We start from the raw sequence: 60,948 nt of genomic DNA, 5'->3' as shown, positions 1-60,948 counted from the left end.
AAGCCAAAAATAACAATATTCTCATTCATAATTAGTATATATTAAATGTAATCATACTACTCAACAAGTATATTCTAGTAGTTATTAAGGTCCACAGAATGTCAAAATGATTGATGGTGACCTCTTGACCTTGTCATGCCCAATTCCCCTCCCCCACCTTATCACCCAAGCCGTGCCCTACCGGTGACCATGACGACCTTGACCACTCAGGCCGATGTAACCTTTGACCCTGATTATCCTCCAGGGATGAAAATGACCTGTGACCATTGGAAAATTGGAATGCCAATGCTGCCTATGACCTCCAGGTGATAATATGTCCTTTTATTAATTGTTTTAAAGGTCCCGTTCTTCGTGATCCCATGTTTCAAACTTTAGTTAGTGTGTAATGTTGTTGTTAGAGTATAAATAATATCTGTAAAATTATAAAGCTCAAAGTTCAATGCCAAGCGAGATATTTTATTTAACAGAAGTCGACTACAGTGAACGGCTCGTTTGGACTACACCCACTGATCTATATCATTCTATATAGATCAGTGACTACACCCCTCTACTTCCTTCTTTAATGACGTCATTAAAACCGTTTTTTGACTAACCTCCGCCCACAGAAATGCTCCCTCAACTCTACTTACTGTGTTTACTCAGCTCTTACGGTGATTTTCTGAAGTAAAACTGACGCTTCATCTTTTGTGTGATGTACAATAAACTTTATTAAACTCATCAGTATATGTTTGATCATCATTCAGACAGCAGACTTGTAGGCTATTAACAAATAATGGATATATACAAGCAGATGACAAATACGTTATAATAACCGTAATTAAACTACTAAACTATACCTGTTTCATCTCTATACAGCACTCTGACTCTGTAGGCATTATTGTCCGACTCGAAATGAACACCATTACTGAGAGTTTCTGATGAAATTGTCCTGAGAGACTGAGCGCGAGCTCATGAAGCTCCGCCCCCTGTGCCGTCCAGCAGCAGCTCATTTGCATTTAAAGGGCACACACTAAAACAGCGCGTTTTTCTGAGCCCCAAAAAATGACAATTTAAACATGCTGTAAAAAATGATCTGTTGGGTATTTTGAGCTGAAACTTCACATACACACTCTGGGGACATCAGAGACTTATTTTACATCTTGTGAAAAGGGGCATAATACGGGACCTTTAAGATTTAGAGCTTGTTTTTGTTCTGATATCAGGTTGAGTCTGTACACCCCCGTTGCTTCCGCATTCCAGCTCAAGGACATTTTATGGTCTCCCCCTCATCTCTATGAGCAAGTAAGAAATAACTGTTTCTAATGCTGAATTTGAGGAAAAAATGTAACAGACCATATCATATCGTAGGGGTGTAACCCCGGCATCCTGGCCAAATTTGCCCCTTGGCCTATGTCCATCATGGCCTCCAAATCATCCTCATGTACTGATTGGCTTTATCACTGTCTCCTCTCCACCAATAAGCTGGTGTGTGGTTGGCATTCTGGCGCAATATGGCTGCCGTCGCATCATCCAGGTGGATGCAGCACATTGGTGGTATAAAAGCGCAATATAAATGTAACGAATTATTATTATTATCATAAGGGTGAATCACATTATGCGATTGTTTAAATTAAATCTTAAACGTTTAAATTAGATATTTTAAATGAAAAGATTGTTTAAATATTTAAAGTCTTAATAAAGCAAATGTTCTACATCTGATGGTGTAGAAAACTTAAACTATATATATTTTTTATAAGGGCGCATGTAAAAAACGTTGAAATTTCGGGGGGGGGGGGGGTCTCACAAGTCATCTCACACATTGTGTGAAATGTTTAATAATTCCTCAAGTTGTATCTGTAAGAAAATCCCCACATAGGCCTATCTTCAGAGAGAGAGAGAGAGAGAGAGAGAGAGAGAGAGAGAGAGAGAGAGAGAGAGAGAGAGAGAGAGAGAGAGAGAGAGAGAGAGAGAGAGCAAAAATGAAAACATTTAGAACCTGTGATTCCTCAGGCCGCCCCCCATTGATGGGATGCTTATAAGGTCCTTCTGATCACCACCACATCTTCAGAGAAATAAGTTCCTTGACAATCATTAATGATAGCTTCAGGATATAGGGTGACAGACCAGATGAGCCTCTGTACGTCATGTCACAGCATGTAGCCTAATGTTAGTCTGCTAACGCATTTCCAGAGCGAAATGTTTTGTTCGTACTAAATTTATTTCAAAGCTTAATCGTAAAAAGTTTAAACGTGATCTTTTAAAATGAAAAGATTGTTTAAATTATATCTTTAAAGTTTTGTATCTTCTATTTATCTTTAAGAAGATTCCTGTTAAGATTTTGTTTAAAGGTGACCAAAAGTATAATTTTTATTAAACAACGTCTGTTCAAAAACTTTAGATTGTTGAAAATTAAGAATGAACGGTACTTAGTTGTCTTAAATCTCATTTATACAAAAAGATTCAATCAGCATTTTTGTCCATGATGCACATGAAACATGTCAACAAAGTTTGTCACATTTGTCATGAAGTTTGTAGTTAAAAAAAAAAGCGTGAAAAGCGCTATATAAATAAACTTGACTTAACTTGACTTGACTAAAAACAAACAATCCTCTCAATATTAATTTGAATCCACAAAATTATGTTCCTGTGATAAGAAAATGTATCACAATCAAAGAATGACCCACATTTCAAATGCAATATATGTGATTTTTATCAGCTTTGAATGTCCAGCAATACATCATCAGCAATCTGAACAATCTGATCAAATGCCTTTAGTATCAGAGCATCAATGTCATCCTCTGTGTCAATCTCTTTATGGTAGTTCTTCACTGGGAAAATGTTTGACAATGGCACACCAATTTTGTCACTGCACATCTGAATCTGGATAGGAACACAACGTTAGGTCAGAAAATTAGATGTGGCTATTAGACAGAATCAGATCAACATGGGCAATATATAGTTGCAATATGTAAAATTGAAATGTGTTTGTCTTTAGATTATATCACATACCTTCTCTTTGATCTTCTTGCTAGTGTAGATCTTCCTTAGATCCTTGTTGACCAGCGGACACGCTTCATCCACTTTGGTCATGACAACCACTTGAGGAATCCCTACAGTAAATGCAGAGGCAATGTAAAGGTTCTATAACAAGTTTTTTTCCTAAAAAAATTGAGCACAATGTGGCAGTTTGTTTTACATATCTACATAACTGACCCACATGCATTGTCTGGGTCATATCAATAATTAAGCAGCAAAGTTGAGCCTTGTAACAAGCCCTGTTCGCACTTGGCATTAAAATGCAGCCTGTATCTGGATTTTGTCCATCTACAAATTTAAAACACACACACAAACCCAACCCACTTTATGCCCACTTCTCTCTCATGTAATGTAATGTAGAGAATCATAAATCAAACATTAAAATTTACCCGCATCACTGATTCTCTGGCGGATGATCTTCAGCTTGTCAATAAGTTTATCATCTGTGAATTGGACTGTATCTGCGGCTATGACGTACACCAGGCAGAAAGCCTTATCGGAGAGGGTAGGGTCACTGACGTAATGTTGATCCTTATGAGTGAGTGCCTGCTTCTCATTGAACTAAGATGGGAAATAAGCAATATGTGTTAAACGTCAAACCTGTTGCACACACACAAACCTTGTTCAAATTTTAATGTAGTGGTTTATTACTTTATAGCCGTCCTTCACATGGCCAAATACAGCATTGATGATGTCATCTGTTTGTGACCCAGCCAACACATCAGCTTCTAAGCCCATTATGTCCTTGAAGACGAAGGGCAAAGGTATTTTCCCACTTCTTATGGTGAATCCTTTGAGCTATGAATACCAAATATATAGAGGTATAAATATTTGTAAACAATTTCCAAGAAATCCTCTTTTGATTAACTAAAATGTTCAATGCTCAAGAGTAGGTAAAATTACATTTCTAGATCTTTTAGAAAATTGTATAGATGACAAATACCTACATTTCTTGTGAAACTGTGACTGCTACCACCAGATGAATCAGCTAGCGCTCTAGAGGTGATCCGTCCTTGAAAGGCACTATCGACTGAGTTAATAAAGCTGGACTTTCCTGCTCCAATTTGTCCAGCTACCAGAATCTTGATGGTCTTTACATTATCAGAACTCGGTGAGAAGTTTTCCAGCTTTTCTTTTAGGGCTTCTTTTTGTCTGTCAAATCAAAACAAAAAATTTACAGAACTTCACATAAATCTTCTGTCACCCCACGTGATTTTTCCATAGTTATGGACTCCATTCCCAGTGGAGCTATTGCAGTTCTGGCACAGATCAGGAAATAACAAAAGAATTTTACAGAATACGTAGGTATTAATACATTGTCAGTAAATAGCATATTTCAAAACGCACAGAAAGAGACAAAGGTAGTCACGTGACTGATTCATGGCAGTGCAGACGTGAATTTTGTGTGCTCCACTTACTACTTGTTACTTTCAGTTTATTAGAAAGCAAATTATGTTGAATTACGTCAAAACCTCTAAAATGTCAGTATCACATAATACTGGTGCAACTAAAGAAACCGAACTTTCCCGTCAAGAAGAAATTCAAGGAATCACCGACTAGCATCTCCAAAGCAGACCTGGACAGCACCATCTTAGCAGGAGTGAAGCAGGCCTTAGCTGACCAGAGGGCAGAGCTAAATGAAATTGTCACTGCTGCGGTAAAAGCTGCTTTAGATGATGTGCTGCTCCTGCAAATATTGGATGTTAGACTTGAACTGAAGAATACCACTGACAGACACTATAACGACAGCCACTGGCCAGATTGAACAGCTGGAGAAATCAGTTCAACGACTTCAGTCAAGGTGCGATTTTACGCAATCAGCCGCTAGACAGGATAGAGACCAGGTCAATGCTATGAGACTGAAAGTTGACGAGCTGAGTTCCAAGGTGGCAGATATGGAAGACCGAAGTAGAAGATCCAACCTACGCTTAGTTGGGCTGAGTGAAGGAGTGGAGGGTGACAACTGCATCGCCTTTTTAAAGGCGAATCTACCTACGTGGATCCCATCTGTTGCTGACCAAGACATAAAAATAGAGCGAGCCCACTGCCTGTACTCTGATAGAACCACCAACATTAGCCGCCCTCGCAAAATTATATTCAAGTTGCTAGACTATACTGATAGACAAGCAATCATGAATGGTGCAAGAGCCGTTTATCCCGTTAAACATGGCATGGACACTTTCTGTTTCTTCCCAGATTTCAGCGCAGACACCACTAAGAAACGAAAGGCCTTTGCTGAGGTGAGAAAGCGGATAGAAGCATCTGGGATTCAAACCTTTCTCTTGTTCCCAGCCACACTGAAGATCACTTATCGTGGCAGGCAAACTCTTTGTCGGTCTCCATCTGAAGCGGAACAGTTCATCCTCTCTAACAACCTGACCTGCAGAGGTGCCAGGTTTTCAGCCAGGCGAGAGGACGAAGCGCCAGAGAACCGAAGCTCTGAGATGGATACACATCAGATGGCTACAGCAGAGCATCAGCCTACACTGGCCACTGCAAGCAACATCGCAAACTAGCCTGTTCAATATTTCAGTATGGGACTGTGGACTTTTCTCTTGGTGCTGTCATATGGGTGAAGCATGATTTTTGAGGTTTTCATTTTAGTTGAGACTATCTCGACGCTTAACGCAACATAGGCATGTCATCTCTCACCTGCATTATAGGCTAGCATAGACTGCAAGAGCACCAATAAGACTAGCCTAGTCTAGGTTATTCTTTGGGTCGATAGCTGAGGTTTATTTCACTCTTTTTGTCTGCAGCTAGAACCAGGCTACTGAATTGTTTTTTTTTTTTTTTTTTTTTTTCCCTACGAAGGGACATATCACCATATTGCTTTATTTTCCGTTGAATATTGCATCACTGTAACGAGTGGGGTAGGGGAGTTTGCATCGTTAGGAGGAGCCACGTCTCTTACAATCTCTAACTTTATACTGGCCAAAGGGGCTCTCTTGAACTCCTTGCGGCTTGTATAGTATGTTTTGTATATAGTTTGGAATGTTATTATTTTGCTGGCAGCTGTTTTTGAGACTCTTTTTTGGCCATGGCATTTTGCTCTAAGGGCACCAAACGGTTTGTTAAAGTTGTTTCCCAGAAAGGTTTTTCCAATCCTGCTGTACTACTACCAATCAGTAGACTATGTTGGATCTAAACATTATATCCTGGAATGTACGTGGCCTGAATACACCGGTTAAGCGTACCCGTTGTTTAGAATTTTTACATCACAAAGCAATAGCTGTAGCTTTAGTTCAAGAATCGCACTTGAAAAAGGAGGATGTGTCCCGCTTCTAAAATAAAAACTACAAGTTACTGGCATACTTGTGTGCCCCTAATAAATCCAAAGGTGTGCTGACCCTTACGAAAAAGAAGTTTATTCAAGTGTTCTATTAGTATACTTCTTTTAAACTAAAAATAAGAAAGTATACTTTCAGTCTACTTTTTATATACTTCTCAGAAATATACTTTATGTTCTTCTCAGAAATATACTTCAAATTGCACTTAAGTATACTTGACTTATACTGACAGAAAAGTCTAAGTATATTTAGCCTATACTTGTTGATTAAGATATACTTAAAAGTATATTTAAGTATTCTAAGTATTTTTGGCTTGTACTTGTGTTTACTATTTTTAATACTTTTTTAAAAACATAATATTACACACCGTCTTATAAACTAACATGTTCAGCTTTATATAGTAACAAAGTTTCGGGTGGAATAGCTTATAGAGTAAATAAAATGAGCATGGAAAATAAGTTTATTCAAGTATTAGTATACTTCTTTTAAACTAAAAAGAAGAAAGCATACTTTTAGTCTACATTTTACATACTTCTCAAAAATATACTTAAATACACTTAAGTGTACTTGACTTATACTGAGAGAAAAGTCCAAGTATATTTAGCCTATACTTGTACTCAATCTTTTGATCAAGATATACTTAAAATTTTAATTATTCAAAGTATACTTGGCTTGTAGTTGTGTTAACTCTTTTGATCGAGTAGCCTATTAAATATACTTTTTTTACATCGTTTTTCATTTACAGTCTTATGAAACTTTGTTTGAAAATATTGATTAAAGTGTTGCTATAAAACAGATATGTAAAACATAAAACAGAATCTCTGGATCAAAACACAGGAGAAGAAGAAGCTGAAACATGTGATAGAAGATTGCTCACTCAAATGTAAAATAATGTGACATCAAACATTAAACAGCTTGTAAATCAAAACTGCTTAATGTTTCCAAATGAAATGAAGTGTAGGCCTAACCCATGAAGAGAAAACGACTGTGAAGCTTTGGGGGTGTTGGACTCGATCTACTCCACCTGTGTTTTGATCATCGTTCTTGATCTGATCAAGGCGTAGTCTTTGACAAAAATGTGATTTTTCTCAACTATTTTCTCAACATTTTAACAAAATGTTCCCTTTCTTTATGAAACTTACTGACATTTAAGTGTTGATAAAAAAGGAAGAAGCTAATAAAATGTTTTTAAAATTAAAGTAGAATTAAAGGTATTTTTCAAGTATAAAAAATAACATTTGAACATAGTGTAACTGCAGGCCTACTGCAACTGCAAAAATTGTATATAAATAGTAAACTGTAAGTATAATGTTAAGTTCACTTAAAGAAAACTTATAGAATAAAACTAGTAGTTTACTGAGAGTACATTAAAAGTAAACTTGTAGAATAAAACTACTAAACTAGTAGTTTACTGAGAGTACACTAAAAGAGTAAAAATAATATATAAATGGTAGCCTGGTTAACACCAGACCCTTCTCAGTTGAAACTGAGTGTAGGGTCTGGAGAAGCTACCGTAGCTCAAATTCCTCTGGCCGCAATTGGATAGTCTTAAAAACAATCAGAACGATGAAGCACTGTAAACCCAGATTTTGTTTCTAATTAAACTTACGAGTAATCATTACTTATTCTTTTATGTTTAGTAAAAACCTGCTATCATTATTAAACAACATTAGTTGTTTGTACTATTTAGCTGAAAGATTCATTGCACTAATCATGTTAAGCTGAGATAATGTTAAGCTTCTGTAAGGGAGGGGCGTGGCCTATTTAAACAGGTGACAGTGCGCAGAGTGTGCCATTGCAAGTTTGAACCGAAGACGAACATTACCAGCTTAACTTATTACTAAACAGACTGACTTTATTTCTATCAGACGTCTACAAAATATCTTGTTGAGAATCAACAGAGGTTTAGATGTTGATTATTTATCGTTTCATTTGTAGTCACCATGATGGTGAAAGGTGTTGGCTTTAGTTGGGCTCTAGCCTTTGATATTTAAACATTATATTTTCTCTGGCTGCTATAACTGTGAGTTTAAAAGGCACAATAGTTACAGCATAAAGCTAGGAGTAATGTGATCTATAAATCTCCTTCAGCGTCGCTGCGCTGTCGGCATCATGTTAATCCCTCCTCAAACATTTATGATTGGTATGCCGGAAGTATATATACATGGTAAACTATAAGTATGATGTTAAGTTCACTTAAAGAATATTACTAGTTTAGTAGTTTTATACTACAAGTTTTCTTTTAATGTACTCTCAGTAAACTACTAGTTTAGTAGTTTTATACTACAAGTTTTCTTTAAGTGAACTTAACATTATACTTATAGTTTACCATTTCTATATTATTTTTACTCTTTTAGTGTACTCAAAGTAAACTTGTAGTATAAAACTAATAAACTAATAGTTTACTGAGAGTACACTAAAAGAGTAAAAATAATATAGAAATGGTAAACTATAAGTATAATGTTAAGTTCACTTAAAGAAAACTTGTAGTATAAAACTACTAACCTAGTAGTTTACTGAGAGTACATTAAAAGAAAACTAGTTGTGCACTTAAAGTTTACTACTGTTACACTTATAGTACACTTAAACATATACTTTTATATACTTCAAGTGGGCCAATTTAGTCCCAAGCGGTATTAAAATAGTACACTTACAAGTTTACTACTAGTACATATTGACATTAGTATACTTACTACATAAAGTATACTTAAAAATATACTTGAACATTACTCAAGTATACTTCATAAAATTAACTTGAAGTATACTTTTTTTTCGTAAGGGGATACTTGCAAAGAGGTCGCTACATTTATCCATAGACTTACTGGAAGGAGATGACCTTGGCCGTTTTGCGTATGCGGCTGTAACACTAAATCATTCCAAACTCCTGCTGGTATCCATCTACGCTCCAAACGAGCCTGATCAACATTTTCTGAATAATGTCTGTGGAAAACTACTACAATTTAGTGATCTGGATGTCATCATAGGAGGAGATTTCAATGCCTCAATTAATCCTCAACTTGATCGCTCATGTAGTTGTAACCCCTCTAGTGCAATGTCAACATCCTCTCTAATAGGTTCATTACAGAATTAAATCTAATTGACCCATGGCGCATACACAACCCCCATACGAAGGGCTACACATTCTATTCTCCTAGGCACAAATCCTTTTCAAGAATTGATTATATCCTGGTTAGTGCCCCCTTGCTTCAGTATATATCCAATATTGTCATATTGCCTATCTTGATTTCAGATCACTCTCGCATTATTTGTAATATCACACACCTGCTACAGCTCATGCTAAATCCCGTAGATGGCGCTTTAACGACTCCCTGCTGTTTGATACTACATTTCAGATCTGGGCTTACAGAATTTTTGGAAATTAATACGGATCATTGCTCAAACCCTCAGGTGTTATGGAAAGTTACTAAATGCTATCTATGAGGGAACTGCATTGCCTTTTCCTCAAAGGCCAAGCATCTTAAAAATAAGTGCTTTGATTATCTTGAACAAGAAATAAGGTCTTTGGAGCATCAGCAGACCCAGTCTTTCTCAGAAGAGGCTGCTCAGAATTTGTTACTGTTGAAAAAAGAATACAATAGCCTGTCAATGTCCAAAACCGAGTTCATCATTCACAGAACTATAGCAAAAATATTATTTTCATTCAGATAGAACTAGCCATATGCTTGCATTGAGGTTAAAGGAAATCGAGTCCAAATCAAATATTGATATGTTACGAAACAGTGATGACAAAATAGTTACAGATCCTAGGGCTATTAATAACACCTTTAAAGCATTTTATTCCACACTGTATTCTTCAGAGATGCTTCATAGGGACCAGAACATAGCGCTTATTTTGTTACATAAGAAAGAAAAAAAGATCCATTGAATTGTTCTAGTTACCGTCCAATATCTTTAATTAATAGTGATGTCAAAATTCTGGCAAAAGCCTTGGTTTCCCAGATTGAGCCCTTCATTGATACTTTGATTCATTTTGATCAAACTTCCTTAGGAGGGCGGCTGGCCGCAGACAATATGCAACGTTTATTGCACATTATTGAAAATTCTCACACATATGCTGACACTTGCGCAGTTTTTTTCCCTTGACGCTCAAAGCTTTTGACAGACTTGAGTGGGACTTTCTATGGACAGTACTGGAACATTTTGGTTTCGGTCCTAAATTCATATTTGCCATTCAAACTCTTTATAGTAACCCAACAGCTTCTATTTCAACAGGCACTTATCAGTCTCTACCCTTTCCATTACAGAGGGGTTGTCGTCAAGGCTGTCCCCTATCACCACTTCTTTTTGCACGTTCACTGGAACCCCTAGCCCAAGCTCTCAGACAAAGCCAAGTTATTGCACCAATTACTTTACTTGGTTCTCAGCATTATATATAGTTGTATGCGGATGACATCATTTTGTACCTTTCAGACTTAAAAAAAACTCTATACGTAATGTCTTAAAGTTATTCCACCACTTCAGCAGCATGTCTGGATACATGATAAATTGGGATAAATCTTCCTTAAAGCTGGGGTAGGTAGGAATGGTCTAAAAAACTTATTTTTCAAATTTGTTTAAACTATGTATATATCAATACATAATTAAAATGTAAGTACTCTGAAAAAGAAAGTATAAAAATCGAGTGTATGTAGACCTCTAACGACTGTTTTAAAGACAGCTCATTATTTCCATTCAGTCCACCCCCTCCCGTTCTGGGCTCCTTCCAAAGCCACGCCCCCAAAACACATGAACGCACGACTCCGACCGCTGAGCTGGGGTGGGTTTCCCGAAAGCATCGTTGGCCAACTATGGTCGCAAGTTCCGTCGTTACCAATAGAGTTCAATGGACATTGCGATGAACATGCGACCATAGTTGGCCAACGATGCTTTCGGGAAACGCACCCCAGGATGGCTGGAAAACGCATTATTTACCTGAGACGAGCGGAGAGGAAGGAGCACAGTGCATGTAGTGACATCATGTCAGAATCACATGTAATAAAAAAATCTAACTTTATCATTATGAATATAAACAAATAAGATGTATTTTAGTAGCCTACTCACTATCAAGCTATCATATCGATATTGGTAAAAGTTTAAAATAAATATTTTTTGATTCGCTAACGAGTTATAACTATAAGGCAAAGCTAAAAACAGGTTGCATTGATACACGTTTTTCCATTTCCATTAGTTGCACTGTGATGAAGATGAATTTCGTGTAAGATTCATAACATATAATGTTAGGCCTACTAACTGTTAGCTGTTAAACATGTATTTTGTTATGTAAAGTTCCCCCCACAGCGGAGCCTGCCGTGAGCGCGCAGTCTAGTAAACATGCAGGGTCACCGATGACGGCGGATAAACAGTTATGGCACATTCACTGGTAGGGACGAAATGCTTTACATTGACTGGCCTGCCCATACTTTGACTACAAACTTGGTCCTCAAATCATTACGTATTATGCAATACATGTAATGTAACTTTATAACGTTGCACTCTTTCTATGAGTTATAAATAGCTAGTAAGATAATATAACGGTAACTAACGTTGCAGTAGGCTATGTAAATAATTATTCTAGCGATATGTAATGCTAAATAAGGTTTGCTAGTACATTATTTCAGCAACATGACAAGCCAGTGAATTAGCAGGTTTCAATTGTTGCTTTGCACAGTGCGTGACATTTTATCTGTATGTTATGCGGCTAGAGTTTTAACACTGAGTCAATGGGCTCCGACGGGCTTGTTTATCGTCATCGGTCTATTTCCGTTTACCTGTCTTTGTTGTATGAGCAGGTTCCACTCGAGAAATTGGCAGTTTTGGTTGTTTGTCCACCATTAGCACAGCTGCTCGGCACACCGGCAATCTTGATTTTGAATGACGGTATGCGCTGTGCAAGAGAGGGGTGTGATCAGCGCGTACGCGAACTTGATTGACACTGCTAAGACACTCCTCCTGGCTCTGATTAGTTGTTTCTGACCGGGAGCGGTGTATTTCTGCAAATGGCAATAGGACCACTGGGAGGAGCCAGAGGAGCTTGATTTTATCACAGATTATCGGTCTCATATTCTACTGTCAGGACATAATGACAGTTTTAACAAATATGTAAAAAATTAATTTTTACAAAAGTTACCTACCCCAGCTTTAATGGCCCTTAACAATATCTCTCAACACATTTCCCTTCCTAACAATATTGTGTTCACTAAAATCATTCACATGCTTCTATGCGGCACTTGGGTCTGGACGGTCCGGGGCTTTGCCGTGGTTCGCCGGGTGGACGCCCTGCGGCGACAGGAGAGGCTACCGCGGAGGAGGGAGGCCCAAGCGAGGGCGGTTTTCACGGAGTCGGCGGGGTGAGCACCGCTAACATCCACAAACGCTTTACAGTAAATAAAGCAATACGCTTGAACCGGAAGTGGAAGGTTGTTCACACTGTAAACAATGCACGCATAATCTGGGATCAAAAAGTCAAACCAAAAGGTCTCTTTGGCGGACATTTAAATATCCGAAGCTTAAAATCAAAAAGCGATCAAATTATCCACATGATGACTGAATCAAATCTGGATTATTTCTGCCTATCCGAAACTTGGCTGCATAAAAATTCCCCTACTGCTGCGCTTTTAGTTCCGGGGTACGTCTCCTACAGGAGAGATAGAGCTGATGCTAAAGGGGGAGGGGTAATGATCTATGTGAGAGACAGTATACAGTGCAGTGAAATTCAGTGGAAATCCCCAATTGATTTAGAATGTGTTGGGTTAAATTTATCTCTTGCACCTCAGATGTCTCTCACATTAATAGTTTTATATCGACCACCATCTGCTAACATAGATTTTTATGACAAGTTCAAGGAAATGTTAAAGCAGTGTGATTTTAAAAAGGAGGTTATAGTGATGGGTGATTTTAATCTACACTGGGACGATAACAGTACAAGGAAAAAACTGCAGCAAATTATGGATGGATTTAATCTTGTCCAGATGGTTAAAGGACCAACACGGATTACAAACAATTCTAGCACCTTAATTGACTTAATCTTCACCAATCACCCGGAACGGATTACAAAATCGTACAATATGTTAACTGGTCTTTCAGATCATAACATGGTGCTTATAACAAGAAAATTAACCAGAAAGCGATTTGCAGCTTATTCCGGAAAAAAGGAGTTCATTGGCATTCCAAGGAGCAAACAGGATCAATTTCACTCAGCAATAAGAAATATGAACTGGGACACTCTATTATTGGACAATGAATTGGAAATAATTAGTCAGAAATTTACTGAATGCTTACAAACAAAAATTAAGGAATTTGCAGTGACAGTTAAACAAAAACAGAAAGTGTTCACTTCCCTGGCTCAGTGATGATATTAAACAGTTAATGAAAGACAAAGACAATGCTCTTAAAAAAGCCGTAAAATCAAAACTATCGTGTGAGAGACAAAATTTTGCTTCATTACGAAATAGAGTGATAAGACAACTACGAAAAGCAAAGGCAGACTTTTTTATTACAATTATTAAAAATTGTCGTGGAAACTCAAAAGCGACTTGGGATCAGATTAATAAATTAACAGGTAAAACTTCTTCTAGTAATAATTCAATACAGCTAAAGAATAATGGCATGCTTTTGCAGGATCCATCTGCTGTGGTACAGACACTAAATGAGTATTTTGTTGATTCTGTGGATACCATAGCTAAAAGTTTCCCTGTGAAATATAACAACTTACCTGTCATTACTTCAGATTTGTTAATTGAGCCCCCACTATATCCAAAATCTGTATCCATATCCGATGTGGAAAAGGCAATTATAGAGCTTAAGTCTTCAAGAGCAAAAGATGTGTATGGGATGGACACACTTATGCTAAAACAAATAGGTCAGTCAATTAAGGGTCCATTAACACATATCATCAATGTGTCACTAGATCAAGGGAAATTTCCTGAGTCATGGAAAATTGCTAGTGTCATTCCTATATTTAAAGGTGGCAACTCCCTTCTTACATCTAATTACCGACCGATTAGCATTTTGCCAACAGTGTCTAAAGTTTTTGAAAAATTGGTTGTTAAACAAATCATCAATCATCTTAATTGCAGTTCTTTTCCTTTGCACTCAATGCAGTTTGGATTTAGGGCTTATCATTCGACAGAGACAGCTACATGTTATTTTTTGGAAAAGGTTAAATCAAATATGGACAAAGGAGGGATAGTGGGAGGAATATTTCTAGATCTTCGTAAAAGCATTCGATACAGTTAACCATTCAGTTTTACTGCACAAACTTCATGCATTTAATTTTTCTTCAAAATTTATTAGTCTTATTAACTCATATCTTTTATCTCGTTCCCAAAGTGTAAGAATTGACCAATATAATTCCACCCCCTTACTATTATCAACTGGTGTTCCACAGGGTTCAATTTTAGGTCCAATTCTTTTTAGTTTATACATTAACGAGTTACCATCTTTGTGTAAGAACTGTGACACTTTGATGTATGCAGACGACACAGTTATTTTGGCCTATGGAAAATCTGCAGAGGAAGTTGCCTCTAAACTAACTGAGGCCATGTCATCGATTTCAATCTGGCTTGAACAATCCTGTCTGCAATTGAATATATCTAAAACAGTTACCATGTTTTTTTGTAAAAACAATATAAATATAGAACCTGAAATTTTTATATCTGGAGAAAGGTTACAGGTCGTCACAGAATATAAATATGGATTATATATAGATTCAAATCTCAATTTCAAAACTCACATCAAAAAAGTTAGTAATAGGATTAAGTTCAGTCTAGTCAATTTCAGATTCATTAGAGATTTCCTTTCAACAGAAGCTGCTAAATTATATTTCTTTTCCATGATTTTATCCCACATAACATATTGTTTAATAAGCTGGTCCAATACTCACTCTACAACAATAAAACCATTAGAAATATTATACAAACAAGCATTAAAAATATTGGATAAAAAACCATATCACTACCACCACTGTAGTATTCTGAGGAAATATCAGTTACTTACTTGGGATAATCTAATTAAATTCAAAAACATTTGTTTAATTTATAAAATTAGATATGGCTTAGCACCTCCTCCACTATGTGATTTTATACATTTTAGATCCAGTGAGGATAGGGTAACTAGAGGGGCAGTGAGGGAAGACTGCATCATACCCCGGAGAAAAACAGCTTTTGGTCAGGCCGTTTTTTCCGTAAGAGCAGTTCAGCAATGGAACACTGTGCCGGCAACCATTAGAGAGCCTTTGTCATTCTTTTCATTCAAAAAGAATGCAAAAAAATGGCTTGTAGAGAGCCAAACTTGTGGGCACTAATGTTTTATGTGTGTATTTAAATATTATATTATTATTTTTATGTATTTGGTAATCATAATGTGTTGTATGCAATTATTTTTTTTTTTTGTGATTTTGTACTTGTGATTATTTTTAAAGGTTGCCTTGTTTAAATCTGGCTGGGGGACTACCGATGAAAATTAGCACTTTTGAGCTAACTCGGGTACATTTACATTGTTTTAATGTTTATTAATGTACACTGTCCCCTTTCAAATAAAGAAATCAAATCAAATCAAATCAAACATACCTAGGAATCAAAATATTCTCTGTCAAGAATCATCCAATTAAATTTCAGTGAATTCAGCCAGAAAATAAAACTTGATCTTCAAAGATGGGCTAACCTTCAGATCTCAATGCAAGCCAGAATCAGTACAGTCAAGATGAATATTCTACCACGCCTGAACTTCTTGTTCTTTATGATCCCATTCACACCACCTCCCAAATATTTGAAAGAGTTAAACTCTGCAGTATCTAGATGTTTCTGGAATGGCAGACAACCCAGAATAAGTTTTTCTGTTTTGCAGTGCACAAAATTAGAAGGTGGCCTTACCCTCCCTAATTTTCTGATTTATTACTGGGCATTCCAGATTAGAGCTATGCGAACATGGACGGACAAAGACAGTAAAGTGCCATGGAGAAGCATAGAATCAGCTATTGTACATCCCCACAGACTTCAAGATCTGCCCTTCACAGGTATAGGACGTCGCAACTCGCACCATAAATTTGGTAATGCTATTTCATCCACTTTAGCTGCATGGTACAGTGCTGAAAAAGCAATAGGCCATTCAAAGAAATTCTCTCAGCAATCTCCTTTATGGAACAATGCTCTCTTCTTATCTGATCAACAACCTTTTGTTTACCCTTTGTGGTTGTCTAAAGGGGTTTTTACTTTTTCCAATATTTTTGACGGGACTGGTTTGCGCACATTCCAGGATATCCAAGCAGAATACAACCTACCTGGCTTTTCTTTTTTCTTGTACCTGAGGTTGAGATCTGCTATGAAAGCTTATGGCGTGCCATGGAATTTTGTTTTGACTGACCACCCAATGTTTAGCTGGATTGATCCTGTCAAAGATCCTAGAGGGGCGGTCACAGTAATCTATAATTCTTTACTCAGTAGTGTTCATAAGCCTTTAAATATACTCTCAACTTGGGATTTGGAACTTTCTTGGTTAGGATTCCACCCAGACTGGGAAACAGTGTGGTCAAACCTTGGCCTTACTTCTAAAAACCTTAGTCATGTACTTATTCATTTTAAGACTATCCATCGTTTCTACTACACACCTTGCAAGCGATATCGCATGAAACTTGTACCCAAGCCATACTGCAGTTTCTGTAACACTGACGCCACTGGTACATTTCTACATAGGTTTTGGGACTGTCCAATGATTCAACTATTCTGGAAGTAGGTGATTGTTATGTTACATGATCTTACAGGTCTATATTTGGATTTGGACCCCTGTTTACTATTATTAAATGATGATTCAAAGTACCAATTTTCTTTACGTGACAAAAAAGTGTTGATGGCAGGGTTCACAGCTGCAAAAAAAGCTATTTTACAGCAGTGGATAACCCCAGATACAAACTTGAAGCAATTTTGGATAGTCTCATTTCATTACATAGTTTGCCTTGAGTGTACAACTGCAAAGATCAATAAGGCAAAGACAACCACTGTAAACACCTGAATGAATATAGCCTCTGCCCTTAAAGAGCTTCTTTGAATATTCTACAGTCAATATGAGTTTGCTGCCAGTGTTTGTTAAGTGTGTTGAGTTCTGTGTGTGTGTGTGTGTGTGTGTGTGTGTGTGTGTGTGTGTATGTTTTTTTTTTTTTTTTTTTTTACTTTATTTTAATTTTATTTCTATTCTCATCCGAATTCTCTCTCTGTATGACGTGTTGTTTATTGATTGAAAATAAAATCAAAAATCATAAAATCACAAAAAAAGAAAGAGACAAGGGTTTATAGTGCTTTAATGCGGTATCTAAGGGAAACAGAATTGGTTAACAGAATATAGTTTAATATATAATTTTGTTTTTTATTTATATTTTTTCAGAATTATTTGATTATTTGATAATTTAATTATTTGCTTCACTTCACAAGGGTGCCATGTGCGTTCGATGTAGACGGAATGTCAAAAGCGTCAGTATATGACGCCTTGGGATGAGAACGGGCTGAAACTGATGAGGGGCACGGACGCAATCAGAAAGCGACAATTCAAATTGTCTGATTCATTCCAAAGTGTTGAGGTGAGGATTCAGAAGGAGGAGGAAAAATGGCGGTGGAAGGGAGGAAAGCGTGGGGAGAAACATCGGATGACGACAATGATCAAGAAATGGATTATCAGGAAGTAATATACAATAAAAGGAAGAAAAAGGTGATGGGTGATGGATCTGACTGTGAACGAACAATTAATAAAGTAAAACAAACGAGAAGTGAAGCTGATAAAGAGGAGGAAAGAGAAATCAAGGTCCTAATTACTTTTGCTAAGCAGTCAGAACAACAAACTCATCCTGTTAAATTATCGAAAGCAATTGAGAAAGAGATGGGAGTAATGAAAGCTGTAGCTTGTCTAAACAATGGAAGAATAATGATTAAATGTAAGGATGAAAAGCAAAAACAAAAAATTCTGAAAATGAAAACGCTGACAGGAGGAAAGATATCATGCACAAAAATAGGTAATGGAATCAGAGGGGTTTATCCTCAGGAGTACCTCTTAATGTAAGTGTGGATGATATTAAAGTAAATCTAAATGGAGGCACGGTTGTCTCTACTAGAAGACTGCAGATGTGGAAAGACAACAAAAGATGTGAGAGTATGAGCGTGATGATTCAGTTTGAAGGGAGTAATTTGCCCACAAGAGTGAAGCTAGGATTTGTTAGCTTCTTGGTGCGAGAGTTCATACCTACACCTTTGAGATGCTTCAAGTGCCAAAGGATGGGACCTACTGCACATTTTTGTAAAGGGAGAATGCGGTGTGTAAAGTGTGTGTGGGGGGGGGACATGAATATGGCAAGTGTGAGGAGGGCGTAGTGATTAAATGCTGTAACTGTGGCGGTGGACATACTGCAGCATACGCAGGATGTCCTGTACAACAAGAAGCCCCCGAAGCACAAAAAATAAAAACTGTGCAAAATTGAACATGCAGAAGCTATGCCTAAGATAAAAGGTAAAGCTGAATCGAAGGTAAATAATGTGCAAGGAAATAAGATGGAATCCTATTCTCAGAGAGAAGTAAATCATGAGAGGAATGAGCCAGATCTGCATATCACAGTAAACAAAATTGACTGTGGCATTCATTTGTGCGGTGGTGAATGGTACCTCACAAGTGGAAAAGAAATCTGACAAATTAAGGATTATCGTAGGATGTGCTAATAAATTTCTCAAATTAACAGGAGTTTCAGCAGAGGAGATGCATGGGATTTTGAAAGTGGAGGAAGGAACTGCTGCCATGGATATGACTCACAGTAATACTCCTTAGCTGTAAGATGTCTTTCCTACTACTACATTGGAATGCTAGGAGTTTAATAGGAAATGGTCAAGAATTTAAAAAACATATTTCAGAAATGGAAAAGGCACCAGACATCATGTGCATTCAAGAGACATGGTTAAATAATTCTTTGGACTTTAAGATCAAAGTAAGCTGAAGACATCAGCTGCATTAGCAGGTAAGTGCACTTGGAGCGTACAAGAGGATAATTTGGGCAGTGGTCACTGGCCAGTAGTTTGTGAGATTCAGAGTGCAGTACAAAAGCAAAGTGTTAGCCAATGTGAAAGGTGGGGATTTAAACAGGCAAGGTGGGAGGAGTTTTGTGTGTTGTGTGAAGAAAATTTAAAAAATATGGAGCTGGAATGGAAAATTGAAGAGAGATATAAAAAAAGTATTAAGTGAAATCATTTTAGCAGCGAACCTATCTATACCATTAATAAGAGGCAATGGGAAAAGAAAGAAAAATGTTCCATGGTGGCCTGAAGAATGCACAATGGCAATTAAAGAAAGGAATAAGGCATTCCGGGGTTTAAAAGGTTAATAACTCAAGATACAGCAATAGATTATCAGAAAAAAAAGGGCAGCTGCAAGAATGGTAATTAAAAGTACATAGAGAAAAGCATGGCAGGAGTTCTGTAACACAATTGGGAGAGAGACTGGAATGCATGTGGTATGGAGAATGATAAGCAAAATTAATGGTATTAATACTCATAAACAGTATTCCTGTAATCAAAACAAATTCCTGTAATCGAGGAAGATGGGAAAAGTGGCCAGAACAGATAAAGAAAAGATAGAAATATTGGCTAAAACATTTGCTAAAGTCCATAGTATTGAAAACTTGAGTGATAAGTTTTTAAAAGAAGACAAGAGTTAAATAAAATGTATGAGAATGTTTGCATGAAAAAACAAAAAGTTAATAGTAACATGGATGATGATTTCAATCTCTTTGAGCTAAAAATTGCTATTAGCAATTACAACACCAGGAAAAGACAGGATCAGCTATAGTATGTTTAAAAACTTACCAAATGTAGCCATTTAATAAATACTGGATGTATATAACAGAAATGGAATGAAGGCACCTTACCCAAAGAGTGGACAAATGCGATAGTGATACCAGTAGCAAAACCAGGTAAAGATGCAACAAAATCAAGTAGCTATAGGTCAATTTCTCTTACATCTACATTATGTAAGGTGATGAAAAAAATTATAGTAAGAAGATTAAATTATTTTTTTGGAGAAATTTTTTATTTTATCATCAGCTCAAAGTGGGTTTAGGAGGAAAAGATCTACAATGGATGCTTTGCTATTATTTGAAAATGAGGTTAAAAAAGCTTTAACAATGAAATAATTTCATTATGGAGGGAGTGACTATTAAGAAAATCGAGAATGAGTGCAAAGGAGTAATAAATTGCATGACTTCAATAGCCAAATATTGTCAGGAATCAGTCAGGCTCATTCACTGTTGAGAATTTATTTGTTAGAAGACTATTTAAAAGAATAGTTATAAAAGTTAAAATGAACAAGTTAACATTAATACAGACAGTTAATACTCAACACTAAGATTAACAGTTCATGTTTCAGATACATATGTGGTTAAAAACATATCATGTGTCATTGATTTGTGAATTGACTTAATTTCCCAAGATGCATTGATCAATGGTGAAAGTCACGTGGTTCCGGAAAGGTTGTTATGGTTCCGGGAGAGTTTGGCAGGGGCCATCTTGTGAACGATTTGCTGAATAAGCACACGCTGTATTTACCTTTTTTTTTTTTTTTTTCATTAAACGTCTAAAACGAAGCAACGTCTCGCTTCGTTATTCTTAGTTGCTAAGACGATAAATGTACAACATTTTTGGTGCCGGAAACCCGGGAAGCGAAAGACTATGAGTGACGAAGATAACGAAGAGCGACCGGCCGGTGTGGAACAACTTGAAAGGTCCAAAAGAAAGCGTCGGACGATACAGAGTTCCACAATGAGACTGCTGAACCAGATCGACGTTGAATTATTAAAGGAAGACAAGGATATCGACCGTGTGCGGGACATGTTAGCCGTGTTGTCAGCAAAGGAGGACAGTTTGCGCGAGCTGAACAGCATAGTGGAGGAACACACGTCGCTGGAGGACGTGGAGGCGGAGATTGAACACGCAGAGGAATACAGAGACCGCGTCATCGAGATGAAGGCGCGGGCGCACCGAGTGATCCGAGAAAATGAGACTGTGTAACCCACGGCCTGCTCAGTCAAGTGATAGTAGCGCAAACAAACCGACAGAAAGACTGCCCAAGCTACAAATTGAGAAGTTTAGCGGAGATGTTAGTGTATGGCAGGAATTTTGGAGCCAGTATGAGACTGCTATTCATAGCAACAATGCACTTTGCAAAAAAGAAAAGTTTACCTACCTGAAAACTTACCTTACTGGAACGGCTGCAAAGGCAGTAGCAGGACTCACACTGACAGACAGTAACTATGATACTGCAGTTGATGTTCTCCAAAGCAGATTTGGAAGGAAAGATCTCATTGTAAATGCTCACATGTCAAAGCTTCTGAATCTCACTCCTGTAAAGAAATCATCTGATGTCAGTGCATTAAGGCAGTTATATGATGACTGTAAAATTCAAATCAGAAGCCTAGAGTCATTGGGAGTGGTATCAGACACCTATGGCGGTATGTTGTGCCCAATATTACTCCAGATGATGCCAGACGACATGGCTCTTGAATACAGCCGTCACAGAGGGGATGATGATGAGTGGAATGTGCCTAATGTGTTGAAGTTCCTGCAGAAAGAGGTTCGAACTTTACAAATGCCGAGAGAGAACTTTACAAATGATGAAATCATACAACCAGAGAGAAAACCAGTCTGCTAACAAAACGTGCAGCAAATCATATTCAGCCAGTGCTGTGAAATTAAAGAAACCAAGCATGACATCTGCAGCTGCACTACTCATTGCTGACCAGAAAATGCAAAACTGCCTGTTCTGTGATAGCACTGAACACAAATCTGAAAAATGTCCAGACCACCCGGTGTCAGCACGCAAGGAAAAACTGAAGAAGCTTGACAGGTGCTTTGTGTGTCTGGGGTCCAAACACATCGCCAGGTTTTGCAGGTCAAAGGGCATGTCATGTGCCACATGTGGAGGCAGGCATCATGCAGCCATTTGTGAGAAAAATAAGGCATCTCCACCTGCTGCGGCTGCCAACATTGACACTGTTATTTCCTCAGTGATTCCCCAAGCAGAGAAAGACAAACCTGACATTGAGAACACTGTGCTGCTACAAACTGCCAAAGCATGGGTCGTAGGACCCACAAGCAGGAAGATGGTCCGCTGCTTGCTAGATGGAGGCAGTCAGGGGAGTTTTGTGCATGAGAATGTGATGAAGGAGCTGCAGCTACCTGTTACTAGACAAGGGACACTTACTCTTGACACATTTGGCTCCTCTGCTCCAACAACGGTGAGTCGCAACATAGTGAAGCTCAGCTTGGAGAATGTATGGGATAAACAGCAGGGAACTGAAATCGAGGCAGTTGTCACCCCCAAAGTGTGCACAGCGCTGATGAAAGTGCCTGGTGAACATATACAAAGGGAAATGGAAAGCAGAGGTCTTCAACTAGCAGACTGTGCTGGAGATGATAAACCTGAACTTTCTGTGCTAATTGGCTCTGATTATTACTGGCAGATAGTATCAGGCAGAGTAGAGAGACTGACAAAGAGCCTAGTGGCACTGGAGAGCACCTTCGGATGGCAGTGCAAGGCTCAGTAGCAGTGTCCAGCATGACAGAGACAACCTGTATGCATATTCATCTTAGTGTGGATGCACAGACTGATAAACAGCTGCATGCATTCTGGGAGCTTGAGTCCCTGGGCATCACAAGTGAGAAGTCTGAGAGCCCAGAGGATGTAGAAGCATTGCAGCGGTTCAAGGAAACCTCCATCTTCAAGGATGGGCGTTACCAAGTGGAGTTGCCATGGCGACAACATCATCCTCCACTTCAAGACAATTACCGCATCACAAAAAAGAGACTTGAGAGTTTGAAAAGGAAACTAAGCAAGGATGTCACACTCTACAGCAGATACAATGAAGTTGTGGAGGACTACTGTACTTAAAACAAGGAATGGCTGAGGATGTGCCAAGGGAGCATGCATCCCCACAAGGCAGTCAGACATATTACTTACCTCATCACGCTGTATTGAGAGAGGATAAGGCGACAACGAAACTGCGGGTTGTGTTTGATGCGTCATCCCACAAAGATAGAAGTCCCTCACTAAATGACAGTCTCTTAACAGGTCCCAATCTGAACCCAAATCTGATGAGTATTTTTATCAAATTTAGACTGCATGAAATCGCATATATGGCAGATATCAAGAAAGCATTTTTGCAGATTTCACTCGCAGAAAGAGATCGGGACGCTGTAAGATTTCTGTGGTTCATAGGACCACCAACAGAGGAGAATGATGTGGCGCTGCGCATGCTCAGAATGACGAGAGTGGTGTTTGGAGCTTCATCAAGCCCATTCTTACTCGCAGCCACCATTAGGAAGCATTTAAGACAGTATGAGTTAGAACACCCACAAGTGGTAGAAGTCCTCAGCTCCTCACTCTATGTCGATGATTTTATTTCAAGTGCAAGTGAGGTGACAGAGGCACATACAGTGATAACAACAGCCAGGAACATTATGTCTGCTGCAGGCATGGAGCTATGTAAATGGATGACAAACTCTCCTGAGCTCAAAGAAAAAAGGCAGAAGAGCTTGATGGATTGTGCTGTGCAACCAGAACAACACGGGTCTGTGCTGAAGGTGCTGGGTATGGTGTGGAGACCGGCCACTGATGATTTTGTTTTTGACCTCTGGGGGCTGCTTGATATTCTGAAAGAAAGAGAAAACACAAAACGAAGTGTTCTGCGGTCTTCTGCTCGCATTTTTGACCCTCTAGGATTCCTGACTCCCTTCACCATCAGGATTAAATGCTTGTTCCAAGAGATGTGGGAGAGAGGGCTCAAGTGGGACGATGAGCTGCCACCTGATCTGACGAAGAAGTGGCAACAGTGGTGTTCAGAGCTCCCTCAACTGCATCAGGTCTCAATCCCACGATGGTACCAAACACACATGCCACAGCAGGACGGTCAAGAGTTAAAGCTACATGTGTTCTGTGACTCGAGTGAAAGGGCTTATAGTGCAGTTGCTTATCTTCAAGGGGAAACAAAGGATGGAGAAGTGACCATAAGCCTGGTTGCATCCAAGTCCAGAGTGGCGCCACTCAAAAGGATGACATTGCCACGCCTGGAGCTAATGGGTGCTGTAATAGCAGCCAGGCTGGGGAACACCCTCATGAAAGCACTGCAGCTAGACAAGACACAACTCAGACTATGAACAGACTCAATGATAGTGCTGCATTGGATTTGTGGTTCTGCTCATAAGTGGAAACAGTTTGTAGCAAATAGAGTCACAGAAATCCAGTCTCTAACTGACCCACAGTCATGGTCTCACTGCAAAGGGAAAATGAATCCAGCTGACCTCCCCACCAGAGGCCTAACTGTGCAGGAGCTGAAGCAGAGCACATTGTGGTGGAATGAGCCTTGTGTTCTGATGTCACCTGATCAGTCAGAGAGCACTCAGGAAGATGTTCAGGAAGATGAGATAAAGTCTGAACTCAGATCCAAATACCAGATTGCTGTACAGCTTGTTAAGCAAGACCAAGACTTCTTAAGCCCTGTTTTATGTCTGGAGAAGTACAGCAAACTAAAGGCAGTGCTCCGGGTGACAGCCTGGATAAAGAGGTTTATTACCAACACTCGCTCAAGCACAAAAATCAGTGGTGAACTGACGGCAGAAGAGCTGAATGAAGCAGGAAAACACTGGATAAAGGTGATTCAGTACCAGAGTTTCAGCTCTGAAATTGATCTGCTGAAAGCAGGGAAATGTCCCAACACTGACTCCAGAATCCGAGAGCTAAAACCATTTCTGGATGAAGATGAGCTGCTCAGTGTGGGAGGAAGGCTCCAGCATTCGGATCTCTCTTACAGAGAAAAGCACCCATGGATTTTGCCCAACAACCACCGATACACAGAAATGTTGGTGCAGTATGAACATGAGAAGATAATGCATGCGGGTGTACGAGACACTTTAGTCCAGACAAGAGAGAAATATTGGATTTTGAGGGCACGACAGATAGTGAAGAAGGTTGTGTCCAGATGTGTACTCTGCAAGAAATTTAATTCAAAGGCTGGACAGCAGACTAACGCGCCACTGCCAAGAGACAGAATAACAGAGTCACCGCCATTTGAGACCACTGGCGTGGACTTCGCAGGGCCACTCTATGTGAAGACACAGAACGTTATGACAAAAGCTTATATAGCACTGTTCACTTGTGCTGTAACCAGAGCAGTGCACTTAGAGCTGGTCTCAGATATGTCTACAGAGAACTTCCTGCTAGCGTTGAAAAGATTCATCTCAAGAAGAGGATTATGCAAGGTGATCTATTCAGATAACGCCAAGACGTTCAAGAGAGCTGATCAAGATTTGAAGGAGCTCTGGAAAGGCATTAAAGATCCACAGCTATGGGAGTTCTTCTCAGAGAAGGGCATCACCTGGCGGTTCATCGCTAAAAGAGCAGCCTGGTGGGGCAGATTCTGGGAGCGCCTGATAAGATCAGTCAAAATTATTCTCAGAAAAGTGCTCGGCAGAGCTAAATTCAACTTTGAAGAAACGTGCTCCATTCTGACTGAAGCTGAAGCCATAATAAACTCGAGGCCGCTCACTTATGTGCACAATGATGTGGATGAGCAAGAGCCACTAACACCTGCTCACTTCTTGGTGGGCCAGAGACTGACCTGCTTGCCTCCTAAGCCATGTCCAGCTGAGACTAACTATCCAACAGCGAACAAGGAGGAGATGAACAGGAGGTGGCGCTACAGACAAAGACTTATGACCAACATCTGGAACCGATGGCGGAGGGAATATTTGCTGGATTTGAAGTCGGCTCATCGCTGCGACACCCCACAGCCTTCTCTGCTGAAGGTCGGAGATGTTGCACTCATCGGAGAAGATAACACCCCAAGACAGAGCTGGAGGCTAGGAAGAATTGAGGAACTGTTTCCAGGTCGCATAGCCTTGTTAAGTCATGTGCAGTTCGCACGAGTTCAGGGACTGTTCTGCGGAGACCCATCCAGCTTTTGTATCCTTTGGAAATCATACAAACTGTAGTTTATGGGGGGGGGGGGGGGGATGTTGAGAATTTATTTGTTAGAAGACTATTTAAAAGAATAGTTACAAAAGTTAAAATAAATAAAACAGACAGTTAATACTCAACACTAAGATTTACAGTTCATGTTTCAGATACATATGCGGTTAAAAACATATCATGTGTCATTGATTTGTGAATTGACTTCATTTCCCAAGATGCATTGATCAATGGTGAAAGTCACGTGGTTCCGGAAAGGTTGTTATGGTTCCGGGAGAGTTTGGCAGAAGCCATCTTGTGAACGATTTGCTGAATAAGCACACGCTGTATTTACCTTTGTTTTGTTTTTTCATTAAACGTCTAAAACGAAGCAACATCTCGCTTCGTTATTCTTAGTTGCTAAGACGATAAATGTACAACATTCATATCCACAACACAAAGATCACACTCACCCGAATACTAATCACCTGCACTTGTCATCAATCCAAGCAATCACTGAGCACTACAAAGGAACACACCTCACCTCCAGTCCCCGTCGAACCTTGAACTATGAAAGACCCACTAACCTGCTCTCTGTGCATTTCAGACTATTGTTCCCGAACTTTTCCAATCTGTTTCCACAGTACATCCTTGTGATACTTACCTGTTTTCCTCGCCCTGAGATCCTACATTCTCCTTGGTGCCCATGCTCTGTGTTCCTCGGATTGTGTTTCATGCCAAGAGAAAAGACGATCATTCATCAATGTTATTCTCACAGTACCTGTTTGTGCATCTGAATTTACCTGCTGTCCAATGAAAGCTTCATTTAAAGTTATTCTGAATCCTTCTAACCTTGTTATCCGAGTGTACATCCTGACAAATATGAGTAGGGAGCAAGGAAAAGTCCACTACTACATATACTACATACATATATCAAGCCTAAATACGGTCAAGTTTAGATTATGGGTGTGCAGTGTATGGTGCTGCAGCAAAATCAGAGCTAAAGAAGTTGGACAACGTATATAACGTATATAAAAATAATAATGGGAATAGTTTTGGATGGAAGTATAAACAATGGGTTAAGGAATGTGGTCTGGAAAATGTAGTTATTTGACCTAACATGCCATTAAAAGGGGTATCGGTGTGGAATATTCCTGAACCTAATGTTGAAATGAGACTGCTGGAGGATCGGGAGAAAGCAGAAGAAAGATATCAATGGTTTTATGAGAGAAAATTTTTATTCTTGTATACAGATCTATACAGATGGATCTAAAGACCCAGTTGAACAAAAAGTGGGAGTAGGAGTAAATATTCCAAAATTTGAGAAGAAAATAAGTTTAAGGTTGAGGGACAAAATGTCTGTATATTCAACAGAACTAACTGCTATAATAGTAGGATTGCAATGGTTAGAGCAGACATTACAGGATGTCGACTGTAATTTGCTCAGATTCTGCATCAGCACTTAAAAGTATATGTATGTATGTATGCATGTATGTATGTATATATAATATATATATATGTGTATGCATACGTGTACAGTATGTATATTTTTTCTTAAGTCTTTTTTTTTTTGATTGCAGTCTTTTTCTGATTCCATTGTTTCCTTGGATTTGCTTCTCAGTTCCATGCAATTTTAAGTTTATATTGGTTCATTCCATGTTTTATAGGCAACCTCTATAATGCTATATCAGATTAGCACAGTTGGTTTTAAATTAATCTGGTTTATTTTAGTTCAGGACTCCATAGTCCAGGTGTAACTACTCCGTCCTTAATCTGTGTTACAGAAAGCAATTTTTTTAGACACGATTAACTATTCTAGATTAAGGCCAACTCCTGGCTTAATTTAAACCCTGTCTGGGAAACCGCCCCAGAAGGTATAATTGTATACTTTTGTTGGGTGCCGGCACATATTGGAATAGTGGACCTATTGGGAAAGGGTTTGAGTGATAGACAGAGGTTTAAGGACGTGATAACATTTTTAGAGCTTACAGGACTCCCGGATCTAGAGCCTGAGGAGGAGGAGCAAGTAGCTCTGATCATCCTGGAGGTTGAGGTGCACAGTGTGGAAGCTGGAGGAGCTGAACACGCAGCATCAGCTGAAGCTTGGGCTCTGATCCTCTGGGATGTTAAAGGTTTTTTCTTTTTCTTTTTTTCTCCTGCAATTCAGATCCATTACTCATGTGCGCAAGGTATACAGTAGGTGGTGGTAATACTCCTAAGGATTGAACGGCCATGAAACGGAAAGAAGAAGAAGAAATAACAAAAGTCCACACAAGACAAGGAGAACACAAGACAGGAATCATGACAATAAGTACATTGGTAATAAATATATGCTTAATTATACTTATAAGAAATATGCTAAAAACAAGCATACTTTTAGCATATTTCTAGAAAGTGCATTATAGTACATTGGTAATAAATATATGCTTAGTTACACTTTTAAGAAATATGCTAAACACAAGCATATTTTGGATACATATTAAAAGTATACTATGATTACTTTGGTAATAAATATATGCTTAGTTACACTTTTAAAAAAATATGCTAAACACAAGCATACGTTTAATATATTTCTAAAAAAGTACACTACAAGTACTTTGGTAATAAATATATGCTTAGTTACATTAAGAAATATGCTAAACACAAGAATATTTTTAGTTAAGTTTTAGGTGTATTTAAAGAAAACATACTTATGTTGCTCTTACTTAAAGTACATTTTATGAGTACTTTGTGTAGGAACATAGCAAAATGATTAAGCTTTAAGTGTGTTTAAAATATATGTACTTTATAAACACTTAGGCCTACTGCAATTTATTTGAAATATTTACGTATTTATAATTGAAATATTTTGTTAATGTTTCTATTTAATAGAAAACGTAGCGTTGTTTTTATTTTCACCCAGCTTCTTCAAGTTTGCATGGCATGTGACATTTGCAACCTCATTATATTGTGATTCTAGGAAAGATTTGTAATACATTAATGTTATTTGTTTGTGCCAGTCATATTTTTTGCAACAGCACGTCTTTTTCAGTTCAGCTACATTCAATTTGACCAATCAGAGCCAAGCTTTTCAAGTCGAAGTCGAAGCAGACTCGAAGAGATGAAGATATTGCCCTCAAGAACTGGTAAGTTTTAGTTGCTGTTTGCATAAATAAATAGCTCATATGTAAATAAATAGTGGATAGGTCTGCTATGCATTTGCTAATATGACTTACACTTGGAATACTGATGTTAACCGCTGTAACTTGATGTGGACACTGATTTCTAGCAACTTCAGCACTGGGTATATAGTCAAATCATTTGATAAATCTGTTTAAAATCAATGTGGAGACATTTGTCTTTCTTAAAACAACTATAAAACATTGTCCAATGCAACTGCAAAAAACAGAATTAGTCATTATAACATGTACAACATTACAATAACATTATTTTTATATGCAAAATGAAGCTGTGTATTTATTTCTGATTTCCTGAACATTTGGCTTCATTGTTATGATGTAAATGATCGTTGAAAAGTTTGAAAAAAACGTTTTATGAACAAAGTTACTTGTCTTGAGCTGACCAGACAATTATGGTAGTGTGTGTGGATTGGTGTTTACATTTGTTCAAGCTTGACAACCTTATTGCCTTTATTACTTTCTAATATATATTTCTAATTACAAATAAGTACAAAGATTACATTGTTAAAAGGGATGCTTATAAGAGAGCATACATTTGAAACTGCCGAGTCTGTGAAGGGTTTTGATTATATTACCCACCAAGTACATTGTACTCAGCGTACTGTCATGGTTGTATTTCAGTTAGCCTAATAGCTGGTTTGATTTGCATTGAGAGATGATCTTATAGAAAGTACATCATGCTAATCTCTAGGTATGGTGAAGGGTATGTGATGATGTGGGGCTATTTTAATTCCAAAGGCCAACAGAACTTTATCAGGATGCATAGTATACTGGATCCATTAAATAATTGGCCTTTAAAAATAAAAATCTGCCTGCCTCAATGGGAATTTAACATGGGGGTGTCCAGACTTATGCAACCTGTATTTTAAGGAAGAACATTTATTTATTTACGATACAATATTAACTCGCAAAGAAAACTGGTGTCCTTAAAGGTTGGAGTTTCTCATTTTTTTTAATTAAGGCATTAAGATAAATTTCCCAAGGATTATTTTGTATTCCTCTTTTTAGTCAACTTTATCATGGGTGTGTTCACTTATGCTAAGCACTGTATATATAAAATCTCTCTTTTTTGATGTTAATATTTGTTGTTTTTCAGACCAGCTGCTATGTAAGAATGATATTAACAAATGGGTAGATGAGGCACGTGCTTGTATGCGAGTACGCCATATCTCTACCACGGACCAAATGCGAATTATACGGTTGTACACGATCGTATGTAACCTTACAAGAACTGTTCTTCTCTAGGCGGCAGCAGGAAGGGGAGACCCTTGTGGAATTCTCCCTGGCCCTGATGAGCCTATGGGAGAAAGTTAAAGAACAGGCGCCACATGAAATGCCCAATGCTGGTTCCGATCAGTTAGTTGAAAATGTGAGCGACAATACACTTTGACGCAAATTAAACAGTTAGGCATGGGCCTGATAGTACATTGCCAAAAGTACGCCGTGAGGCAATTCGTTGGGAGCAGGATGGGACCCCTGGGGGTGCAAGGAGACGTAGCCATTCCGTTCCAACTGCACGCTGTATACAATATGGGGTGCATGGACTTTCGCAGCCTGGTGGTAACACTCCAGGAGTGTGTACAGCGATTTATTCAAGTTATTTGTAGGCAGTGTAAACAACCGGGACATTTCGCAAGGGAGTGTGAGGGGGAGCATAGAGCTACTCGATTCCAGTCTACTATGTCGGCAGGTCCTCCCCAAGGAGAGGGGTCAGCTCCATAACGCCAGCCGGCGGAAAACTGATCCCCACCAGTTGGGGAAGGGATTGGCTCAAGTAACTTGATTAGCCCAGACTCACTTGCTTGCCTTGTGTCGCCGTGTCCACAGCTTGTTGTTCACATGGGGGGTGTTCCTGTGTCTTGTTTAGGTGACACCGGCTCTATGGTGACAACTGTCACAGAAAACTTATTTTAAGCCCTGGGGATCAGAGCGTCTTCTTTATGCCAGTGGTTGCAACTGCGATTGGTGAACTGCTTATCAATCCCGTATATTGGGTACCTAGAGTTAGATATCGAACTCTGCGGTCGGTTGGTCTCAGATTGCGGGTGTTGGTGATCTGGGATCTTCCTGGTGGTTTGGCGGGCCGGGTCTCTGGGGTCCTAGGGATGAATGTTTTGGGCCGCTGCTACCTGAAGCTCTTTGGCCAGCATGGCCCAGCTCTCTTTAAGCTACCGGCTGTGACACAGCCTCCCTCATTCGTTACGCAGGCACTGCAACACTGTCTTCAGGTAGGCACTAAGCCTGTTTTAACTGTCGGGGGTCAAGTTAGGGTTCGTGGTTGTCAGGTGAACCGTATTTCCGGGGGTACCTTAAAGTAAAGGTCTACATGGGTCTAAAAACACGGTTCAGCCGGTGGCAGTGTCAGCGAGTGTTCAGGTCGCTCAGATTACTCCAGTGCGGGACCAGATTGACTCTCTGGATCTGTCTGTACTGCTAATGGCTGACCAAGAGAAAGTTCTGTGTTTTCCATGTATTAGGGTGACCTTGGGTGCAGAGGCTTTATCGCTCACGACATACCCCTTGTAGATGACACTCCCATTAGGCAGCGGCGGATACCTCTGTATATACTTGGTAGGGCTGGGCGATTTAAATCGTGATATTGTTATGCGCATCTCGTCAGTAAAGCCGGTTCCTTGATTAGTAGTAAATCGCCATCACCTGCTTTCAGATGGAGCGGCATTTACTACAAAGAGCCGTAGTTAACTGACAAGCTGAGCCATATCGCATTAATTATCGCTGGCGCTATGTCTGCGATTTTAATGCGATATGGCTCAGCTTGTCAGTTAACTACGGCTCTTTGTAGTAAATGCCGCTCCATCTGAAAGCAGGTGATGGCGGTCTAGTTGAATTAGTTTACTACTAATCAAGGAACCGGCTTTACTGACGAGATGCGCATAACAATATCACGATTTAAATCGCCCAGCCCTAATACTCGGATAACTTGTCCGAGTACAAGGTTGTGAAAGCGCACATAAACCAGCTACTCGAGGCACAAATAATTAGGGAGAGCAGTATTCATTTTGCATCACCATCACTTTTCGTTCCAGTCGCATCGAGGAGACCCTAGACTCACTGATGGATGCCCAATGGTTTTCGACCTTGGATCTCGCCAGTGGGTACAATCAGGTGCCTGTTACAGAGGGGGACATATACAAAAAAGTTTTCTGTACTCCCTTTGGCTTATTTGAGTGGAACAGGGCTGTGTAACACTCCTAGAACCTTCCAGCAGTTGATGCAAAGGTTGTTTGGTGACCAACAGGAACAGTCTCTCCTTTTGTAACTTGATGATATCGTTGTGTCTTCAGTAGAACAACATCTGGCTCGGATTGAGGTGGTCCTGCGTCGGGTGCACAGGGAGGGGTTAAAAGCTAAGTTGGGGAAATGTTAATTTTCAGAGGGAGGTAAGATATTTGGGTCACGTGGTCTCATCTGAAGGGGTTACTACTGACCCAAGTAAGATTGAGGCAGTGACTCAATGGCGTTGTCCCACTACTGTGGGTGAAGTGCGTTCCTTCCTTGGATTTGCCAGCTACTACTGCCGGTTCGTTGAGGGGTTTGCTAAATTAGCTGCTCCTCTGCACTATAAAACTAGAGTTTGCAGCGCTCAAGTGGGTCATGACGGAAAAATTTAGGGAGTAGCTGTTGGGCCATAAATGTGTGGTATTCACCGACAACAACCCTCTCAGCCATACATTTACAGCCAAGCTGGGCACCACGGAACAACATTGGGCTGCCCAGTTGGCTGCTTTTGATTTTGAGATCAGGTATAGGTCAGATCGCAGCAATAGGAATCTGGATGCCTTGTCTAGACAGAATGCCTTGTTAGACTTTCGTTCATCTTCATAACACAAATTAAGATATTTTTTATGAAATCTGAGAGCTGTCTCAGTCCTTTATAGGCTGCTATGTAATTTCATCTGCCGGCCCTGAAAAGTTCAGTTAACTTAAGTTTATCAAGCGACGAGAATACTTTTTGTGCATAAAAACAAACAAAAATAATGACTTTATTCAACTATCCATTTTCTTCGGTGTGGGCCTCTGATGTGAGTTCACGAGAGCGCCATGACGCATGTGCGAGAACTGACAAAATGGGAAAACTCACAATCATTTGATGGGAAAGTGTTAAAAGGTAAGCCATTCATTTTCCGGCATTGGTAAGGCACTTTTACGTTTTCTCGTTGGTTTCTCACGATTCAGAAATCCAGGAAATGCACACTTTAGAACCATTTTAAACACTACAATCTGTAGTACAATCTAAAAACCTGTCTGCATCATCTTCTGTTCTCGCGCATGCGTTGTGGTACTCTCATGAACTCACGTCAGAGGCCCACACCAAGAAAATTAATAGTTGAATTAAGTTGGGGTTTTTTTTGGTTTTTTTTTTGCACACAAAACGTATTCTTCCCTTTACGTTTCTGGCGACAACAAGCACTCCCGACACAGGAGGATCGTAAGCAGTTGGCAAAACCAGTGGTCACAATGCTTCGGCAGTGGGACCGCTTGGTGGAGCAGGATGGTGTAATGTACCGTTGGGAATGTCGCCAGGATGGGGGAGAAGAAACTCTACAGGTTTTATTGCCAATGGCTATGAGGGAGGAGGTTTTGACGCAGTTACATCAGCAACACGGACACCAGGGTGTGGAGCGGACTACCCAGCTGGTGCGACAGTGGTGCTATTGGGCAGATATGTCCTCAGAGATTGCACGTTGATGCCAGCAATGCGAGAGGTGCCAGCATGCTAAGGGCCTTAATATGATTTTAGCATGATTCAGGCATATCCAATCCAATTAACATGGGGCTTCAGGATCAAAATTAAACCAAACAAAAGTCGTTTCTTGTTGGGGGGGATAACATTGGGCATTTGTGCGAACGTTTAATCACTTTGTCTCTCCTTAAGGTGTTTGGGATTTCTCCCCTCTGCCCTGTTCAGTATCCAGTGTGTTTGAGGAATCAGTGACTCAAGCGTGTGTTTGGGATTTCTCCCCTCTACCCTGTTGTCCTGTGACTTATGTTGTTTGTTTACGTTTACTTCGTTTCATCACCAAGTTTTCTTTTGTGTTGCAATCGATCCCTGCTGAGCATTGCTCAGAGCACGGTTGGGCCTTGTTTTCATTCTTTTATTTAGTAGGATTTTTCTTATGATTGGTAATATGTGTATATTATGTGTAAATATATATCACGTGTATTTCAACATACATAAAAAAACAGCTGGTTCAGAAGTACAGGTGAAAATTAACTCAAAATGAACAGATGTTCAGAAGAGAATGAACAAAAACATACTTCTTTCTAATCCAAGAGAAAGACAGATTAGTACAACACAATATTCCACACAATTTTTCTAAAAACATCCCACGCAGGACTCAAACCCACTATCTCTGGATCAGATGCCTGTCACTTATCTCATTGCGCCACTGGGAAGACATGCATTCACCAAGATGCCGATGTTTGATAATTCAAGTGAAAATCAACTCAAACTTAATTATTTTTATATGCACCACGTCTTACTTATTGAGTTCCTTCTCAGTTAGACACCATGTCTGGAACTCAAGCATATTTGCACAACTTCTGGCCACAGTTCCTATTGCGGTCTGGGCATGTGCCACACAGCATAGTAAAATCTCCAGTGTTAAAATCCTGGTGTTAAGGACTCTTAGAGTAGCTGGATCAGGATTTCAGGAAATGACGTAGCTACACGTATACGTACACGCTGAGCTATGCTCCCACAACTTATATTGCATTAATTATTTAAATTAAGCTATGCTATAACTGAACTTCATTCACAACGGAAGAAACTTTACCATCCTGCTAAATTATGCCTCCAAAAGTTGGGAAGAGCAGAGTTGATCAGGGAGTTACAAGTCCTGACGACGGAGGAGAAGTGCTGACATTGGCATCCATAGCCACCTTATTAGAGGAGAACCGAAAAGCCCTTACAGCTGACTTCAACGCCACCATGGTGAAACTTGAAAAAAAGCTTGATCGTATTCAAACTACGGTGACGGATCACGTTGTGAAGATCGGAGAGCTCGAATTGAATGCTAACCTGCAGGACGAACGTCTGCTAGCTCTGGAAACTACATGTACCAAGCTAACTGAGAGCAACGCTATACTTGTTGCAAAAGTTATTGATCTAGAATCTCGTAGTAAGCGCAAGAATATCAGAGTGCTTGGTCTTCCGGAATTGATTGAGGGGTACAATCCCACTACTTTCTTTTCGAAGATGCTGGCTGAGATCTTTGGCGACAAGATTCTTGACTCTACGCCGGAATGCGTCAGAGCTCACCGGACCCTCGCTAGGAAACCACAGCCGGGTCAGCGGCCGAGACCGGTTATCATCCGCCTTCACAATTTCCAGGTAAAGGATAAAATAATTCGCGAAACACGGTTAATGAGAGGGAAGCTGAAGTACCAGGATAACCTGATCTCCATATATGAGGATTATGCTCCGTAAGTTTTGGAACGACAACAATACCGAGAGGTAATGACTGAGCTATATAAACTAGAACTTAAACCAGCCCTGCTGTTCCCTGCCAGGCTCACCATTAAACTGAAAGAGGGAGACAGGAAAGGATTTGCATCAGTCGCGGAATCTAAAGATTATATAGCATCTTTTCGTTAAACTAATGCTATTCACTAATCACTGTGCACGATTGCATCTGTCTGCCCCGGGGAGTGTGTGTGTGTGTGTGTGTGTGTGTGTGTGTACACATATCCTCGCAAAACAGTTGTATGTTCACCAGACTGTTAAGTAAAGTATTGATGATTACGGACTTGATTTGGATTTATGACGTTCTAAGACTTTACTACTGAGACATTGTTTTCCAGAGGTGACTCACTCTTCCCCTATCATGTGTTCTGGTATCTTAATTTATGCATCTCATAAAGGGGAGAGCTATTTTGTTTTCTTTTGAAGTATAGCGTCTGAAGTTATATTTCTCAGATTATTACATTACTGTTGGCCCTAATTTATTTTCCTTTTAAGCTCTCAACGTAATGTTGTGGGTAGAAAGCTAATTAAATAGGGAGCTAGTTTAGTTTACTATAGCAGTAGATTAACGTTATCTGTGTAAACATGTACGTGTATGTATGTATGGGTTTTGTGTGTATATGTTATTTTTATTTTTATATGATCCCAGCAAACTTCTTGGCTAACCAACTTAAATACGATACTATTTTTTTCACATGGCCTTTGATGAATTGAATTATGATGGAGAGGATGTAAAACATTGTATTGATATAGATAATTTAAATTGCAGATATTACACTCCTGAACAATTAAAAAGCTTAAATAATACAAACAGTTGCTCATTTCTGCACCTTAACATTAGAAGCTTGGGTAAACACCATGAAGAATTAGCTACTTTACTTTCTAACTCTGACTGTAGCTTTGATGTTATTGGTTGCAGTGAAACCTGGCTTAATGATAGGACCTTTACTGATATTCTTAACCTAGATGGATATAAGCTCATTACCAAAAATAGGCTTGGCCGTACTGGTGGTGGTGTTTGTTTATACACTGCTCAAAAAAATTAAAGGAACACTTTGAAAACACATCAGATCTCAATGGGGAAAAATATCATGCTGGATATCTATACTAATATGGACTGGGTAATGTGTTATGAACGAAAGGATGCCACATCGTTTGATGGAAATGAAAATGATCAACCTACAGAGGATTGAATTCAAAGACACCCCGGAAATCTAAGTGAAAAAATGATGCAGCAGGCTTGTCAATTTTGCTGAAATTTCATTGCAGCAACTCAAAATGGTACTCAGTAGTTTGTATGGCCCCCACGTGCTTGTATGCATGCCTGACAACATCGGGGCATGCTCCTAATGAGACGACGGATGGTGTCCTGGGGTATTTCCTCCCAGATCTGGACCAGCGCATCACTGAGCTCCTGGACAGTCTGCAACCAGGTGATGTCAGATGGACCGAAACACAATGTCCCAGAGGTGTTCTATTGGATGTAGGTCAGGTGAGCGTGGTGGCCCTTCAATGGTATCATTCCTTCATCCTCCAGGAACTGCCTGCATGCTCTCGCCACATGAGGCCGGGCATTGTTGTGCACCAGGAGGAACCCAGGACACACTGCACCAGCATAGGGTCTGACAATGGATCCAAGGATTTCATCCCGATACCTAATGGCAGTCAGGGTGCCATTGTCTAGCCTGCAGAGGTCTGTGCGTCCCTCCATGGATATGCCTCCCCAGACCATCACTGACCCACCACCAAACCGGTCATGCTGAACGATGTTACAGGCAGCATAACATTCTCCACGGCTTCTCCAGACCCTTTCCTGTCTGTCACGTGCTCAGGGTGAACCTGCTCTCATTTGTGAAAACCACAGGGCACCAGTGGCGGACCTGCCAATTCTGGTGTTCAATGGGAAATGCCAATCGAGCTCCCTGGTGCTGGGCAGTGAGCACAGGGCCCACTAGAGGACGTCGGGCCCTCAGGCCACCCTCATGAAGTCTATTTCTGATTGTTTGGTCAGAGACATTCACACCAGTGGCCTGCTGGAGGTCATTTTGTAGGGCTCTGGCAGTGCTCATCATGTTCCTCCTCGCACAAAGGAGCAGATACCGGTCCTGCTGATGGGTTAAGGACCTTCTACGGCCCTGTCCAGCTCTCCTAGAGTAGCTGTCTGTCTTCCTGGAATCTCCTCCATGCTCTTGAGACTGTGCTGGGAGACACAGCAAACCTTCTGGCAATGGCACGTATTGATGAGCCATCCTGAAGGAGCTGGACTGCCTGCAAACCTCTGTAGGGTCCAGGTATCGCCTCATGTTACCAGTAGTGACACTGACCCTAGCCAAATGCAAAACTGGTGAAAAACAGTCCAAAAAGATTAGTAGGGAAAAAATGTCAGTGGCCTCCACCTGTAAAACCATTCCTGTTTTGGGGGTTGTCTCACTGTTGCCCATCTAGTGCACCTGCTGTTAATGTCATTAACACTAAAGCAGCTGAAACTGATTACCAACCCCCTCTGTTACTTAACTGACCAGATCAATATCCCAGGAGTTTAACTGACTTGATGCTATTATCTGATTAAAAAGTGTTCCCTTTATTTTTTTGAGCAGTGTATGTTCACTCTAGATATCATATTAATGTTTGTAATGATGTTGTCTTAGATGACAATCATTCTGATTCACTTTTTATTGAAATAAACCTCTCTAATGCAAAAAAAAAAGATAGTAGGAGTGATTTATTCGCCTCCAGACTCTGACCTTGACGCTTTCGAGGATAAACTGGAGGACATTTTATTTTCCATAAACAAGAAAAACAAAGATTGTGTCATACTTGGGGACTTCAATATTGATGTCTCCAAAGATGACGTTGTAAAAAGAGACTTTGTTAATACCTTGCACTCATTTTCTTTTTTTTTTGTACCATAAATCAATTTACCAGAGTAACGCCCTCCACTAGGACAGTTATTGACAATATCATCACAAACATTCGAAATACTAGACTAGAATCTGGAGTTGTGTTATCTGACATTACTGACCATTTTCCGATTGTATTGTTTCTAGATCTTGCAAATAAGAATGAATTACCACGGCAAAAAACAAAAATTAAAGTACTAAATGAGAGAACCCTGAAACTACTGAGTGAAAACTTACAGGCTAAAACATGGAAAGCTATTCCTGAAAAGAACGCCGGACACTGCGCAACTGGTCTCAACCCCTGGCTCACAAAGGGTATCTTAAAATCTATCACCCATAAAAATAAGCTTTATAAACGGTTCTTAAAATGTCCAAGTGCTATGAACAAGGACACATATACTACTTACAGGAATAAACTTACTAATATAATAAGGAAAAGTAAAAGTAACCACTATACATACCTCCTAAAAGCGTCACAGGGTGACTCTAAGAGGTCTTGGAAAGTGCTAAATGAAGTCCTTAACAAGAGCAAAAACAATGCTGTGTTTCCAAATTCTGTGGGCATACACTCAAATTTGGGTAATAAATATACGCATGACATTGATTTAGCAAATAATTTTAATAACTACTTTAACTTTATTGGGGAAAAACTCTCTAACAAAATAGTTCAACCTCAGGGTATCACTTTTGACCACTACTTGCGGGGCTCCTATGTAAATTCTTTTTTTATGAAACCAACTAATTGCGATGAAGTCTATAAAATAATTACAAATTTACGTAGCTCGTACACTGCTGGTGAGGATGAAATTTGTAGTAAAGTTCTGAAAGCCATAGCATATAATATCATGGAGCCATTGACTTATTGTATTAATCTCTCTCTGCTCTCTGGAATTGTACCAAAAAGGACAAAAATTGCCAGAATTATACCAGTGTTTAAATCTGGAGATAAAAATATGTGCAATTATCGTCCGATATCAATCTTGCCCACAATTTCAAAAGTTTTAGAGAGAGTAATGTACAATAGGCTATATGGCTACCTTGATAAATTTAATATTATTGCTTCTCAATATGGTTTTAGGAAAAAAAGAAGCACATGTATGGCAGTACTCGATCTGACTGAAAAGATCAATGATGCCATCGATAAAGGTGACAGCGGTACTGGTATTTTTTTAGATTTATCTAAGGCGTTTGATACTATTGATTTTGACATCCTCTTGAATAAATTACACCATTATGGTGTCAGATGATTAGGCCTTAGCTGGTTCACAAGTTACCTATTTGGTAGACAGCAGTATCTAAGTATCAATGAACAAATTTCAATAAGTAAACCCATTAAATGTGGAGTCCCTCAGGGATCCATTTTGGGCCCTCTTCTTTTTTTAATATATATAAATGATTTTGAAAATTCCACAATGGCTTTACACAAGGTTTTATTTGCTGATGACACAAACTTATTTATGTCTCATAAGAGTCCAGATGTAATGGAAGAAACAATAAATAGAGAGCTAAGAAATGTTGCTATCTGGTTTCGGTGTAATAAATTATCTCTTAACATAAACAAGACAAACTACATTGTGTTTCATTCCAAAAAGAATCAATTGGCAAATAAGCATGTTTGTCTTAAAATAAATGAACAAATTATTGAAAGAGTAAACACCACTAAATTTCTTGGAGTCTTTATTGATGAATGTCTACAATTTAAATATCATATTGATCAGTTAATAAAAAAATTATCAAAATACGTTGGACTATTTTTCAAAGTAAGAAATTTTCTCCCACAGTCAGCACTTGTCATCTTATATAAAACCTTGTTTGAGTCCCATTTAAATTATTGTAATGTCATATGGTGTAACACTTTTACTAGCTACTTGAAAAAAATACAGTCTTTACAGAAAAAAATTATACGGGTATTAACGTGGTCTGAGCTAAATACCCCTTCGCGTCCTTTGTTTCATCGCCCTGGTTTATTAAGACTTACTGAATATAATGCTTTTCATAATGCCTGTATGATATTTCAGGTTGTCCATAAGCTAAATTACCGATTGTGTGAACTTGTCCCAATCAGTCGACCCCAGCATACATATCACACAAGGGAAAAACATTTAATTACTGGTAAAATAAGACGATTGAAATGTACGAGCCTGAGTGTAGTCTGTAGAGGTCCGCAGATTTGGAACGAGCTTGAGGAAAATCTTAAATTGTTGCTTTCTGTCTCCGCTTTTAAGAAACATCTTAAGGAAAAAATGCTTTTAACATACACCTTTTGAACACTTCAGTGTTATACTTGTGCTGGGATCGTCTGTTTGTTTGTGTCTTGTTGTATTTATATATTTGTTTATTTGTGTCTATGGATTGAGTTTTTTGTTTTTGTATATTATTTGTTGCATGTTGTTATTGGGCCCCCTATTAAAAGCTTTTAATAGCTTCTTTGGGGTTTCCCCCCTTTTCACACAATAATCATCCTATAACTATATAACTACTGTAATTTTGTATTTCTTTAAAAGTATGACGTGTGTGAAATAAAAAAAATAAATAAAAAAATAAATAAAGAGTAAAGAGTTAATTTTCTGGTGTTGAAGCATTGCTCAGAGCACGGTTGGGCCTTGTTTTCGTTCTTTTATTTATTAGGATTTTTCTTATGATTGGTAATATGTGGTTTTGATTAGACTAATTTTTGTTAATCGTGATCCCTGATCTTTAGTGTTCTGTGTATGTGTGTGCGTGCGTGCGTGTGTATTTGTGAAGTTTATCTTTTGTTAGGTGCTGAGGGCTTCATGGCGGGATCCATCCTTGTTTCCTCCGTGTGCTCGTGGTGGGTTGCACACTGATTTTGTGTGAGTGATCAGAACTTTCTTTTGTGGTTTCTTTCAGAAGTGAGTGGTTGTTTTCCCTGCCCTTTAGCCCTCAGCCTTACCTTTTGTATTTAGAGTGTTTATTTCATTGTGTTGTTGTTGTTTTTTGTTGATTTATTCTTGTTGATTAATTGTGATTTTCTTTTTTTGTGTGAAATAACATTTTATGTCAGACTTTGGGGGCGTGGCTCTCCTGCAAGCTCGCTGCGTCTAGTCTGCTGCAAATAACAAAAGTAGAAGAAGAAATATAGCTGCAAGCAGCGATACGGGACCAAGCCCCTGAAGCAGCTGCAACAGCATTGCAGAGCAGCTATATTTCTAGAAGAGCAAAAACAGCAGAAATTGAACATACATGAATAAACAGCTGGTTCAGAAGTACAGGTAAAAATTAACTCAAAATGAACAGAAGTTCAGATGAGAATGAACACAGAATGAACAAACACATACTTCTTTCTAATCCAAGAGAAAGACAGTACAACACAATATTCCTAAAGACATCCCACGCAGGACTCAAACCCACTATCTCTGGATCAGATGCTGTCACTTAACTCATTGCGCCACTGGGGAGATGTATATTCACCAACATGCCGATGTTTGATAATTCAAGTGAGAATCAACTCAAAATTAATTATTTTTATATGCACCACATGTCTTATTTATTAAGTTCCTTCTTAGTTAGACACTGTGTCTGGAACTCAAGCATCTTTGCACCACTTCTGGCCACAGTACCTATTGCGGTCTGGGCATGTGCCACACCGCATAGTAACATCTCCAGTGTTGAAATCCTGGTGTTAAGGACTCTTAGAGTAAAGATTAAATTTTCTGGTGTTGAATTTCAATGGATTAACATTGCTAGTGTAAACCACACCCTCTGGCTGGTGAAAATATGTAGAGGTAAATCTAAACAACACAGAGAGAGTGTAATTCGTTATATCAGGGACATTTATGCGCTGGGTGCGACGAAACGAGCTGAAACTTTTTTTAACAGACACCTTTTTTTTTTTTTACTCGCGATGCAAGGCATACGAGGAGGGAAAACGCATATATTAAGTGTTTTAATCGCATTTATACATGCATTAAAAGATACAATATGTATTATTTTGTTCGCCACTAGGGGTCGCTAACCTCTTACAATAACAAAGGCGTAGGTTGATGATGCAAAACTTTCTGCTGAATTATGGAACTTGTCGTCAAGCCAATGGATCTAATAATGTTTATGGATGAGTGATGTCGTGAAAATTTAAACTGTATATTAAACTAACCATGTTTCTAACATCTAACCTTATTTAACATCTAACATTTGAACAGGATGTACTGTACGAAACCAATGGAAAACTTGTGACTTTGAGTGTGTGCGTGTGTGTGTATAAATAACATAGTTTGGGAAATGAAACTAGACAGTCTGTTAGAATCTTGGGATTAACAAATAAAGTCATCATTAAAACAAAGTTTGCTTTACCTAGTAACAGAGGGGTTTGCATATGAAGAACCAATCAAATAGTGGGGAAATTATGTAATGCAGCGTGACATTTATGCCATTTAATTTAATTTATGCCATTTATACCTCTATACTATAAAAACTGTTGTATTCTTGTGTACTGTGGGATTTTCTCAATGGAATTTGTCTGAGATCCTCCGGCCTTGCTTTTCGAGATTCCCTGAGAACTGCTTGGGAAGATCTCCTGGCCGTGATTAAAGCATTTAAAAGGACATTTGCTTGAGTCTGTTTGTCGATTTATTCCTGCGCAGGAAGCTAGTTTAGGGAGGTCAGTTTAGGGAAGCAAGTAAGTTAGAGTAAGAGACTCGGCCAGTTGTGGTATTAAGACGCAGAGAGCTAGAGTAAAAAGGTTATTAAGTGTCGATTGAAAGACGTTATGGGTGTTGACTTTAAGACGCCAGATTTATTTATTAAGTGTCGCTTTGCATACGCTAGATAGTCAGGTTTAGGGAAAAGTCTACCACAGTGAATACATTGATGTTTTTATCATGACTGTGGTATGAAGCAGGGCGCGATTGCTAATAAGAGACAGGTATCAGGGCCACACGCGCGTCCTGCGAGCCTCGCGGATATAAAGGAATAAGGACATTTCATTCTACCGAACTACACGAACTACTTGTGAGGTAATGCAGCACTGTTTCACTTGGTCTACACTATCACACTAAACTGCATTTGAGTGTGTTGAAAGTTAGAATGTTATTCTGTTCATTTGTTGGCTATATGAGACTAGCAGTAAGCTAGATCAACATTAGAATAACATACAGATCAAACATTTCAAAACGTCACGCTGATCCTCGTTTTAGTTCTCCTTTTTTTCTCCAAAGTCTGCTTGCCATGGTCCATAATGTTTGCACGAAACAACAACAGCGTGCAGATAGACATTACGAACTACGCAGTTGTCCACGTCTGTCGCCATGGTTACTATGGCAGTAGAGCGGAAACCAGGGAGAACGCGGATATTACGTCAGTGACAGGCGACAAGTGAACATTTTTTCCAGGACGGACAATTATTTAAAATTGGAATTTCTCTAAAATTAAAAATCTTTGGGGACTTTTGGGATATTGTAAGTACACAACTGCAGGAAATATATAACACTGTTCAAGTGATTTGGGGATATTTTATTACAAAATTCTTAAGTATTGTACCTTTAAAATGAGTTTTCAAACCAATTGTTTTCATGATTTGACAGGTAGATGTTTTCTTGCTGTTTAATTTTAGACTCAACTGATTGGGAAACCTCTGCCTGTCACCTGCCCCCAACATCACAAAGCCACAAGATGGGAACAAAGATTTTTCCAGCAGCTGACTATTTAGTGAGATTTCTTAAAGGGATAGTTCACTTTGAAATTAAATTTTGGTTATGTTTTAGCTTACCTCAAGGGCATCCAAGATGTAGGTGTCTTTTTTTCCGCAGTAGTTTAAATTTTGATATTTTTAGGTCAAACCGTTTTTGTCTGTCAGTCATATAATGCAGGTCTATGGTCACTGTCTCAAAGAGCATGCACAGAGTCCAAATTAAAACAATTCCCCATCGTCCAAATTAAACAATTCCCCATCGTAAGTACACATTGATGGCCTAAGACACGAAACGAGCGCTTTGTGTGAGAAAACGAACAGTATTTATATCGTTTTTAGCTCTTATACACAGCCACGTCCAAGTGATCTGAGGGTGCGCGCGCATCCTGGTGTGTGACGTGTACGCAGACTGGTGCATAGAGATATACACTAGATGTCGCCTTGTCTACGGCAGTTCATTGGAACGAATGACATTCGTTCCAATGAACTGCCGTAGACAAGGCGACATCTAGTGTATATATCTATGCACCAGTCTGCGCACACGTCACACACCAGGATGCGCTCGCGCCCTCAGATCACTTGGACGTGGTTGTGTATAAAAGTATGTTAGTCTAAAAGTATGTTAGACAGTGAAGGCACCGATCACCGGTCCATTGCCACCTAGCCGCCTGGAGTGCATACTACATCGAATTTCACACAATTTTGCGTCACCATATGCACGCAGATTTCCCCCCCAAAACGCTCGTCTAAACGCAGAATAAAAAAAGTGATAACGCAACGCCACTTTTGCGTTTTCTCTTCAGATCGTTTCCGTGTAAACATAGCCTTAGTGTTGTTTGTATTTGTAAAAAGGTGTTCTATCAACACCAGGATTTTGTAATATTTGACTCCTATAAAGTTGAGAACATCGTGATTTGTATTTTTTTTTTTAAGTGTTAGGTCAACACCAGAACAGTGTAGAATTTTAACTGCACCCAGCCCTGTAACAGTGTTGTTGTTATATGCATTGGTGTTAATATTTAACTCTCTTAGTGTTCATATTGTAACACAGTGTTGGTGTTGTGAGAGGCAACACTTTTGAAAGTGTTGAACTAACACTTTGTGGGTGGTTCCCATATATACACTTTTAAACAAGTGTTGAAATTAACTATTGATGTTGATTTCCGGATTTCAAATTTACTGCGAGGATTCGAACCCACAACCTGAATGGTTCGGGGCACGTGGTTTAGCAGCTTGCACCACTCGCTGACATACCAAACTGCCGAGGAGAGGCTTCAGAATTAGCACAGAAAAGCATGTTAACCAGATTAGCATGCTAAGCTATCTTAATGCTAATGTGGCTTATGGTTAACCTGATAGCTGAAGAGCCACAATGCATTCGTAAAGTGTAGCATTTAAGTGTAGCATTGTTTTGTTCTATTATAGCACCACCAAGTGGTGCAGTTCCACCTCTTTGTATGTGTTCTCAGACTGAGCACATACATGTGTGTGTCAAATTTGGTGAAAATATCTGATATTGTTTTAGAGTTATAGACATTTATGTATGAGAGCATAAAAAATGAACTATGGGCGACTTTGATTGGATTTTTTTTGCCACTTACTATCAAAATTTTTACATTTGAGCAAGTGCACTTAGCCAACGACCTATGTTTCCAAACTTCCTACGGTGGTTTCGTCTTGATCGGTCTAACGGTTTTGAAGATATTGGCAAATGTTTTTAAAGCACTAAATCACAACGCTACACAAACAGTAAGGCAAAACCTAGCATGTTTGGTATCGTTAGACTCGGCAAGAATTCAGGAACATAAGGAGATGACTTGTGTGAAAATAAGTTAACCACACCTAGAGTTATATGCATTTGAAAAATAAATGTTACCACTAGGTGGCGCTGGTTCGAAACTTCTCAGGCTCCTTTAGGGCAGTGGTTCCCAACCCTGCTCCTGGAGTACCCCCAACACTGCACGTTTTCTTTGTCACCCTAATCAAACACACCTGATTCAACTCATCAGCTCATTATCACATGGGTTAATGAGCTGATGAGAGTTGAATCAGGTGTGTTTGATTAGGGAGACAAAGAAAACTTGCAGTGTTGGGGGTACTCCAGTGCTGCGTTCCAGTCCAAAATTGTCATGCCCTTCACTCGCTAACTTCCCTCCGTCTCGTTCACTCGGATGCACGTCATTGCGAGTGCCCACTACTGGCGGAAACTGCAATGGTCTGAACTGGAACGTCCTAAGCCCTTGATCACTTGGAATCAGCTGTGGAGTTGATTTATTATTTACATTTTTTTCCCTTTAATAATTTGTTTAATGCAGCATCCAAATGTTTATAGGTGTGTTTGGGTTGTTTTAAATGAAAAAAAAAAAATTATAATTAATATATCATAGAGTTGTCTGTGTGGTGGTGATTAGACGAGATATGTGGTGACGTCACAATCGTACTGCATTGTGGGACATATAGATGCCTGAAGTGTACATTTGAAGCAGACTCGCTCCCTCGGTCAAAATCGAGGGAACGAGGGTCTGTCCATATAAACTTCCCTCGTCCACTTCACGAAGTGGAACGCACTTCAAAATGGCGGCAGGGATTCCCCCGAGGGGAAGTGCTTAGGGAAGTTCGCAAGTGCGTGTCTAAAAGTGGACTGGAACGCAGCACTGGAGCAGGGTTGGGAACCACTGCTTTAGGGCATCGTATTGATGACCCATACCGAGTTTCGTAAAGATACGTTCATGCATTCATAAAATACATAATTTTAGCACAAAATTCATAATTAGATATTAGTCGACTCGGCATGACGCCCTGAATCTAATGAGACCACTTTTATGATTTGTTCAGAAGTTATACGCAAAAATAGCCAAGTGCTACGTAAAATTAGTTTGCGCGGTATTCAAGAATGGTTTGACGAATCAACTTTTTATTTTATTATGAATTTTTGTCAGCATGTTCTGAAGATGATCTGGTGAAATTTTCGTGAAGATCGGAGCAAACGTCTAGGATGAGTTGAAACAGTAGGTTTTTAAAATATTCAAAATGGCGGAAAGATTTACATAAAGAAAAATTACGTCATCAGTGATGCGAATCGAATCGCATTGAGCCAAGGAATCAGTGGGAAAAGGTATTTCGTTTCGAGCCTGTATGGTTCAAAAGTTATTAGCATAAACATGAGTAAAACTTTGGACAGTTGGTGGACCCAGAGGGATTGTGTTAGAGACTTCAAATTTGCTATGGTGACAGGTCCGACTGTCCTCTATCAGTGTGCCAAATGTCTTTACTTTCTCACAAGCAGTTCTATGGGCTGCCATAGACTTCCATACGGAAGAGGAAGAATAATAAGAACGCAAACAATTTCAAAAGGTGCCTAGCACTTTCACTATAATAACTCCACCCATCTCTATCATGAATGAAGTGCCACAAGCAGTTTGGAGCATCTCTATTTACAATGCAAGGGTAATTAAAGAACTGGTTCTTTTAATAAGTACAGCAGTTTGTAAAAAAATAATAAATAATAAAAACTAATAATAATAATTTATATATCTATATATATATATATATATATATAATAAAATATATATAATATAAATATATATAAATAATTGTTATATATATATATATATTTATATATTTATAAAGGGTAGTAATCTTTTATGTATTTGAGGAATGGAAAAGAGCGTCTTGTATTTGTTACAAGTTGTACTTGTATTTGTTAGCACTTCATTATAATGTGAGATTTTGGACAAATGACAGAAAAAAAGGAAAAGAAAACAGAAAAAACGAGTGCCAACATGGCTACAGCTACAATCATTTTCATAACCTTTAAGCTGATGAAAACATGATGTGATGGACTGACTGCCTCAGATGCAGCCGTTCTAATGACGAAAAAACACGACATTCACTGGACAAAAACTACTTCATTTGAGCTTGATTTTGGTAGTGTTAATAATATAATGGTACATGCAAGTATATGATCACATAAAAAGCCACAATATCAAATTTAACATCACAGTGTTTAATTATTATTTTTATTTAAAAGATGTTGTTGTTTTCCCTTTAAAAGTAGTGATTTTGGTCGTGGGAGGGGGCCCCAAAACTCGCATTTGCCCGTGCCGCACAAATCCTGAAAGGTGTAGCCAAACCCTCTCGATCGTCCCAACTCATATCAGGTATTGTTATACCAAATCACTTATCTAACAGTTTCAATGCCAATATTGCCATGTGATATCAACTTATGAGGATAAAATGGGTAATTTTTCTACTTTTTGTCATTTTACCAAGTAAAATGTTGGATACATTTCCATTCTAAAATAATTAATAAAATTTGTAATATTATAATATCATGTTTAAAATTTACATCACACATCATGGCCAATCATAATTTTCCAATAATCAATAGTCCCATATAAAAAAATTAAAAAAAGAACTTGAGCAGAATCATTTCAGATATATTATGCACAAGATCGTGGTCATTCTTAAGACAACAAATAATTCTAGTTGGTGAAATGTTCGGGGAGAGCAATAATATTTTACAGGGAAATAAATTCTTACCTTACACAGTATTTGCAGTTTTATCTAAACAGATCAGTGTTTTGACTGCTTTGCACAAAGACATAGCCTGCACATAAAAACGAAATAAAGTACTGGTCTGCATACAGAATAGCTTACATGTACGGCTTACCCCCAGTCAAATTTCCTCCATGGTTTATCCAGTTCTATGGAAAAACATATAGCAATTAAGTTTAACAATAATTTGGTAGTATCTCTCTGAGAATGTGTGTGTGTGTGTGTGTGTGTGTGTGTGTGTGTGTGTGTATATATATATATATATATATATATATACCTCTCACCTGGATTTGGTGGTCTTGGTGTTGGCGCTGGTTTTGAGCCTCTTGATCCCATTTTGTTTTTTTTGGTTTTCACCCCCTTCAATATATTTATATCAGCTCTCTCCTGGAGTACAGTTGACTTGTATTAAGCAAGTGAAATCAGAACAGATATACTCATTCCCAGGGCGTCATATACTTACGCTTTTGTCACGTCCGTCGGCATCTACCTCCAACGCACATGGCAACTTTAGCTTCGGCTCAGGCGTCAATATGAGACGCACACAGCTTTCTACTATGGAAGGCGAACGGGGTCAAAGACTTTAAACGAAACGCGTGAATTTTGTCGCGTTAACGTGGCAATTTTTTACGTGTTTCTTTTGTATGTGTAGACACGCACATTCTGGTCATGTTAAGGCGTCAGTTGTCGTCGCGTTACTTTAGTACGTGTAAAGACGCACAGTTTTACCACGTTAAGACGACCAATTTGAACGTGTTTCTCAACGTGCACATTCCGGCCATGTTCGAACTTGTAGCCTAATATTTTTTTTATCTTACTTTTAGATTTACCCACATTTTAATCCTTTAGTTTATTGTGGCATTTTTTACTGATATCTTAAGTGCTAGAGTAAATTAATAAATGTTACATTGTAAATTAAGTAAATGCTATAGTCCATATTATAAATTATAATTTATTTATGGGTTATTAAATGTTTATTTAAAGTTATTGGCCTATCATTTTCAAACGTAGGCTATATAACTTACACAGCATAGGCTATATTTATAACTGAACACACACACACACACACACACACACACACACACACACACACACACACACATATAACTTTATTCACTTTCACATAATAATGTTTTTGTAATTTGGTGTTCAACCCAAAATCTTTTATTATCATATTGTTTTTTGTCAGAGCTGTCATGTAAACAAATTAAAATAAAAGTCAAATAAGACAGGTTAAACTATGTCCTCAGAACAAGAGTAAAGTGTCTGTTTTATCAGTAAAAGCCATTAGACAACTGGATAGAAAAAAACTTCTTAAAATTCATTTTCACTTTGTGAATCACAAGTGGTGATAAATGTTTTTAAAGTCTAAAAGCTGTAACTAACTGTAAAACACAAATGGAGACATGAGTTATAACTTATGACCCTATAGTTTGTTTGTGCTGTTCTGTCTCTGTGTTGTTTACAGTAAACATTGTCTTGGATGCTGCAGGCTGATGAGTGCTATAATGAAATTAGTACATCATATTTAAAATATGTTTTGATATGTATTAAAGGCTCGACATTTACGCTTGTCCAGGCCAAGTGGATTTTTTGAAGGGGCAAGTGAAAGAGAATTTTACATGCTCGACCGGACAAAGAGCCTGATTAAAACGTCAATAACAAAAAATACTATTCTGCATTCATTTAGTGTAGGCCTATGTGGCGACTGATAGTGAATACAATAGCCTAATAGCCTATATAATGTAGGCTACTGATGAACAAGGTTGTGGGAGCCTAACTTGGAAACAAATGAAACATTCAAAATGTGGAGTTTTTATAACACATATGATAAAGTTAAGCAACATCACACGACCAAGAGCGCTGAATACCATCACGATTGAAAATGTGACACTGATGTCATATTACAGTTCAATAAACAAGTAATTAATATTAAGTCAGTTGAATTTTAGACACAATTTTGGCATTTTTTGTTCTATTTCAGCAGCGAAAATAGTTCCACTGCGCATCTCTAAGGAAAACTCAACCTTGTTTCATTACCGAATGATTCAATATTTTGAACGAATCAGTTGAGTCAAAGATTCAATGAATTCCTATTCATTTACAACCGCCTCATCCCTGAATGAATCAGCCGTTTGAATGAATCACTCATTAACGCCGACGCAAAATATGATGACGCTCTCTGGCTACTCTCCTATTACGACCCCTCTTCCCGCTCTCTCTCCCATTGTTGTGCTTTGCGCTCTCTCTCTTATTGCTTTGTCCAAACTGCGCCGTTCACAAGGGATGTCAGAAGCGGACGGTCACAGGGCTAGCTTTCTTTACGTTACAAGGAAGCTATCCCCCCCTTGCGCCCCGTTCGCGTGCATCACTCACCGGCGAAAGGAGGAAAGAGAGTGTTTTAGTCCCGCCGAGGCGGGACCGACCTCCAATTCTCACACATTTCTCAGTCCCCTCTTAAGTTCAGGCGGATGGAAACATCAATATTGCAGTAAGTGAGCCTGTTATAATACATGCACGCCTGCAAACAAACGCCAACATACTGTAAGACATGTTGACGCTCTCTGGCTATTCGCCTATTACGACCCCTCTTCCCGCTCTCTCTCCCTTTGTTTGAGCCGCGCAAACTGCGCCGTTCAGAAGGGAGGTCAGAGCGGACGGTCACAAGCAATGTTCAGCACCCCGCGCGCCTCACTCACCGGCGAAAGGAGGAGAGAGAGTGTTGTTAGTCCCGCCGAGGCCGGACCAACCTCCAATTCTCACACATTTCTCAGTCCCCTCTTAAGTTCTGGCGGCTGGAAATATTAATATTGCAGTATATGAGCCTGTTATAATACATGCACGCCTGCAAACAAACGCCAACACAGAACATGATGACGCTCTCTCTTATATGCTCATGCTGACCGAAAGCTTATGTGTTCTCCCCCTGTGGCTCAGTGGCGAAACCTTAGGCTTTCACGCCAGAGACCCGTGTTCGAATCCTGGCTCTGGCAGCAGATAAAAATGTTCACGGCAAGATTTCTTACATACAGAAAGCAAACCTGCCTCTCGCACCCTCCCGCGAGTATTTGAGCGTCTAAACATATAACCCTTCAAAGCATTACTCTGTCAGTCCCCTTAGTAGGGCTACTGCAGAAGTGTATTTTGCAGCCAACGAGCCGGTAATACAACCCACTCGCCTGCACGCAACCGCCGTTTTCACGGCAACCCAGAGAAATCTCAAAAGAGTGTAATGTCTGGTTATCCGGCTCACGCCGTTGGTGTTTTAAGTGTAGAAGATGTGCCCATGTCTCTGTGTTCACCCCTACACACAAGCACGATAACCCCCCATGTCTCTCGCCCTCACAGAGCCCACTCTCATAAAGCTGGCAAATGCCGCTCGAGTGTTAAATGTAGGAAATGTGCCCACGAACCCGTGCCCACACCTACTCACTGCCCGCTCTGTTACACGGCCAATGTTACCTCTAACCGGTCATGTTATGAATGTAAGTCCTGTGCCCGCTCACGAGCGCTCACACTTACTGACAAACACTTTACCCCCGGCACTGCTCGTGCGTCACGGTTTTCCCACAAAATGCTCCCCGTCCAAAGCAACCGGGACATCATGTGTAAAACGAACAGCCATCGCTGTCAGCGAGCCGCCATATTCAAGCACCGAGAGCGCACGCTTCGTGCCCATACCTCTGGTTCAGGTTCTCGACCCCACGAAGTGCGGCGATTGAAACCCGGAAGCCATTCTGCCCTTAGCTGTACATGCAGAAGCATGGGAAGCTATTCCAGGTGTGTCAGAATGGGTGCTGAGCACAGTAAAACAGGGCTATTCGCTGCAGTTCGCTCACCGTCCCCCTAGCTTTCAAGCACGGACCGAGACGAGACTGAATATGGAAGTAGCACACCTACTCCGCGCAGAAATAGCGAAACTGCTGTGCAAAGGGGCCATAGAACCGGTACCTCCTTCTCTGAGCGAGTCAGGCTTTTACACCCGTTACTTCCTCGTGCCCAAGAAGGACGGAGCTCTAAGACCTATCTTAGATCTGAGATATTTGAACAAAACTCTCATGAGAAGGCCATTCAAAATGCTCACAACCAGACAGATACTCGCGCAAATTCGCCAGAGGGACTGATTTATTTCTCTCGATCTGAAAGACGTGTACTTTCAGATTCAGATAATACCCCGTCACAGGCCATTCTTGAGATTCGCCTTCGACGGTCAGGTATATCAATACACCGTCCTTCCGTTCGGCCTGTCTTTATCTCCCCGTACATTTACATGCATTTGAAGTGCATGGACGCGGCTCTCGCTCCCCTGAGAAATCGGGGTATGCGGATTCTGAACTATCTGGACGATTGGCTGATTCTAGCACAGTCAGATATAGAACTTATATCTCACAGAACAGTGCTTCTCAGCCATCTGGAAAGCCTGGGTCTTACGGTCAACTGGACCAAGAGCTCATTACTGCCCAGTCAGTCAGTCTCTTTTCTGGGAATAGAGCTGGACTCTGTGGCTATGACGGCCCGCTTGTCGGCACAGCGCGTGCGCGTCTTTCCAGAAGGGCAGCATTGCTCCTCTGAAAACATTTCAGAGAATGCTGGGCTGTATGGCATCAGCGGCAGCTGTGCTTCAGCTGGGCTTACTGCGTATGCGCCCGCTGCAACGCTGACTGAACACTCGAGTGCCTCACCAGCGGCATACGAATCAGAGTGACCCAGAGCTGCGTTTCAGCCCTGGAGCCCTGGTTAGCGGCCGACTGGTACCAGCGAGGAGTGACGATGGGAGCTGTCTCGTACCGACAGGTCATCTCGACGGACGCCTCCAACTTAGGTTGGGGCGCTCTCTTTGAGGGCAGACCGGTCTTTGGCCTGTGGTCAGACCGAGAGAAACACCTTCATATAAGCTGTCTGGAGATGATAGCGGTCGAGAACGCGCTGAAGCGTTTCCTCCCATACATACGGGGCCACCAAGTTCTAGTCCGTACGGAGTCCTATGTGAACTGCCAGCGCGGTGTCAGATCCAGGAATCTCTGCGATCTAGCAGAACGCCTCCTCGTTTGGGCTCAGCACTCGCTACGCTCCCAGAGAGCTGCGCACGTGCCGGGCCACCTGAACGACGGCCCAGATTCCCCTGGGAGAATGGTCCCTGCATCCTCAGACAGTCCAGTTACTATGGCGCCTTTTCGGCAAAGCAGAAGTCGACCTTTTTGCGTCAAAAGACAATGCTCATTGCCCAAGGTTCTTTTCAGTGAACGAGGACGCGCTGGCCCAAACCTGGCCCAGCCGCCCACTGTATGCTTTCCCTCCGATCTCGCTGTTACCACAGGTAATCAAGAGCAATCAGGGAAGCGAGCCACTCGGTGCTCCTCGTAGCCCCGCGATGGGAGAACCAAACCTGGTTCCCAGAGCTGATGCGGCTGTCACACGTGGCCCCATGGCCGATTCTGGTGAGGAGAGATCTTCTCTCTCAAGCCGGCGGCTCAATTTGGCATCCCCATCCAGAGCGCTGGTCTCTGCATGCATGGATAATCAACGGATACCCGTTGCCTTGCCAGAAGGGGTTGTGAACACGATCACGCAGTCTAGAGCTCCTTCTACGAGAAGGCTATACGCGTCTAAATGGTCTGTGTTCTCCTCATGGTGCGCCGACAAAATTCTAGACCCACAAACTTGTGGGGTCTCGTGGGTGCCTTGCTTCCTTCAAGAGCTGTTGGACGAGGGCAGGTCCCCCTCCACTCTCAAAGTGTATGTTGCGGCTATTGCAGCGTTCGCAGAGTCGACGCACGGCCAGTCAATAGGAAGGAACGAGCTCATCATCCGCTTCCTTAGAGGAGCCAGGAGGATGAATCCCCCGCGGCCCCCGTCGGTTCCTATTTGGGATCTTTCTTTGGTCCTAGAGGCCCTGAAAACACATCCCTTCGAACCATTAGATTCTGTGGATCTAAAATACCTTTCGCTCAAAACCGTTTTTCTGATAGCCCTGTCATCAGTCAAACGTGTGGGAGATCTACACGCGCTGTCTGTTAGCGCCACGTGTCTCGAGTTTTGGCCAAATGACTCTAAAGTCATCCTCAAACCGAGACATGGTTATGTCCCCAAGGTGATTGGCACTCCCTTCAGAGCACAGGTCATCTCTCTATCGGCTCTGCCAGCATCCGGTAGCGAGGGCGATAATAACCTCCTCTGCCCTGTCAGGGCGCTGAGAGTTTACATTACGTGCTCCGCCGCCTTCAGGCGCTCGGAGCAGCTCTTTGTTTCGTTTGGTGGACGCACCAAGGGTCTCGCCGCCTCGAAACATAGCCTGTCCAGATGGATAGTGGACGCTATCGCAGCAGCTTATGCGTTTAAACACCTGCAGTGCCCTCTGGGCCACAGGGCTCATTCCACTAGAGGCATGGCCTCATCGTGGGCTTGGTCCAGCGGGATTTCTATTCATGACATTTGTATGGCGGCGGGCTGGGCCTCCCCCTCTACATTTGTTAGGTTTTATAACCTGGAAGTTCCCACCTTGCAGGCTAAACTTTTGTCAGTCAAAGCGGTGTGTATGTTGTGCCCAGATTGTTCGTGTGCAGGCTACTCTCATGTGACTTTAGCTCTCCTGGTTGAGCTGCACTATAAGGCAAGGCAAGGCAAGGCAAGTTTATTTATATAGCACATTTCATACACAATGGCAATTCAAAGTGCTTTACATAGAATAAATTAAAATAATAAAAGAAATAAGAATAATTAAAACAGTTTAGAAAAATAAAATAAAATACAGTACAAACAGTCGGACGAACAGTGGCACAGTGCTCATTCAGTAAATGCATAGCTAAACAGAAGTGTTTTGAGTCTGGATTTGAATGTGACTACTGTAGGAGCGCATCTGATCTCTTCTGGAAGCTGGTTCCAGCTGCGGCTGGCATAATAGCTAAAAGCGGACTCACCATGCTTAGAGTGAACCCTTGGTATTTCTAGCTAATATGATCCTAATGATCTGAGTGATCTGTTGGGTTTATATTCAGTGAGCATATCTGCAATATATTGAGGTCCTAGGCCATTGAATGATTTATATACCAGTAATAATACTTTAAAATCAATCCTAAATTTAACTGGGAGCCAGTGTAAAGACCTGAGGACTGGTGTGATGTGTTCATATTTTCTGGTTCTGCTCAGAATCCTGGCGGCAGCGTTCTGTATGAGCTGCAACTGTCTTATGGTCTTTTGGGGAAGGCCAGAGAGGAGTCCATTACAATAATCCACCCTGCTGGTGATGAAAGCATGCACAAGTTTCTCTAAGTCTTGTCTGGAAACAAAGAATCTAATTCTTGCAATATTTTTCAGATGATAGTATGCTGATTTAGTTATTGCTTTGACATGACTACTGAAACTAAGGTCTGACTCTAGTGTCACACCAAGATTCCTGACTTGATGTTTAGTTGTTTGACCCCTAGAGTGAAGGTATGCGTTCACCTTGAGAACTTCATCTTTGTTTCCAAACGCAATGACTTCAGTTTTGTCTTTGTTTAACTGAAGAAAGTTTTGACACATCCAACTGTTGACTTCGTCAATGCATTGGCACAGGGAGTCAATTGGGCTGTAGTCGTTTGGCGATAGGGCTAAGTAAATCTGTGTGTCGTCTGCATAGCTGTGGTAAGCAATTTGGTTCTTTCTCATTATTTGGCTCATTGGGAGCATATACAGGTTGAACAGGAGTGGTGCAAGAATTGAGCCTTGAGGGACTCCGCATGTCATGGATGTCCACTCAGACTTATGGTCTCCTATACTCACATAATAACCTCTCCCATCTAAGTATGACCTGAACCATTTTAGGACTATCCCAGAAAGCCCCACCCAGTTTTCCAGCCTGTCAAGAAGTATGTTATGATCGACAGTGTCAAATGCAGCACTGAGGTCAAGTAGTACCAGCACTGATAATTTACCTGAATCAGTATTTAAGCGAATATCGTTTATTATCTTTATGAGCGCTGTCTCTGTGCTGTGGTGCGGTCGGAAATCAGATTGAAAATTGTCAAAGGATCCATTCAAGCTCAAGAATTTGTTCAGCTGATTGAAGACAACTTTTTCAATGATCTTGCCTATGAAAGGAAGATTTGAGATCGGTCAAAGAACGCATCAATTTCTTTGAAATCAGACATAGTAACTACTTTCTCAGGTGGTTTGATCTGTCTGACCTCAGTGCAACTCAAGGATGTGCTGATCACCTTTCTGATATTATTGATTTTCTCAGAGAAGAAAGAAGCAAACTCAGTGCACTTGTTCTCTGAGAGCATTTCACTGGGAATCTGGCTTGGAGGGTTTGTCAGTCTCTCTACAGTAGCAAAAAGAGTGCGTGTGTTGTTTAAATTGCTGTTTATAATATTTGAGAAGAAAGTCTGTCTAGCTTTGCCTAGTTCCATATTGAAAGCATGAAGGCTGTCTTTGTAGATGTTATAATGGACTACAAGTTTTGTCTTCCGCCACATGCGCTCTGCTTTTCTGCATTGTCTTTTCATATTTAGCACTGCTGTTGAGTTTCTCCAAGGTGCTTTTTGTCTGCCACTCTTCTTCCTGACTTTAACAGGAGCAATATCATCAATTACACCTTTAACTTTTGAGTTAAAAGAATCAAGGAGAAAATCAACAGAGTCTGCAGATATGCTTGGTATTAAGGATATAGCCTTCATAAATAGTACACTAGTGTTCTCATTTAAGCATCTCTTTCTCATTTAAGCATCTCTTATTGCTATTGCTATAATGGGGATATCCCTATATTGGGATGCTATTGCATCCCTATTGCTATAAGGGTTGATATTCTTAATATAGACCGGCAGCGCCGCTCTGTATTCCCCTACGGTGTGATTATGTACATGCGCCGGCCCGCATTGCTGGCCGCCTGATTCCTACTTATCTGTGTTCCCCGGGCTTCCCCTGGGACTCATGTAGTGGATGCTTGGCGCACACGGCGTTGACAAGGGGTTCCCGTAGCGTAAGCAACTTACGCAATACGAGAGAACCTCTCGTAAGAGAACGTACTCGGTTACCTAATGTTACCTCGGTTCTCTCTAGAAGAAGGAACAAGTATTGCGTAACCTGCCGTGCTCGCGCCACGAGCTGATTTCACTTCAGTCGATGAAAACCAGGGAAGCAGCCTCCGAGCCCTTCCTTATATACGCTAAGCCACTCCCATTCTGGCGGGCTTTGACGCGTGAGGGCGTGATGTCACGCGGGGCTCAGTGGTAGGCTGCTGCAGTTGCCGCAGGGCAGCCAATGAGCACGCTAGATAACCTGCTATAGCTCTGCTGGCTGCTGCACTGTGTTGACAATAAATACAAAAATTAAGGATAATTTTTTGGCTTCATATCTCGAGAAAAGATTATTTTACCCGTAGCGTAAGCAACTTACGCAATACTTGTTCCCTCTTCTAGAGAGAACCGAGGTTACATTAGGTAACCGAGTACGTTTTTTATTGCTTGCATTAAAATAATTCTCTCTTGTTTTGTTTTTTAATTGCAGCCTTTTTCTTCTGCCATTCATACTTATCAGCTCCATGCAATCTTAAGCTTTTCTTGGTTCACCTGTACACAGCCTGAAAAGGTTTTTTGGCAGTTTGCTAAAATAAAAGAGACATTCTAAGAGCCATCGTTTAAGCTGTTGACTTTTCTACCTTGAGAAAGAATGTTAAACGAACAGCTTAAAAGGGCATGACAAATCATGACATAAGACTGACATCACTCACAACGTACCAATTCATTATCACTCATGAACAAATATACCGTCTGATGTTTGCATACGTGTATACCAGTATACCATTACGACATCCTTCATGAATAAACATGACGGCTGATGTTTGTATACATATATACTATGGCAAGCCAAGTGGTTCAGAATTACGCTATAGATTAATCGCGTTTACAGCCAAACACCGTCAAATATGGCGTTTTAAACCGCATTTGACGGCGCAAAATATGCTGTTGTAATTACAAACAGCGTAAAAACATGCGAAATACGTCAATGATGCCGTATTTGACGGCGTTTTAGTGTGCATGGAAAGCTCCACTTTTTACGCCGTTCATCTCGCCATATGACGCCGTAAAATGAATGAATGGAGGTCTATGGAGCTATACCCCTCAAAATCCAGGATATAAGAAATCCTGAGAAATCCTGGATATAATTTTTTGTCTAGTAATTTGAATGTTGTATTCGAAAGGAGATGGAAAGAAATGACACATTGCTGGGTGTTAGATTTTTTAGAGTCACTTATTTGCTTTAAAAAGTCTTTTAAAATGTCAATGACGTCATGCACATCGTATGACCAGAGATACTGCTTTACGGCAATCCTTCAGTCACATTGGTGCTTTTGCGCTCTGCACTTTCTTTTCTCTCGAGGCATCGACAACACAGCTGACACAGGTACATACATGTGCTAGAAGAGTTTTTGTTTTTTTGTTTTAAAAGACCACGCCGAAAATACACACACACACTCACACACGATGCCATCAAGCGGTATCTCTGGTCGTAATCAGTCCTTCACTGACCAATCAGCGTTCATTAGCAGAATGCTAGCGTGTTATGGGCAACAACAACTCAACCTGTAAGAAATCGAAAGGACATAAGTACTCGTTCATTCAACTTTCGACCTATAACCTATGTTGAACTTGCAAAACCTACAATCAAATCTGAGATTTCTCAACGGCAATCGGGTGAAAGAGACACATTTAGCCGTCTAGCTCCATAGACTCCCATTCATTTTGCACTCATGGGCGATCGCCCCCAGTGGAACTACAACCAAAATTCGGTACAATAGGACTTAATAGGGGGTGGCCAGGCTCTCCGTAGACGGGCTCTGGTTGCACAGAGCGCGCGTTATTTTACGGCGTTTTCACCCGGCCGTCCTCACCTAACTCTGGAGATGCATCTGTTATCATCCATGCCAGGTGGTTATACAGGTTAGAGCTCACTCTTCGGGATGCCTCCAGGTATGATATCTCTAGTTGCAGTGACGGGTCTTCAGTCATACTTCTAGGCATCTGGTGACTTCCACTGGCTTGAGCTGTTCTGGCTTATCTTGCTTCCTTCAGGGTCTGCTTACGTTGGTCCTGGAGCTCCTTCCGTATTCTCTTTGCAGTGTTGTAGGAAGAGACTATGGTGTCATCTGGTGTCAACTCATCATCACTTTCTTCTTAATACTCTGCCTCTTCAGTTTTCTCCTTAAGTTCCTTCAATTTCTCCTGGGCAAATCAGCCTAGAACATCCTTTCTGTGGCACAACCATTATTTTACAATTGCCACCTACTTCATAGTGCCTTCTAAGGTGGGCAATCAAGGACTAACATCTATATGAGGTAACATTGTGAACTCCATGGCTTTCCAAGTATTTATGGAATTCATCCCTCAAAGCTGTAACGAAGAATATGGCATTCACTTTGAAAAGGAGCTCATCTGTCCGAGATATGAGTTGGTTCAGTGCAGCATCATATGGAGTGTTGGCAGTACTAGTCTTTTCCTGTGAACGAAGACGCTTTGTCAGGTAGTTGGTCATGCATTCCTTGTGGTATTGGAAGTCCTCAACAATCATATCAGTATACCTGTTTCCATCAGGACCATGAATCTTGTGTAGTATCTCTTCATCTTCAAGTTTGTTTGCTTTTTCCCATACTGCATTCTGTCTGTCATAAGTGGTGATCAAAATGGGGGATCTATTCCCTGGTTGTGCATGCTCTTCCACAAATGAAGCACTCTTCCTTGTGTTTGATGGGCTGTGGCATTGACATCCATGTTTTTTTAGTAGGCCTGCTGCTGTCTGGCTCCGGATTAAGTTCTGCTTCAAATGGCCTTCTGGCTTTTCAACTTTTTTCCTCTTCTGGTCAACAGTTTTACGATGTGTGTACTTTGCACGACATTGTGTGTGCTACAAAGGATTTCTCCCCAGAAAGTCACAT

The 60,948-nt window shown here is 40.1% G+C and overlaps 1 protein-coding gene across 1 annotated transcript; it reads right to left on the bottom strand.

The window, feature by feature from the left end:
• Window positions 1–2,691: 2,691 nt before the first annotated feature.
• LOC307154765 (interferon-induced protein 44-like) lies at window positions 2,692–49,373 on the bottom strand (the record flags this gene model as incomplete). The annotated part of the gene is made up of 7 exons (XM_079864852.1): window positions 2,692–2,859; window positions 2,989–3,089; window positions 3,405–3,576; window positions 3,667–3,813; window positions 3,963–4,167; window positions 49,153–49,186; window positions 49,322–49,373. The coding sequence occupies 7 exons, from the start codon at window positions 49,371–49,373 to the stop codon at window positions 2,692–2,694; spliced, it is 879 nt and encodes a 292-aa protein (XP_079720978.1).
• Between the last annotated feature and the right edge of the window lie 11,575 nt (window positions 49,374–60,948).

This window comes from Squalius cephalus (genome assembly GCF_949319135.1).
Source record: "Squalius cephalus genome assembly, chromosome: 2".
NCBI lineage: Eukaryota > Metazoa > Chordata > Actinopteri > Cypriniformes > Leuciscidae > Squalius > Squalius cephalus.
Note: the sequence above shows the minus strand (reverse complement) of the source record. Positions and strands in the feature narration are given on the sequence as shown.